The sequence below is a fragment of the Agelaius tricolor genome, unplaced genomic scaffold, assembly GCF_023055355.1.
Source record: "Agelaius tricolor isolate 1412-34295 unplaced genomic scaffold, bAgeTri1.0.p SCAF_10, whole genome shotgun sequence".
Taxonomy (NCBI): domain Eukaryota; kingdom Metazoa; phylum Chordata; class Aves; order Passeriformes; family Icteridae; genus Agelaius; species Agelaius tricolor.
In genome coordinates, this window is record NW_027269270.1 from 21,527,907 (window position 1) to 21,599,672 (window position 71,766).

A 71,766-nucleotide genomic window follows, 5' to 3' on the forward strand; every position below is an offset into this window, starting at 1 on the left:
GAAGTTGTGGATACCCCAGCTGTGGGAGTGTTCAAGGCCAGGTTGGCTGGGGCCTGGAGCGGCCTGGTCTAGTGAAAGGTGTCACACGCTGTCACACACAGCTCGTGTTTGTTCCCCTCCAGCCCCTGAACGGGAGGGTGGCCCCAGGCACTGCTAGGCTCTGGGCACCTTTGTCACCTCCAGCCCTCTTTGGGCAGCACCTGGCTTGGAGCACCCCTGTGTCCTACCCTGCTACTCAACATTCCCCCCATGGCATCACCTGAGCCACCTCCAGCTCACCCAAGAGGCACTGAACAGGACAGTAATTTTGATACTTTTCCCATGTTCTTCAGTCTACATCCCACCCCTCATCATGTCAGTCCTCTTTCCCTTCCCCTGCAGCCCCCTTCACTCACTGCCTCCTGCCCCCATTGAGTTTCCTGGTGCTCCTCAGCACTGGCAAGCCCCTCAGCATGTGTAAGTCTGAAACTCATGGCAGGGGGTAGAAGAAAACAGAAGGGGAAGAAGCCCAGTGGTGCTGCCTCCCTTTGGGGAGTCCAAAGGGAAAACAACAGTCAGCTGGATGCAGGATGTTAGAGCCAGCAAAGAGCCTCTCTCAATTTTAATTGAATGTAGTGTGGGGGATTTTTTAAATTTATTTTTTATTATTATTTGCCTCTCTGTGATGCCCAAACACCAAGCTCTGCTGTCACACTCCCTTTGGCATCACTTTTCACCTTGGGAGAAGGTGCAGGACCTCTCTCCACAGCTGCATGAGTGGAGGAGTTCTGGTAACACACAGAGCCTGTACCTCCCTGCACTTCCCAACAGATTCACAAGGAACCATGTGTATAGCAGGAATATAGCCAGGCAAAGGAGGAGTGACATCAGCTCCTCACTGCCCACATAACCAGGGCCAGTAACAATGAAAAGCTCAGCTCCTGTTACTGCCTGTTGGCCATGGCCAAAGGATGAACAGGGACAAATCTGCATGTGATGCATCAGGCAAAGAAAGGCCCTGTGAGCAGTGTGGAGGAGAAAGACAACAGTTTTCTGGTATTCTATTTAATTTATTTCAACTTTATGTAGCTTGGCTTTCTTAAAAGGGAAGAAGGCAAACAAATAAGAAAACTTCCCTATTCCTAAACAAAACAAAGTACAAACTGCAGATGAGAGCCAGCATGTGCAAGTTTTATATGAAAAAGCAGAACACCCTCAGATGTTAACAGAAAACAGCATCATTTTTACAGTCACTTGGTTTTGCACAGAGGTGTGTTTTCTTCTTTCATTTGCTCCCATTCATACATATCCACATATGCCCATCCCCAACTTTCCAAAGGGGGTTCTGCCCCAGTCTCCTCCACTGCCATGTCCAAACCCTTGCAAAGGCACAAGAGTCCTAATTTAACAAAGCCCACCTGTGCCCTTCACACTTTAGATCTGAAATGTGGGTCCAAGAAACAACAAACCATTTAAGAAAAGCCCAAGACATTTACTCCAGGGAGAGGGTTTTTGCGATTGCTCTATCAAGGACATCCATATTAAAAAAAAAAAAAAAGAAAAAAAAAAAGAAAAAAAGGAAGAAAATAATAAAAATCTCCTTGCTTAGGCAATAGGGAAGTTATTTATTCTCAGCATCAGTGTGTTCTGTACAGAAAGAAATCAACAGGTGAATTAACAGCAGAGACACATCTCTCCCCAGTATCCCCAGCATGTCCAGCACAAAACCTTTCAGAGCACCTGGAATCACTTTGATTTCATCTATACAAATGTGTGTGAGTGTGTGTGTGTCTGTGTGTGTTTGTATGTGTGTGTGTGTGAGTGAGGGTCTTTACAAAGCAAGATATATATTGTAATTTACTTACAAAAAGAAAAAGTTATGTGCTGAATAACAGATGCTCACTTCAGTCCCAAGCAAAACTGGAGGGAGAAGGGCAGCTGCTTGGGAACGCAGGTTTTAGATGTTTTGTTTTTTCCTATCTAGAAATAAAGAAAAAATGAATGACAGAAAGAGAGACATTCCCTGGCTTGTTATCCTAAATCTACAAACGCATCCTTCCACCCAGCCTCGGCAAGTTCATTTTAGCTCCCTCGGCATAAGCTGATCCTAAGAAATACTGTGCAAAAGCCCTTCAAATCCCTTGGAAAAACAAGCATTTAGCTTTGCTATCACCCAAAGGCCCCGTGCTCCCACACCAGTGGCTGAAGCTGGGCCCCTGTGGAGTTGTCTGTGCCCCAGCACAAGCAAAGGAAGCACCCAAGAGTGTTGTTAGGGGACAAGGTGGCACTTGTCTCATCTTTAGCCCTTTCCCTCACTGCTGCTTCCTTGGGTAACACATCCCAACTATGGTGATATGTTCAAGCTGGGAATCCAGGGTCTTTCTTCCTTTCCTCCCTCCCACACCACATCCCATGCCAGGACTGTTGGCTGGGCTGGGGCACAAGAGACTGACTGGCAGGACACAAGAGGCAGGTGACAGTATTTACAGTCTTTGGTCTTGGGGAAGAGAGAAAAAGAAGGGAAAAGGCTGGGCTCTTTCGTTTTTTTACCCTCTCCCACTCATAGCAAGGGGTTTTTTCCCCAGGGAGGGGTCAGGGAACACATGGCACTCTGTGCTGGAGGGTGCAGAAAGATGCCACAAAGCAGCAGGGAGGGCAGGGCTGCAGGGCGAGGAGCAAAAAAGACCAGTTCTCTGGTTTATGTTGGGTGAAAGACTAAGAAAGCAGTCCCTTCTTGCAAACCCCCCACCAACTTCCCCTCCCCTTATCCCTCCCCTCCCCAGGAACCAGGCAGCTGAGGAAGGAGGGCAGCACCCAGTCTCTTCCAGAGCCTAAAGAGACACGCTGAAACCCATTTAAAATCCAGCACTGGGGCCACAGTGAGCCACCTCCAGCCAGCAAGATCACATCTGTCTACTGGCTCCGCAGGGCGTGCGCTCCCCGGTCCTCCTGCTCATGGGCTGTGTAGAAGAGGTGGCACTCGGGGTCCCCGCGGATGGTGGGTGCACCCTGGATCACCTTCCCATGGATGGGGTCCACGCACCAGCACTCGCCACGCTGCCCATTCACCGACATCTTGCACTGCATGGAGAGGGACAGGACACGTGTCAGAGTCAAGAGAAGGACAGAACAAACCACTTCCCAGGTCACCAGTCCAAAGCTCTAGCACTGGCAGAGCTGGCGTTTCTCTGGTGATCTGGCACTAGTTTACATTCAGGCAAAATCCACGGGATGCTGTACTCAAACCCCCCAGGGCCTGTGCTGCACCAGCAGTGTTACTCCAGCAGTCCAGGGTGAGGGCTGAACCTCTTTCCCCAGGGGCTGTGCCAGGGACCTAGAAGCCAATTCTAATGAACCAGAAGGACAAGTGTTCCTGAAATGCATCACCCTTTGCCAACTGTGGATGAAAGCATCCAAAGAGACAAAGATACCTTGGGAAAGAGGGATGAGACAGACTGACAGAGGAGCTGTATAAGATTCTTCTCACCTGCAAGACTGTTTGTTTTGTTGTTTTTTTTTTTTAATTTAATTAAATTAAAATTCTGATGAAGGGGCAGAAGTAGCCCTGAGTAAAAGGCCTAGCCATGAAAACAGCATGGGTCCCCTCCAAAGGCTCAGCTATAAGGAATCCTCATATCCAGGTACTATTCATAGATAACTTCAGTCAACCATGCACCAGCTGTTGTTCCTGCTTGGTTTTCCCATCAGTTTTTTCCTGTTCCTCAGCCACTGACACCTGGTGGTTTTGCATGAATGAAACCAGAAAGTCAGAATTCAGACACACAAGCTTTCTCAGTTCTTGTGGGTCCCATAAATACCTTCAGAAGCATGCTGCACTCCAACCCTCACCCTGCCTGGAAGGAATCCCTCCTGGAGCTGAGGGACCAGCCTTGACTTGTGGAGGAAAACCAGTACACTAGAAACCCTCCTGACTCCCAGAAGTGCCTTCTGGTTTGTCTGCAAGACTGGTCAGTATTCAGTCCCTCTCTGCTTTTCTCCTGCAGCAAGGCCCAGACAGAACAAGATGTGGCTCAAAGTTCAAGAAAATAGACCTGGACAGATAAGCAGCTCTTGTGGGGAAAACTAAACTGATTCTCCATCTCTGGATTGCCCAGAGTCATGTGTGGATGTGGATTTCATCTCCACTTGCAAACTAGTGGCTGCAGATGTACAGGGGTGTAAGTAAACCTGTCCATGCCATGTGCAGCGTTTTCTATTTACCCCACACCTCATATCACGCACAGGGTATCAGCCCAGCCCTGAACTATGCACGTTCTGTGTCTGCACATGGTGGGGCAGACAGTGAGCCAAAGGCTGCTGCTGGAAGCACAGACAGCCCCAGAGCCCCCACTCTCCCCTCTTACCTGTTTGAGATTGTACAAGCCATGCTTGTCACAGTTGGGGATGTGAAGGGAGTAGAGGTGCTCCAGGGGCCCTCGCTCATCTGGCAGCCGCATGGTGGAGATGCGTTCCAGGACCTGATCCAGCTCCTGCTGACAAGGGGTCTGAAAACAGCCCAGAAAACAGAAAAAAAAATGTATTATCAGGACAATGGTACCATTCAGCATCAACACTGTGGACAATGGTAACACCAGTAGGGATGAACATATGTGCATCCCTAAATACACAGGTTTGCCCCTAGGTCCTGCTCCAGAGTTCACCTCCAGGCATCCAAAATCAGAGTTGTGCATAGACATGCAAGTCTCCCATGTACCTGACATGGCCAAGAGCCAACATAATACCAGGTCCCAAGTCGTGGATACAGAGGAGAAACCTCAGAGAGGCTACCATGGCTCCCACTGGTGGTGGCAAGTGACATGAAGCAGGGCTAGTCTGGACAGATCAGGAGGGTTTCCATAAGCATAGCCCAGAGCACACACCTGTGATGCAGTTTTGGCCCAGAAGTACAACTCAAAAGCATGTGAGACTCCATGAGAGTGGAGAGGAAGACCTGGGAATGGGAGTACCCCAAGCCAGCCTCTGGAGGCATCCTGCTTGCTCCACAGCTCCCAGACAGGGCTTCCACCCAAGGCAGTGTGGTTGAAATATTTCTGATGTGAGGCAAACTAAGTCCACACCTTTCTGCTTTTGCAGTGGGTGAGGGTTTTTTTTTGCAAAGAAGCAGCAGTAGTGTGTGAGCTTTCAAAGCTGATGGTGCCTGCTTTTTATTTTGAACTTCTGTTTTGCCAAGTCTTTGGAAGGCATGAGGACTCTTTTAAAGCTCCTTTCTGTCCCTGTGCTCCCCACATATTAATATTCTGTATGTTTACAGGGATGTATATCGTGGATCCTTTGGGGTGGGTTTCAATCTCCATCCCCATTCCCATCCCATCTAGTTGCCTTGATCAAGCTTCCCACTAGAGGGAAGCCACGGCCAAGAACTGGATAACAGACAGGGACAGGCAAGTAGACTGGGAGGTCTTAGAGCACCCTCCCTGCTACGGGACAGCCACACAGGTCATCCTCGGGGCTTGTGGCCTCCTTTAACCTGAACTGGGGCTGCCCTGCAGCAGGCAGATAGCCCTGCTTCTGGCCCCTCAACTCCCCTTTGGCCATGCCTGATTAGGAAAAAAAGGTGTGAGAAAGCCAGTCCATGGGCAAAAGGCATGCCTGTACTCCTGCAGAGGTGAGTGTTGAGCCAGCAGAAGCCCCCCTTCCAGAGGTGAACCTGCAATGAAAATAATGCCTCCTGACCAGCATATCGAAGTTCATCAGATGGTGTATTCAGCCCCAGCATCAGGCCAAAAATGTTTGCTTCTCCCCACTTTTTTCCTTCAATTAATTTTTTCTGTTTTTAAGACAGTTTATTGCAGATTTCACTTAGGATTTGCATTCAGCATTTCCCAGTGAGCCCACAGCCGCCCGCCTTAGCTCCCCACAGCCCTGCCCTCTCACCCTGCCCGTCGACAGCCGTGACTTTTTGGAGTCCTCGTGGTTGTGATGGGCCTTGCTGACTTTGCCCATCTGCCGCTGCTGCTCGTTCACCTTCTCCCTCATCACTGCCAGCTCCTTCATGCCCGTCTTCATGGGCTTCCTCCCTCCAGCTCCACTCAGGATCCCCATGGTGCCATCCACATGGTTCTCAGCGAGAATGCTCTCAGAGCGGTCATCACCATTATCTGCAGGAGACGGGGCAGACAAGGAAAGTGTCCAGCTCAGTCAGGCGCTGCCTCACATGTTCATCCTGCCCTGGATCATTTTCAGATGTGGCTGGTTACCAAGCCATAAAATCTTTGCATGCAAAAATTTTAAATTGCATTATCCCTTTCATCTGGAAGGTGAGAATAGATTCTTTCATTCTGGAGTTATTCCCACTCTAAAAGACAGTTTAGAGAGCAGGGGAAATCGCTGCTGGAGAAGTTCTTTCTGGCTTTTCTGTGACCTTCTAAATTACTTCCCAAGAATGCAATTTTCCCATCAGAAGTCCAGTTGGATTAGAGATGCCAAGTGTACTTCAGCTCCAACACTTAAAACCACAGTGATTAGTAACAATACCTTGAGTCCATCTGTCATCCCCCAGAGTATCTCCAGGAATACTTACTCAACATTCATGTGCTAAAATAAATTCTCAGCTCTGCTTTCAAAAATACCTCACCTCTGTACCGAGGCCATGTGGCCACCCTAACATCCTCTGGAGATCCTGCCATTTCAGAGATCAACATCCTTGCCATACCATCTTTCCCATTGTCTCTCATATACTGTGTTGCTCATTTAGCTTCTACCTATTACTGCATTTGCTGACAGTGGAACAGTCACAACTCTGCCACTGCTGAACACCACAAGATCCCAGCTAGTTCAGCATTTCAATCTGGGAAATGGGAAATCTGGGGATTTCTGGACTTTTTCCATCTCCTCTGCTCTGTGCTTTATGCATTTTCCCAATTCACCAGGAATTTGTGAGAGCAAACCTTGCCACATCAGGACATGATGGTCACAATACTGCAGCCACCAGTCTCTTTGGACTTTGCAGTGGCAATGAGGAGAGATCTCAATTCCTCCTGTTTGCTTCAAACACCTAGGAGGTGGCAGCTGATCACTCCTTTTTGCCTGCTCTGATCTGGCTGAGAAAGCACAATCTAACACTATAGTTAAATATAATACTGAAGCTGAGCCTGAATTAAGCTGGGACTTGAAGCAAGACCTCCAGAGGTCCCTTCCAGCCCAAATTAGGATTGAACCCACATATGCACATCACTTCCCAGTGCAATAACCCAGGCCAGGCTTTTTATGTCTCTGCATGCATCTCTGTACACAAAATCTCTCCAGCAGCTCCATAGGTACTATACCAGGGGACAGACCAGGCTGTTCTGGTGATGGTGACAAACAGGAAGTGTCTTTCAGTATTGCCAAGGAAGAACTGTAGCACCCAAATTCCCAGCATCAGAACTCTCTCTGGCCCTTCCAATTTCAGCTTTCCAGCATTATGGAACTCAGGCACTTATCTAGATGTAAAGAAATCATATCAAACTGTGCATGATGCAGGGCAAGCAATGCTTTAGCTCACATAACAGTGCTTAATTTATAGATCTCTCCTGCTTCTCAGAGGACCAAGCATACAGAGCATTTACAGATGTTAACAGTTCCTTTTTTCAGAATCTGCATGATGTTGTTTAGCCCTACTGTCATGACAGAGTGAAAAATTATAATAGAAAGCGTTTTATTTCTACCACAGCTTTCTAAGCTCTTTTCAGATATTACAACTCCAAGCTCACAAAGAAGAAACTGCAAGAAGAGTTTCATCTGAATTCACTCAGCAAACATGCAGCTGCCTGATGACAGGATGGCCCAGGTGGGCTGGATCAAGGAGCCATCCAGCCCAGCATGCCATTCATGAGAGACCATCAGCAGCTGCTTGGGAGCAGAAGGACCATTCCCAGTCTGTGCTGCAGACCAGCAGTAAGAGCACTTTTATGGCTGAAGACTGCATCTGATCCACAGGATTGAAAAGTCACCAAAAGACTCAGCCCTCAGTGGATTTGTCCAGTATCTTTTTGAACTTCTTCATGATTTCCAGAAATACTAAATGCATTTGGTCTGCAGGTTTCGAGCTGCTTAGGTAGCAACTGAAAAGCAATCATGGGGCAAAACCAATCTGGCAAAGCCCATTACTTTCCTCAGTTCTGGTTCCAGATGAGAATTGAGACCAGGTTTGATAGCCAGATGGGCAAGCTCAAAGTCTAGGCTGCTGTCTGGTGATTGCCATCTGGCCATCATCCTAGGAGTCAGACAAGCAGTATTTTGAGCAGGAATATTCTGTTTATACACCAGTCTCCCCATTAATTAGAAACACATAGTGAGAAGAGAGAAGGCCATGAGGCCGCCTTTAGAGAGAATCAACTAAAAAAGCACCATGAAGAGATGGGCAAGGTTGGAGAGGCAAGGCTGGCTTAGGAGAGTTTTAGCCTTTTGACCTCTTTTGTGCTCCTCTCCTTGGTGCCCCCCACGTTGTCAACAACAGCAGAACAAAGGCAGCAGCAGGGCAGATTCTCAGACACACTGCAGTCCTCTGCTTCATTCAGAAAAAGATGGTACAAACTAACAGAAAAGCAGCAAACTGGAAGTGATGTCTTCCCCCATCCATTCTCACTCCTTCTTGCCTCCAACTAAAATATATAGACATCTGCCCAAATAAGCACTGTGCTAGTAAATGCAGGCAAGCTGGTAAGCCTCTTGTCGGCTGATTCATTCACAAAACCTGCTTCTGATAATATTTTTGTTCATTTTTCTCACTTTCCAATGCTAACAAGTATCAGCCCAAAGAAAACCACTGATGGGAGTGGAGTGTGCAAGTCAATGTGCGTGAACACACCCAGGGACAGGAGAGATTGGTCTTGGCTCCCAAGACACCATCACAGGAGCAAGACTGGATCAGCAGCCAGGAAGGTCTAGCTGCTATTGACTGTAAGCTCTCCTCTCTAAGGCCAAGTCAGCTACGGTGAGCCATGCCTTTGACCCTGCTGCCAAGCTGGATTGGTCCACCTGGGGCTGATGGCAGAGCCCCATCGCAGCTTTTCCCTCTCCCAAAACTGTGCTGCTCTTAAGAGAAACTATCCTGACTTGGAGCTTCCAGAGGTGGCTTCATCACAGGAGAAGGGAGATGAGACAGAAGAGTTTGGCCCCATGTGCAGAGCACTAGCATTTCTTTCAGGACAAGCTGCATGCACAGGAGTGGGCTGAGCATCAGGTGTGATGGACCACATTTGAAAGAGCAAAAGGGCTGGGGAGCAACAAGAAGAGTGGAGATAAAGACTCGAGGTCAAGACAGCACAGAGCATGACACAAGCTAAATAACCTCTCTTACAACCAGATAAAGTTTTCTAATGTTACCCAAAAGCTGCAAGTCATGCTTGTTTATTACAATCCGTGAACTAATGAAGGCACCTACTGCCCCTACTAGCACGGGATGGGCAGGTATGTAATAGCCTCAAGACACAGAGCCCTAATCTGTCTGTCATCCTGACCAACGCCCTTTTGCTGACCAATTTCAATTAACACTAAATATATCTGTAAGGGAGTGGTGCCAAACTCCAAAACAATTGTTTTATAGTTCTTTCTTAGGGCATGTGGAAAACATCTCCTGTGTTATTTCAGATCAAAAGGTAGAGAGCTTTGTGCAGGGTGGGACAAATGTGGCAGGAATCTAAGCAGATAGCTGAAGTTCTCCTGAATGCTGATGCAGAGTCCATGAAACACCTCTTTACTTGCCAAGAAAACGATTTCTTTATGGCCTTTTTCAAGGAAAATTCCCATTTGCTTCAATGGGGCGAGGACTTGGCTGAGGAAAAAGCCTGTTCAAATGGCCATCAGTTGACGTCTGTAGAGAGCTGCACCGTCTCGCCAACATTCTCAAAAGCAACTACCAATTTCCAGTGCTAAAATTTTCGGGAATCTGGTTTGAGACCTCTAGGCACCTTTGCCGAGACAGCTGAGAAACAGAGGGGCTGAAAAACAACCTGTCACTTCCAGAGCTATGAGAAAAAAATATACCACACAAAAAAAGGCAGCTGCCTCAGGTTAAAAATATATTTTTATCCCTTTGAAGAGCCCTGAAGCGTATCTGGGCAGCAGAACAGGATGGAGCCAGTAGCACTCACTTAGCACAGGAGAGCCAGGCTCTATCACGGGGAGCACACACCATGCCAAGGACCGCAGCCGCCCTCGCCAGTGCCGCTCCTGCTCTCTCTGCACTTGCTTTCCTTCATCAACAGCTTGCCCAGCGGGTTTCACGTGCATTTGCTTATCTGCCCAGGGTGTTTGTACAGTGTTTAAATGCTGATTAAGGTCCCAGACCCACAGAAAGTTTCACCCAAGTAGCCTTCAACACCCTGCCTGAAACCCCACTATCTGGGGGTCCCAGCTGTGTCCTGGGCTGGACAGGGCTTACATCTCCCTCCCACAGCAATCACAGCCTCCATTGGCCAGCACTTTCCTTCTGGAGATCTCTAAGGGCTTTGCAGTTCATTAATTACCCTGAAGACAGAAAGGTGTTCATCCTGAATTGCACATGGGTTAAAGAAAAACAAAAGAAAAAGGCACAGAAATATTTGAAAGTGCTGCCCAAAGTCATGCATGGAATATATGGGCAAATCCAGAAGCTCAAGTCCTGGCCTGGCACTGCACCATGTACAAAAGTGAGCACACTTGGGGTTGCAGGAATGCAGCATCCATGAAGAGATTTTTCACCCTGAGCAAGTGTAATCTGTCTTATCTAGGTTTGGGAGGTTTTTGCATCTTTTAGCTTTTTGCGTCTGCAAGTTCTATCACTTCAACATAATTTAAATGCCTTATTGCTTCCACACTTTTTATTTTAAAGAGCAGAGCTGCCTGACCCAGGCTGCCAAGAAGCCAGTGCTTGTCCTGTGCAGCCTGAGAGCAGACAGAGCCTTTAAGCCTGACCTTTCATATGCACAACAGCCCCACTGGAAGAATTACTTGTAGGAAAGTAGGCAAGGAGCAGACAAACCCCAACCACAGCCCCAGTGACCTCTGCCTCATCAATCTGCAAAGTACTTCAAGAAGAGCCCTGGGCAAAGGTGCAACAGCTCTGGTGTGTGTGTTATGACTTGGAACTGAGAAACCTCAGAAAAACTTTGCCAACAAGGATTATACTGGCATTGCGATTTCCTCACAGCAGGAGCTGCCAAGAACAAAGCCCACACCTACGCCCAGGACCTCTGGCCCACACCCTACCCCCAAAAAGGACCCAGGGTTTGCTGATTAGCACTGCCAACCTGTAAAGCACTGAGCCGTGGCACAGCATCCATCCACACTCAGCTGGCAGCAGAGGGAAAATGTGGGAGCACCAGTTCATGGTCTGGCCCCATCATCATCACGTCAGTCTGGATGCAGCTGTCCAGAGGCAGATGAAACCAAAGCACCCACTCAAGTTTCACTCTTCACTTTGCACAAAAGTGCATCTGGAAATGCCACAGAGAGAGCATAAGCAATGGATTGTGTAGGAGAGGGAGAAATGGGAGGGCACACATCAGAGAAGCAGCATCACCTGCCCTGGAACAGCATCTCTCACAGAGGGCAACCATGGATGCTCAGGGGAGGGGCAGAAAAGACAATTACAGAGTAATTCTTGCTCTGCTCTCCTCCTGGCCATCAGCAGCTCAGAAACCAAAGCTATTTCATCTAGACTAGGTTTAACAGCCATTGACAGACCTAAGAGGGAAAAGCTGTGCATGACCCGTTCTGGATTCAAGTACAGGGACACCCCCATATTGCTTGCTGTCCCCTCTCCTCAGCCAGCAGCCTGTTCTGCTTAGCCTCATCCAGTTCTGCACAGGGAACATGTCATGTTTAAGCTGTTCATTTGGTTTCAAAGGACTTACAAGTCCAGAGGTGTCTGTGCCACCCAGCTTTGCAAGGACTGGCCTGAAGATCAGCATCCCAATCTCTCGGAAACACAGGCTACCATCATGGGACACGATCACTTCAGAGCATCTCTCCATCTGCTGAAGAGCTCCCCGGGACTCTCTGCCTGCCTGCACTCCCAGGGTTATTTCATCACACCAACTTGCTCAGTATCAGTGAGGAATTGCACACCACAGCCAGAAAATTCCCACATTAGTCTCCAAGAGCTTGCTTTACCTCTGTGATAAGCTGTCCACAAAGCACTCTCACATCTCCTGGGGCCAAAAGCCCTGAGGGCTCTGCAAACACCTTTTTTTTTTTTGCCATGAGATCTTTTCAGCCCATCTTTACTAGCAGGGAGGGCAGGACTGGGGAGGGAACAGGGAACGGCATGTTCTGGCCAGGGGTTGCTTAGCAAGCTCGTCTCCCTACCCTGAGCAGCTGGCACTGAGGGGTGATCCAAGGGGCACCCAGTGCTTTCCTTTGACTCTGGCATCCTACAGGAAATGCTTTATGCTCCTCCAAAGTGCCAGGGACACTGACTCCAGGCAGCACAGCTTTCAGCAGCTTGCTTTGCTCTCTTTTCTCTGCCTATTCCTGGTGGCTGGAGAGCTCAACTTTCCTTCTTCCATCCACCTAGGTCCAGAGCCAGAGGAAAACCTCTTACCACTGCACAGTGTCCCATAGCACACCTGTGCACGTCTGCACACAAAGCCCTCCAGGACCACGGAACAAGCAATGCTGACATGAAGCTGATGTCAGATGAGGATAGAAGAGGGACCAAGGTGTCCCTTCCCCCAGGCTTTATTTCAAACAGTCTTTTTTTTTTCTTTTTTTTTAACCATGTTTGTAGACTGGTTTCCCAAGGATACAGGACTTGTGCAATTACACAGCCTACCTCTGTGTTTCTGCATGTATGTTTGTATGACTGCCTGTCTCTCTATTAGTTCTCCTCCCCCTCCACCTCTCAATATATCTACAAACACGTCAGCAGATGCCAACTGCATCTCAAACAGGAACACAATTCACAAAAATAGTAAGTTTCCACCATTTCATGGAAATGTGCAACCAGGCTCAAGAGAGACAAAATAGGAGGGGTTTTTTTGTTAGTTTTCTTTGCAAATTATTTGACTGAAGGGCTGTGTGGACTGCATTATCAGTCCACTCTCTGCAGACCCAGCAAAGCACAAATCACCGCTGGGGAAGGTCTGCTCCAGCCCTCCTCCTGCCAGCAGTGAGCCTGCACATATTATTTGTAACATCCTGCTCTCTCCCGCACCAGCTGTTCACTGTGTGCCAAGAATGGTGAGAATCTTGTTCAGGACCCTCAAAAATGCAGGAGAATGCTTCAAGTCCCTTCATTTACCAAGCTTCCACTTACAGTCCTGCTTTTCTTTCACAGCTTCTCCCGAGAGTGGAGCTGCTGTGCATCCCAGTGCACACCTACAGCAGAGACACTGTGGACTTAGCCAAAAGCTGAGGCTGAGGAGCCAGAGGGTCTCATCTCATGGCTGATGACAGTGTTTTTGTGCAGGTACTTAACATGTGTGAAGGCAGCGTGCTCAGGGGAAAGACCTTTAACGCATTTGGAAGGTTTTGCTGAGTGAGGCTCTCCAAGCTCCCTGCCACCATAAAAGCATTCCCCCTTGTTAGTGAGCCGTATCTCAGCCTTTTCAACACAGTTCTACAATTAGCCCTCTGCAAAGCCCCAACCTTCCCAGCAGAACCAAATGAATTAACTTGAAAACACTTCCCAGCTTAAATTAATTGCACTGCAGCTTCCCAATTTGACATTGACCCTGTCTGTAAAAGCCCCAGAGTAGTTACTATTTAGTCATTAGGGGCTTCTGCCTGAATGAAAGAAGCCATTAATCCTACCAGACCAAGTCTCTGCTCTCCTTCCCTGCTGACTCACATGCATCTGTGTGGTCTTCAGGCACCCCAAAAAGCCTGAACCAATTTCTAGTATAAGATCAGCACCTAAATCCTTGGTTCCTATGAATTTCCAGATGAAAAGTGAATCACAAAACTACCTTATTAATTTCCTGTAGGTTTAACTGCTGTGTTTGAATTACCTGTATTTCCTCAATGGAAACATGGGCTCATCTCTAACCCCAAGTCCAAATCTGTCAGGGGTTTTGCAGACCACAGTCTGGAGTATGCAAGCACAGGAGAGTTTTCCTTACCACAGCCTCCATGAGTGTGCCTGCATGTTCATTACTATCTAGATGATGTCTGTTTGGCATTGGGCTGCTGCACCTCTCTTTCCTGCAGGAGAGCCAGATGCTGCCAGAATGACAGGAGCTGTGAATCTCAACAAGGCTGATTCCCAGGCATACGCTCTGCAGCCAGCCAGGAAGGACTGATGAAGGACTTATGATCTGATGGACACAATCACAAATAAGAAACTCTTCAAAATCACACTAAATGTTTCTGCTTCCATCACATATTTTGGGAAAAATTATAGTATATAGGACCTTTTCAGACTATTGTCCTACATTTAATTTGTTACCTTTATAGGTGCAGGCAGCAACAAGCAAACACCATGCTAGCAAGAGACAGACTGCCAAAGATCAGTTTGAACCTGCAGAAAGATGGACTACTAGAGGAAGTACTCACATCTGTCCATGTCTCTTGGATAGGGTGCTTTAGCCAAATATAAGACATCTTGCTTCAAGGAGAGGTGGCTGAAGGAAATTTTGTGGGTTCTTTCATATAAGAAGCTAAGGGAGATAGTCTCTGAAAATGCCCTCTGCCTGTTCTGGCTCCTCAAGGATAGACAAAAGCTCACCAAAAAGATGTCCTCTGGCTCTGGAAGCCCAACTGCAATTCACTGATTTGTGAGTAACCATTTTGTGCCTGTTCACAACCCCCATCAGGATCAGTGGCTGGTGGGGAAGTGGCTCTGGACACAGCATGAGCAGAGGAGCCTATGGCAGAGTACTGCACCATCTGGGAAGGCTGTGTGCAGCACAGCCAGAAGTCTGACCTTGGACCCTCAAGAAAGCTGGAAAATTCCTCAAAACTAGGAATAAAACCCCAATCAAACAAAAAACAACCCACAAATAAAGCAAGAAAACACTTAAAAAACAAAAAGGTACTTCATCCTGCCTGTGAGAGCCATCTCTCACCTATCTCTGGTATTCCTCTGCTCCCTTCTCAGCCACATTGGCTTCTCCAGTTATTATGCATACAAATGGAATGAACTTCAGTCATTTGTATTGCTAGTTTTTAAATAACATCTCACTTTCCAAAGTCAATTTTCCAGACAGCAGCTGAGGCTCCCCTCACCACCCACCCAAATCTGACTGCACATTTCCTAAAAGTCTGCCTTTTTCAAAACACACTATTATTACTGTATTTTCTCCCAAACTTCTCAGAAACTCTGCCAGAGCCCAACAGCCAATACCATCAGTGTCACCTTAAGGTCTGCTGGACTCACTGTCCCCATGCAGCCCCTGAGCCATGCACCAGCCCTTAAAGCCAACCCTGTTTGCTTTTTCCCCAGAAACCTGCCTGTTTCCCAGGCACAAAGCACAGGTGCCTCCAAGTAAAACCAGAGCACTGAACTGTAGGTAGAAGAGGGAGTATCTGCTGCAATTTAGTTGAGCCTTTTTTGCCCACAAGCATCTCCCAGCGGCCTCCAGCACTCACAGTCATTATCTTCCCTCCTCCTCATGAGGGCTATTACTTAGTTGCTATATCCCACATTTAAGCCACAAGTTGAGCTGTTCTCAGATTGTGTTTTTTTCTCATTTGACATCCAAGCTAAGCAACACCACAATTGTTTCAGGTTATGTCAAAACACTTTGGCCATCTGTTCTTGGGGCAGTATTTCACTCAGTTTTGCAGTCACTTTGCTCAATTTCTTTAACCCTTGTTTTACCCTTCTCCCAGCTGGAGGCAGAGCTGAATTTGAACCCTTGTGTTCAAGTACTCCATGAGAAAGGACTGAACCAGGTCTTGCATGTGTATTTGTTATGCACATTTACTATTTATCTTAGTATGTGCATTTACTGAAACAAGGCAACTGCTGCTCTCTAAGGATAAAGTCTTCACTGATACAGCTACTGAAATAACAATGAATGCACAGTCAAGTAATGCAAAGCACCTTTAGTCAAGTAATGGAAGTCACCTCAGTGACTTCCAATCTCCAGAGCCTACAGCTCAGGCCACTTGGCCTTCAGAAGGGGAAGATTCCTCCCCACAGGTGTGAGGGAAGCAGTGCCAGACAGCCTGCTCCTTCACTCTGATGATATTGCTTTAGTCTCTTGCCTTTTTTCTGTAAAGGGCTGGATCTCATTTTGTTTGAAAAAGACTCTCTATTTTGGGCCACCCATGAAGCTGCCCAAATTCAAACCTCGGGAGTTTGTAGACTCCTGCTGAGCAAAAGGCAGGAAGAGAGAGTCATAAAACTGTGGTAGAGGAAGGAAGAAAAGACAGGGGAACATCAGTAGCTGCATTCCCAAGGAGGATGGAGGCATTGCAAAGCTTAAGAAACAGACTACCACAGAACACTGTGACTGAGACAAACATGATAACCCAGCTGAACCACTGGAACAGAAGCTGGGATGCACATCAGTCAGCTTTCCATTTAAACAGCTCCAGAAAGCATTTTGTGTACAGCCTGCCAGCACACTCAGCACCAAGCACCCTGGTGTGTTCGCTTTACACCTGATCTGTACAGCACCCCTTTCTTGGCCAGACAATTTGGATACTACTTAAAGCCTTGGAAGAGATCCAGGCATGTGGCAAAGAGCACTTGAAAAGTGGGATCTGATGATGCACTGTGTGGGATGGCCCCCAAATTAGAGAAAACCACTCCTGCCTTTGTAAACAATCCAAACAGTGAAACACTGAGCTTCTGCAAGGAAGAGCAGGGAATCCCCCAGCTTCAAGAAGGACTGGTGTTCCCATGGAATTCACCCCAAAATGCCAAACACCATAAGCTGGCTTGTAGCATATGGATGTTTACATCCCAACTCCAAACCAGCCCTGAACATGATGCACACCTGACATGGGTCAGCCTCCCCAGCCACAGCCTAGACAGCTGCTCTGCAGCAACTACAGCTCACACTGCACTCTGCTCAGTTTGTACAGCATGCAACAGGTTTTACCTGGCCTTTATCTGTGGTATTTTGGAACCCCCAAATTTTCAAAGCAAAATGCAGCAGTCATTTAAGGGCATGTAAGTCCCCAAGCACAGGCTCTGGGGAAGGAGCTCACCAAGGGGGGCACTAAACCATCCCAGGAGCCCGAAGGTGGGAGGCTGCCAGTAGGAAGATTGCCCAGAGTGCTGTAACTTGCTCTGCTCTCAGACAGACCACCACAACTGGAAAGCACTGTAACCACAGCCAGCCCAGAGGAAAGGGGGCAGGAGCCAAGGGGACAGTGGGGAACAGCCCCCAGCAGATACATACCCCCTTTCACCAGTCCTTAGAACAAAAGCACTGCTCCATTATTCCCCATCAGGAAGCAACGGGCACCAACCTCCAGCACACTTGGTCCATAAAGCTCCACTTCATTGGAGCCACTGTTGCCACATCTGTTAGTGTTTTAAAGCACATACATCTGGCTTAATTGAGCACTTGACTTTATTGCTGCTTTATCTCCATTTTCTAAACAGGCCTTGGGGAGAGAGCTTTGTGTGGCTGAAGTTTGCTTCTTTCTTCATTCTTCCTTTTTAAATTTTTTTCCCACTGAATTCCCACCTGAAGCAGGAACAAAAGCTACTGTGACAGCTGCTCACATTCTCTGGGGCTGCTTTTAGGAAAGTCTCCTCTCTAGACAATAAACCCCATGCTAAATATTCTGGTTTATGTGCTTCAAAGCTGCAGACTTATACTTCACCAATCCTCCCTTCCCATTGTTTTCCCAGCAAAAAATCAGAATTAGTGGTAGAAGGTGGTGTAGTACATGTCAGGAAGAAAGAAAAAGGATCTTGCTGCCCCTGCTGTCTCTGAAACTTAGCCTCTGCCAAGTTACAACAAACAGGAAAAGCAGAATCAAAACACAGCCCCCATGTACCCCTCCAACCACCCAGTGCAGGCTGTGCTGGTGCCAGCTACCACTCACAAACAATCACACTGCGAGACTCCTCTGGCACATCCTTCCAGGTGGCCTGAACAACAGAAGAGCCCAGCTCAGGAAGCCTGCATTTGATGCATGCAGTGCTTGAATCCCTTCCAGAAAGTACAAGGGTTCTTCATGCCCCTAGACTGAGGTTACCTGAAATGCCCTTTGCCAGCTCCTATATGCCTGTTTCCCTGTGAAACCAGAAGCCAGGCACACAGTAGCTGGGAATACAGAGGAGGACTGGCTGTAAAGTTAGCTGTTTTCCCACTAAGCCACCCCAAGTGCTTTGCAGTCACTGGGAGAACAGTTTTGGTGCCTCTTGGGGCAAGGAGTCGGGGCACCTTCACTGGTCGGTGGCATCCTCACAAGGGCCCATGCCCAGCATCCTTCCACAGCTTTCAGGCCATGGTGTGGGATGGGCACCATCCCAGACAGTATTTCTATCCCTGCAGACAGAGCCTGAGACTGCTTAGCTGGCTGCCTGTCATGGGGCACCAAATGCACACAAATACATTATGCTGCTTATTACTAACACAGAATGCAACCCACAGAAACAGCCTAGGAGCTCTATACCTGCTGAAATCAGGACTATTGCAGCTTCAGGGTAAGTGGCTGAAGTGATGTTTCATCACACCACCACACATCATGGCTGTGATGCAGCAATCCCCACAATCTGTTTCAGGCACTCAGAAGGAAGCTCCTCAGTTACACCACCACTTGCTTTTTGTGCCCAGCAGACATGCTCCCCACCCCCACCAGCCATCTCCCAAGTGTCCTGCCCTGACCTCAGCTCCTTGTTCTCCTGCCTGCCACATACAAGAGAATCCTCTTCAGCCAGTGTCACACCTTGTGACCTCTGTGCCTTTCAACCTTTCCAATAGAAGCAGGCATCAATGTCCTGCCTGACCCCCTCCAATGAGAATAAGATATTCAAAGCACTGTCAGCTCTCCCAGTGCTGTGTTCCAGTTTGATTTCATGCTGCAGTGCTGAGTCCAGCCATCCTTTATCCCTGCTGCCTGGTATCTTTTCTCCAATGTCTAAACACAAAAGCCACCCTTGAAGCGAGCAAAAAGCAAGGCATACTAGCAGCAGCTGAATGAGCTCCCCTGCTCCTTCCTGTCCCAGTCCAACAAGACTTCAAACCCAGGAAAAGAAACATCTGAATAGTGAAGTGAAAGAGAGTCAAAATGTAATTAAACTCTCCACTTCCTATCCCAAACTGGCAATGGATGTTCCTGTGTGTTTGATGATTACTCAGGCACTCTTGTTTCACTAGAGAGGAAAACAGACCTGTCTTTAACAAAACAAACTTCTGGATTCCTTGGGAGGAAGGCAGTGAGCAAATTACAGTCTCCAAACCTCTCCCTGCCCTGCTCTCTTCTGCCAGCACAGCTCATAAGCACAAAGCAGAGACAACTTTCCTATGAAAAAATCCCTCTTTAGGCTTTACAGCTGAACCCAGCTGGACTCTACCTGTGGAAACACCAGTTCAAGTTATCCTCCAAAGGACACCCCATCTTCTATAGTTGGGCAAGGCAGAGAATTTAGGTACTGCTGTACAACCCACACTGACACCCCCTTCAACCACAACAGAGAGAGGACAGTGGAGCAGCAGATGGCTTCTGCAGCATTGCTTCCCAGGGAAACAGGGAGCAGTCAGGGAATGAGCTGCTCCTCTGTGACCAGCAGCTGACATCAGGAGGACTGTAATGACTGATCATCTCCTCTGCTTCTGGAAACCAGTGACACAGGGACTTTCCAAGCCAGAGGCTGCACATGGATCATCACATTTCTTAGCCAGCCAAACATCTATCAATTTCTGTACTTCTTTTTAGATGCCATTTATACATCAAGGCCATTTCCAACTTCTTACAGAAGCGACCTTCATAGTTCAGCTCTGTGCCCTGCTTGATCTTTTCATGGAATGCCAAATGAAACTGAAAAATAGTGATCTTCTTGTTCCTGCTTCATAGCTTTCCCTCAGCCCACAGGAACAAGTCAGCAGAAAGACCTAAACACCACAGTGCCAGCCTTTATACTCTGTTGAGACAGGCTTTGAAGACCCCTTAGCCAAGGGGTGACCTTCAGAATGCTAAGTGCACCTGCTGTGTGCCATGCGTGCCTCCAAAATCAACCACAGCCCTGGTGAGGGGCTGGGAGCCAGAACACCTCTTCTTTAAAAAAGAAAGAAAAATGCCCAGCCTTTTCACAACTACAGAAGGCCTTGGCATGAGCTAAGGGCACAGGAACAAAGCCAAAGCACATGGAAAACAGCAGCAGCAGTTCTTACTGCTGCCTAAGTGGAGAGCTGGGACACCACCCTAGAGCAAGGAACTCACTGCAAGCTCCTGAAGAGCTGCACAGAGTGCCCTGACACAGAGACCCCTCCAGTGCCACCCCCAGTGCTGCCCCAAGGGCTCCAGCCCATCTCCAGCCCATCAGCACTCGCTCCTGTCACACAGTGAAACATGTTGGCTGAGGACCAATGAAAGCACCTTCTAATGGGATTTTTCAGGTTTCAAGGATATCAGTGTCTGGCACAGGCTAAAGTAATTAAGACAACTTCCAAGAGACAATCTGGCATTGATTAACCAGCTATTTACCACTGAACATTACAAGTTCCCACTCAAACTCTGCACCAGAACACTTGCTATTTCCTAATTGTTTTCTCCCTTGCCCCATTCCAGTGTCTCACAAAGCCCAGCTGTGGCCTCTCACACCCCTCCCTCAGCCTCACCATGCTTTGCCTTGCTAAATAAACTATGACGGTGTCAGCCAGACTAAAGCTGAAAGGCTTCCTGAGGGTTAAAGGGAAAAGCAAGTTGCTCTTGGCAAACAGATAAATCCAGTTTTCACTGAACAGGTCTCAAGATGGACAGCCACAGCCACATGTGCTTGCAATCATCATATTTACATTTGAGTCTTCCTACTGAATACCAGTAGGAAGAATACCAGAGTAAGAAAAGCCTTGGGTTGATCTCATTTCTACCAGCTTCATTTGGCTGATCCCTACACAGCCAGAGATCTCTTCATCATCAAGTTCCTCCAGACCAAAGAGATCCCTAATGCCACAAGAGCTGAGTTAACACCTCATTTCACTACTCCCTCCTACATTGCGTAGAAAGCATGCCTGGAGGAGCCACAAACAGGTAATGCTGGAGGGAGGGGTTACTTGGTGGCATTTAACACCTCACAGGAGGGGTAATGCAAATTTTGCATTCAAAGACAGGATTTGTTACAGGACCAGAGAAGGTAGAATGGGCATGTCCAGTTTCAGGGCACTTTCACACTCTCTCCATGTGTAATACCACCAGCTGCTGTCATCCCTTCTTTAAAAGGGAATTAGGAAGGCCTTCCATTCCCATTGAGCTCCAGAGGAACAAAATACACCAAGCCTCTGCAGTATGTGAGTCCTTCCCTGCAAAGCTGTATCATCTCTGCTTCACAACCCTGCACAGCAGCATGGAAAGTGCATGGAAAGACAAAAAATCGGTGGGCAGGACTTTGCCTCTTTTGAGATCTGCAGAATACTTTGTAAACTGATGGGGCAACATAAATATTTATTATTAAGGAGGTGTAAGAGAAGAGGAGAACGGAAACTTATGAATAATGAAAAGCAAAAGTGAATAAAACCTGTGGAGATAATTCCACACAAGCATCTTTCTTGTACCTAAAATAGATAATGGAGCGCCACAGAAGAAAGTAGGGCAGATTAGTCAGATAAGATACTAGAAAGGAAGAGGGCAACCAGGGAAAATTTGACTACACCTATAGTTAAATCTAGGAAGACCAAAAGAACTCTTATAAATATGCAGCTTTTACTGAGATGAAAATTACTGGATTAGAGAAACATGGAAAATCCAAATAATTAGTCACTGGTATAGTTTACAAAAGGGTTGTGATAGTGTATCATGTTATGAGTGATTTTAAAGTCAAGACCAAATGTTTTTTGTAGTGTTCTAATCAAAACAGTGGTTCACATACCAAAAATCTGTGGTCTGAAACTGGACCAGGAAGCAGGCTTGAGAATGGGACAGCGTCCTTCTGGCTGTAGAGGTGTGAAAAATTAACCTGGGAGCATCAGAGATGGATGCCCTGAGAGACGACCTGTACTGTGTGGAATGATCCCTAAACCAAGAACCTTCCCCAAAGAAAAGGGCAGTGCTCAGATCACACCTACTGCAGTGGAGCTGGGATGGACGTCTCCAGATGATGATTCCTTATAAAAGTGGCTTCAATCAGTTGCCACCATTCACAAGATCAGCCTGAATCCTTAAATTGGACAGAAAATGGAGAAGCACCCATACAATGAAACAGCCCCAAAAAAAAAGACAAAGGAACAAACCCTTAATAGACCATCAGCTGGTGGAAAATGTGAGAAGTCATCAGAGAAGTCATCCAGACAAATTAACTTGGAAAATGGCAGAAGGCTGATGAATATTTTGTATCAAAACAGCCTTGAGCCTCCCCAGGATGTTCCCAGAATGAAACTGTACAATGAGCCATAAATAGTCTGGAGTGCATCTTGCTCCTTTGCCCCAAAGGCAGCATGGCCACGCTGGGGGGAGCTTGGAAGTGGAGAGAAGCAAATGCTTAAAATCTAACCCTCACTGAGTCACAGGAATAAATCAGTCTAGAAAGGCTCACTGTAGGCTGGGGAAGAGCCTTCTGGAGGCCTTAAAGGCATGTGACACTTCTCAGTTTCTCCCCTACCAGCTTTTGTTTCATTTGTAATTAAAGTATCAGAGCTGCCAGCTATCCTCTTCCCTGTTTCTGTCAGGGCTGTTGGCCTCAGACAACAACATACCTGATATCTCCTCTTGAGCAACCGACTCTCTATCTCTGTTCCCAACTTTACCACATTATCTGGTCATTGGCATTGAATAAAGGCTTTGTTTTAAAGCCTTCCCCCTGCTTGCCCGTTGCAAATACTCACTTTCTAATCACTTGCTCCATTTCCCAAATCCCCTTTCATTTAAAGTGTAAGGTCACAAAGTACAGATTTCCTCATTTCAGCTCCCCCCAAAGCTGGAGTAGTTTGGCTTGGCTGCAGAGGAAACTCTAGAGCCTAAAGAAAACAAACACATAGGACACTTCTGCTACTCTGAAATGCTGAGCAATAAAATCTCAGTAAATAAATAAATAGATGGAAACCCTCTTTAGCTCAGTGAATGTCATGCCACTTGCTTTGCCACAATGTAAAATAAAATCAATTTTTAAAACAGGCAGACCAGGGACCCTTGCCTAAAAAACAGTATTAAACAACAGCAAAACGATCTCTCCATTCCCTTTGAAAATTCAGTACAGTAAAACATTTTGTGAAACAGGAATACTTCAGCCTCAATCCAGCTGTACTGTGAATGAAACCCCAAACTCTTCTGAGCACAATTTTATTTTTAATTTGGTCTTGATCATCATTTGGTCACACTGATCTTTAACAATCACTCTCCCATGACAAAACCTGCCTTCAGCCAAGCTGAAGGAGCATTAGCATGGCAGGGTCAGCACTGTGTCCTGTGTATTGATAAAACCTGCTCGGCTCACGAAGAGAACTAAAACATTTTCAAAAATTCTTATTTTAAGGAAAAAAATCCTTCCTGAGATTAGTGCAAGGGCCTCCTGAACCACTGGACATGAGACTTGCCATGAGCCACATCACAGCAACCTCCTTGGGAGCAGAAAAGTATCTGCCCTGCCCTTGAGCTATCAGATGCCATTATTTTCTAGGCAGGATATTATTAGGGCTGAGTTATGGCATGACATCCTCATGCCAACACTATTTTCTTGCTCACAGTGCTTTTTCCCCTCCCTGTCTTTGTTTTCCTCCTGTAACTCGTCACAGCAGCCAAGTCCTCCCCATGGCACAAGCTCCCACTCCCCTGGAGCTCTTCCCTGCACCTGTGCCTGCCTACATCCATTTTTCAGGCTCATGACTGCTGCTGAGGACTGGCCAGCTGCTTTCCAGGGGGCTAAAGCTTCCCTCCCCGTGGGACACTTCTCTGCGGATCCAGGGTGAGTCTGGGTGGCTTCGTCAAAGCAGGATGGAAGTCCCCTTTCCCCCTGGAATCAATTAACACATGCAGGTTTTAGCTGTCCACTGGCAGGTTACACTAGAAGAAGTCCCATTCATCAAAGTCTTCAGTCTGGTCTTTCACTGCCCATCCCAGCACTCTGTTCTATTCAGTTCTATCTCACTCCTGACTCTCTCAACCATCCGCATCATTAATCCTAAAGAGTTTTTCTGGGCTTTCTCTCTTCATAGCAATGAGCCTAACAGTGCAACCACATGTATTCAACATCTTCACACCTACAGTTTCCACCAGGGGTGGTGCTCCTACCCTCTGACTAATTTCAATCAATTTGATTTTTTGACTTTCAGTTCTTACCCTCAGTTTCCAAGATTTCCATGTCCTCATCCCCTCCAAGTGTATTTAACAACAAAGCAAAATTTGGTTAATACTGGATCCATACCTACATCATCTGTGATCTTCCAGTTGGTCCTTGCTGCACAGCAGCTTCAAGTCTGATTTTATTTATGTAGCTGAGAAACCTGTTGCTATTTGCTTTAATTCCTTTTGCCAGACCTAACACAGCATGACTTCTGGCAATTCTCATTTTATCCCTACCCTTCCTGACCTCTAAGACATTGCTTTTTTGCCAATTAGTCTTTTTTTCCATTCCTTACAGACTCTGTTTAATCCCAGCTATCCTTTTTAAGGTGGCTATTCACCAGCTTTCAGCAAGGAGCCCTTTCCTGCCCTGTTTTCCTCCTCTGCCTAGGACCCCTGGTCCAGATAGTTTCTGCACCTCTGAATTAGAGGCTCTGTATCCTCTGCATTCTGCATTCACCATTCTCTGCCCAGATGACTTCACTCACTGGGTTTTTTCATTTTTCAAAGTTTGCCATTTCAAAGACAAGTATCCTAGTTCCAGATCTACTTTTGTTTAGGTTTCTATTTAATTTAAAAGGAATCCATTTTATGAGCACTAGGTCCGAGATTCCTCTGTACAATCAGGCTCTCTTAACATCAACACTAGTTACCAAAACAAAACCTAAAATAGCACCTCCATTTGCTGGTGCTCTATTTAATGAAAAAGTCTGGGCTACCACATCCAGGCATATCTATGTTTTACCTTATTAATAAAACATGTTTGTTAATGTGTATTCCTAGACATTAAGATACATTCCTAAGTTCCCACAGAAATATTATTTTGGAAACTTTTATCTTTCCAATAACATTACAGAGACATTTATCCACACAATCACTGCCACCCCATAGAATGCCCTTCATTTTCTTAATTTTCCTAATTTTCATTTTTAATTCCACCTTCCCCACAAAGGTTGCCTTTCTCATCTCTACACTGCTATAGCAAGGACAGCATCACTACCAGTCCAAATAGGCTACATGCCAGTGCTTCTGGTATCACCAATTCTGGGTCCTTGACTTCTGATCACAGCCACCCAGACCTTCCTCATTTCTGAGGATACTATAAAAGAAAACAAAACACACCATCACAGAAAAACACCACCACAAAACCCTGTCACTGCAGAACATTTAAGTCTGCTAATTGTGGCCTCATCTTTGGTCTGTTTGAGATGGGAGTCAGTAGTGTTGGCTCAACATGAGGGACTGTGAATGGACTTGTCATGGATGTCACAGGGCCTGGCACATTTCTTCATCAAAACCAATGTTAGCCAAAAAAAGGGGAAATGCAAATGAAAGAGGATGAATTAGACTAAAACAAAAATGGATTCTGGTAGACTAAGAAAGTTTCAGTGCCCATTCTGTTACTGACTGTGGGACCAAAGAGTTTTGTTTTCAGTACTTTCTTTGTTCCTGATCCCACTCCAATTTTTGTGTGCTCTGCTTCACAGTGAGGTCCTTGAAAGCAACTAATGTGGCCCTGGCCATAATCTGCTTAAGGTAATTTATGGTGGTACAATACAGCTGACTTCAGGGAAGTCAATCCTGACACCAGGAAGGTCCCATAAACAGTCTCAGAGCCAAGTTCGTGAACTACGATTCAAGAGAATTGGATTTGAGCCCTCCTACCCTGCTTCTTGATCCTTAAGAGACCTTGAGGAATTAATTGTATCACTCTATCCAGCAGTACACATCTATAAAAAAGGGACCATAAAAATCCCATCCTTGACAGAGTGACTGTTAGCATCAAGCTAGCAGATAGAAAAAATCCTTGTAACTATGGCAAGGACAGCCACATAGCTAAAATTAATAGATAATTTAGGTGCAAGTCCCTTACTCTGACACTGACTGTGCTTTTAGTGCCACATAAATAATTCCCCTTTATTTTGTCATGCTATTATCACTGAACACACAGGTTAAAGTAAAAAGGGGCAGGGGATTGGGGGAAACTTTGATTCCTTTCTCTCTTCAGCTCTGCAAAGGCTGGAGGCGTTCAGCAAAATCCAAAAAAAGGATTGTGGTAATTACCTCACCTGCCTTGCTCCAAAAATTGCCTCTTCACAAAAAACGTCATGCACTGCAGCTGCCCAAACTAAAACAAGCCCAGATAATAATCCTGAGCTGTGCATTTGACCTGTTTTTTTTTTCCTCACGCTATATAGATTAAGCAAAACTGACCCTATGCAGAAACCCAGGAGATACAGGCAACTGCCTCTGAATACTCACCCTAACATACCCCCACTCTGCACCACACAGCAGGGTGGGTGGGGGAAAGACAGATGCTCCCCCACAGCACCAAACACAACTGACCTCACTCTTACCTTCTTACCTGCTGAAAAATTCCTATTGTTGCTTACCAGGTGATTACCAAGCCTGGCAGAGGTTGGACACTCCTCAAACTTGGAAATTTCAGGAAAGATTTGGGTGCATCTTTTTTCCTTCCTCCCTCATATAACAAGAATCAGCAATTTTGCAGAAGTGATTTGCATTTTCTCAACCCAATCATTTTTCATATCAAAGAGGTGTACGTGCCAAAACACATGTGAGCCTAGGCATGTAAGAGGCAACAGCAGTCTGCAACTTGCCCTTGAAAAACATCAGGCAGTAATAAGCTATTCATTCAGAGTGCTGCTCCCAGGCAGTGAACAGCTTCAGAAGGGCTAAGATTTGGTCCTGAAGGAACTGGGACCCTGGGAGCAAAGGTCAGACTCCTAGAAGTGATAAATCTAGCTCTGCACCTGACCCACTTGATCAAATGCTATTGTTACAACTTAAAATCAGTGTGTTGACCCGAGGTCCCTCCAGGACAACAGAGTCCCAGTATACAATTTGCTCAACAGGCTAATTTAGAGATAATCTTGTCTCCTAAAGACTTTTTCATCAAAGAACAACACTCAGGCTCCAAGAGAAAGGATGAGCATCCCTAATCTCACTGCTTCATGACTGGATTAGGTAATATGGATCTTCAGGTCCAGAAGCTGAAGCTGAGCTCCCTCAAATCCACCTGCTCCTGCTGAACAGAACATCCTGAGGCCAGGCTGATTCAAAGACTGCAATAAGCAGCCACATGATGAAGTCCTCCAGCCCTGAGCCTTTGCTCTCCATAAATTCATCACAGTTTATAAATTCTCTGAAATCAACACTGCACCATCACAATGCTTAGCCCTTGTTTGCTCCACAGTGAATAACATAACTCCAGTGTTGGGCAACTTGACTTGCAAAAATCCAGACTGTCTGCTCCTCCCACCCTAAGGAATGCTCTTGCCTGCTCTCCATTGTATGGGCTGGATGGCCATGGGTTTGGAAGAAGGACAAAGCAAAACAAAGGGACAATACAGCAGTTTAAGACAGCAGCCTGGTCTCTCACATTGCCATGTCACCTCAGCTGGTTATAATCTCCTCCACAAAATGAAATAACAAGCAAATGACTAATGACTGGAAGATGAGTGTGCCTTGCTGAGGCAACACAGCAGGGCAAAGGACCCTTGCCAAGAGCAGTGAGAATCTTATTTCAGTGCTTCCATGAATACAGCTGCCATTTACCTATCTCCCCAGATCCCAGCATGCCTTCGGAACGCTACTGCAATGAAAAGGAAAAATCCTGTCCTCCTCTTCCATCAATTAATGCCCCCAGATCACCTCAGCTGCTCTGAACCCATTTTCCCTTAATGAGCTAGGCCAGCCTGATCCTCATCCCCCACAGCTGTTCACAAGCACCTATTCGAGATCTCTCAAGCACCCAGAGAAAGCAGCATGAACAGGATCAGCCAGGAAATCCCCAGATGGCCCAAGGGGAGGGAAAAAAGGCTGCATGATGCAACCCTGTACTGAAGTAAACCTGCTCTAACCAGTTCCCATGCAGAGTAGTTTCTTCCCAGGGCAAATGAATTTCTTCCCAAGACAGCTGTTTGTTCATGTGCAGATGTCCAGAGGCAGCTGCCTCCTTGCCTCGTCTCCACCACTTATGCCACATCATCACTTATATTTCACTCCTTGCTTTGAGCAACAGCAGCTCTTGTTGCAGGTAGGGACACACTTCCCCTTCTTTGTTTCCCCATCTCAGACCAAGCCTTCATTGTATCTTCTGAGAGCAGTATTAACTTCTGACAGACCCTGATCTTCCTTACACTCTGATGGAAAAAACGCAGTAGTTCAAACCCATTCCACCATCAAAATTCTCACATGGAACCTCTGGGGACTGCACTTTCTGTGGCAGCTTAATCTGAACTTGAGAGTTGTGTTGCGCTGCATTATCAAGAAACACTTGGAGGAAGGGAACTGTGCTCAGGGAGCTGGGGAAGGAATCAGGAAAGTCTGACAGACATCAACCTGCCATCAGCAAGAGTGTAAGCAACAGCTTTCAGGAGGTTGCAAACAATAGGAAAGGCTTGACAAGCCAGAAAGGAACAATTGCATTAAAATGTCGAGATTTTGACCAAAATACTCTGAACTGGGGGAGGATGAAGCCAGCTTTAACATCTCTTCTGCCCAAAATGACAATGGACTGGAGGATTCTCCAGGGAGCAGAACAAGGAGGTTGCCTGTTCAGGGGACTGGCATGGATGAATTCTTTCCATTTGGCTTTCCAACATCAAATTTGTAGTATTTTAAGTTCAAAAATTAAAAGCCTCTCTGCCAATTTTCATTAAATGAGTAACAAATAGTTTGAATGGCTCCAAAGATTATTATACCAGGCATGAGATGACTGAAACATGGGAAATGTCACCACTTATGTTTAAAAAAACACACTGAAAAAATCACCCATAGGACATGACTCCCACAGTCAGTCTAGAGAGACTGACAAGTGACTACACATTTGCTCACCACCAAATCTTGTCCAGCCTAGCATGGAAATACCCAGAGACACAGTTGGGCTGGAAAACCTACTGGTGCCACACAGCATCTGTGTGCCACTGCAGCTGGACAAGGCAGAGGAAGAAAAAGCACTTGGCACATCCTAATGATGGTGCAGGACTAGCCAATAAGTCTTCAGGGATTGCCTCTCTTCTAAGAGACCTAAAGCCCACAGGAAACATCAATCACAAGGTTCCCCTCCCAGTGTCCCCTGCTTTATCTCCTCACACTCACTGCAGAGTGTGTGACCTTCATGAGGGGAGCACAGACAATGCTCATCCCAGAATAAGATCCAGGGAGGGACAGAATACAGACATCTCTGCAAAGGAGCCTCAGCAACTCTCATCTCCCAGATCTTGAAACAGTGACTAATTAGAAACATCTTTAAATCCCCAGCTGGGGAGGTGACTGAAAAGAGACAAAACATAAGGATGATGATGATATGTGCAAGTGCTGTTACTTGTTATCGATTCAAAATGTTGACAGCATCTCTTAGCAAGCACGCACCAGTGAATAGCTTACATGCACTAATTCTCTCTTAAAAAGCATGTGTTTAACCCTCATCAGAGACAACACTTCTCCATTCCACATGAAACCTCAGATATTGCCAAAATGATTTAAAGCCCTAGCAAACAAGAGCTCTTGGAAGTGATAATCAACCCCCTCTTGCCCACACGTGACTCTCAAGGTCTGTTTCTCATGCTCTACAGTTTCCAGATGGGACCCATCAACAAGCTATCAATTGCCCCTTACATGCAGATGAACAGGTAATTAGTTAAATGACCTAATTAATATTAATACACTTGAGTGATCTAACTAACAAAGATTGATTTTTAAGGAGTTCTATGTACCTTTCCTGAGAGTGTGCTTCTGAGTACATTGCTGGTTCTCTGATGTCTAATACTGGCTGAGTTTCTGCTTCAACCCCTAAGGAGACATGAACAAGGTACAGTCCTACCACCCAGCAACTATTTCCATTAAAGCCATAGGAAACCAGTATCTTGGAGCTCAATCCCTCAACTGAATTTTCCGGTTCAAAAGTTTTCAGGGTAGCCATAGAGACAAAGATAATCCACACGTGCCCACACACAGGCTCGTTTGGAAGAAAGCCAGGCTCAAAATGGGACAGCCAGTGCACTGCTTTAAAGCAAGAAAGAGAAGTCTTTACTGAGTGCAAGAGCCAAACAAGGACCATGTTCGCACTTTATTGCCCAGATGCCCTCTCAACAGAGTTAATATGGCATGGCACGCTGTAGAGGCATTAAAGGGGAAAGACCTGAACTTTGACTCTACAGTGAGCACTTGAGATGCTCTGGAAGCATGAATATGCATTCATATGATGGGGATTAAAAAAAAGAAAAAAGGTAAGATTTGGAAGTTTTAAGGGGTAGGGGAGAGACAAAGAACGGGCACAGTGAACTCAGCCTCGTAAAACACATGCACGCACTCGCCTGCACCAAGCGGGGACGTGGAGCGCTGCGGTGCCAGGTCCTGGAGCAGCGCAGGGGATCCTGCCCGCCCCATCCCCGGGGCTCGGGCGGTGCCACAAACGAGCAGGGACAGACTCGTTCCGGAGCAGCCCGCAGGGAAGCACATAGCCAGTTGCTCACCTCTCAAAGCCTGCGGGCAAGGCTTGCTCAGCGCCTGCCCCCAGCTGCTGCACCAGGGGAGCCAGGGGATGCGGCCCCTGAGCGCTCAGTGCAGCATCCACAGCAGCCCCACACACAGGAATGGGGGGTTCTGCTCCAGACACCATCCAGGCCTGGAGCTGTTCCCCCATCTCCATGACTCCAGCACATCACACATGGAGGAAACCCAGGGAGAGGGCTGGATCAAGCAGGAGAAAAGAAGTTTGAATTCACTTTAAGTAATTTTAGGACCCATACAAAATACAGCAGGCCCAGGGGACCCTTCTGGCTGGCTGGACCAGCCTCACCACAAGCTGAGGAATTCAGAGGTACCTTCTGCAGCAAAGAACTCCTTCCAGCTCCAGGGTCTGCCAGTAGCAACATTTGCCCCTGTGCCCCATGACCCAGGAGACCATTGAACCAGTTAGTAATTCAAATATTCCACAAGTTTTCTGCTCTGTCCAGGTTGGGCCAGCTTTCAAGGAACACTGTCAAGGCAGATATATCCCCAAAACATTCCCACCACACATATCACACCCCCAACCTGAACCCTTCAAAATGTGAGAGAGGGAGAGGAAAAGAAAAAAGCTGTGTCAGGATGGAGGACACAGCATGAAGGGTGCAAGCACAGGCACATCAACAGCTCCTGGGAAAGAGGAGGGGGCTGAAACACAGCCCAGACCAGCTGCTAGCAGCTGGGATTTAACACTTGTTGCAGCAAGAGAAATTAGTAACAGAAATCAGACAGAGAAGGATGGGGGTGTCAGTTTCAACACAGGGCTGCACCAAGGGAGAGCAGCAAAAGTGGTCTTTAGGGAAGTGTTGGTTTGGTCTATTTTGTTTTATATTTTTTTGTGAATAGATCTTCATATTCCTGATCACAGACCCAGGAGTGTTTACCCTCCCTTAGATCTTCTTAATCCATCTTGGTGCATCTCCAAAGCATGAACACCCTGGAAACATGAACAACAAGTGAATTTTTATTATTTTCTCTGCTGGAGCTCTTAGGGATTTGAAAGAAAATGCCTTTGTTAATGGCAACAGCTAGCTTTATCAGCTGTAATTCCTATCGCTGATCCAAACAGAATATTATGAATGGGAGGAGTAAAATGAAAATCCACATCCCACAAACATTTGCCTCACTAAATGTGCTGGCACTGCTCAGGCATCTCCCACTGCTTGGCTCCTTCAGCAAAAGATCACCCCACTGACCCATTCTCCCCTGGGGAGAGGGGAACGTGTGACAGTGAATGTGAAACCTCAGGAGCCACACTCACCATTTTTGCAGGACAACCCCATCCCCATAGTCCTGTTGCAGATCCTCTGCAAACACCAGGCTCTGCAGGGAGAGTGAGTGGACAGGAGGAGCCTTCCCTGCCATCCCACCTGGGTGCACATGCATGAATTCCCTGACCTGAGAGCAGCAGTTGGTGCAAGATTGCTCCCTACTCTTATCTCAAACCACAAGCCTTTATTTCTATTTTCTCTCCCCTGTCCAGCTGAGGAGAGGAGCCATGGAGCACCTGGCATCCAGCCAGGACCAACCCACCACAGATGTGCAGCACACACAGGCTCCTCTTTAAAATTTAACTGGTGCCAGCAGCAGCTCATGTTCCTGTTGCAGGTGGCAGAGCTCCCTACATTCAGGATGAGCAGTCAACACCTCCATCCCACATCTGAAATTGTTTGAGAAAAATGAAACATTAGCTCAGCTACCACCCATCTGAGCAGATACTCAGGAAGTGAAGGCTCTGAGATTTTCCCCCATACCTGTGCACTTCAGTCACACTTCAGGTTGGGACTGCAGAGGATCACACAGTCCTCCGCTTCCAAGATTTCTTCCTGCAAGAATGTGAACCACTTGACTTTCCCACACAGATGAAGGGAGGAAAGCCAAGACACCAAGCAACCACAGGCTCTCAGAAAAGAATTCATGACGAAAAATGATGGCTTTTCCTCTCAGAAGGTGTGACCTTAAACTGGGAAGAATCTAGGACCTCACTGTGCACTGCAACCCCTCACTCCCTGGCAGGCTGCTGGATCAGGACTGCACCTACACATTAGAACTCTTGCTAAAGCACGTCAGTCAGTGAAGAGACTCAGCAGGAACCTAGTTAGGCTGGTGGACAAAAGGGAGGAGGCAGAGAAAAACTGTGACAAATTGAAAATTCATCGTGAATTGCATAACTGCATGAATAATTCCTTTCAAGCCAAAAGAGATTCCTGCAGAAGAGGTAGCTTGCTGCGGGTCCCTCAGCTCCATTTAATGAAAGCATTCCCAGACAGATGGGTGGTTTGGGTATTTGGTTTTTTTGGCGGGGTTTTTTGGTTTGTTTTAACAAAAATAAAACCACACCCAAAACCAAACTCAATTGCAAGATGCAGCTGATCTTCTATCAGCAGAGAAGAGCTGATGGAACCAACCAAACAGGTGACACTGATAGGTTTCCCCACCCCGGCAGGACAAGAATTTGCTCAAAATGGCAAAGATTCTCATTCTCTTTTGCTAGAGACAATTTTTCATTCATGAAAACAATAGAAGAGATGATTGTAGTGGGGGAGGAAGGAAGATATGAAAAACATTTTCTCTAAGCCACTGATGATGCCTCAGGTTTTAGCTTTTATGTTTTTCAGATTCTGTACTGCTTTAGTGTGTAGTTCTGAGCTTCATAATAGGGGATGGTAAGTTCTGGGGAGACAAAACAATTCCTTCTCTAGCTGAGGACCAAGGACAACTGATCCAAATCTGAGGCCAAAGAGCATAAACAACAGCAGAATGAAGTGAGAAAAACAAGAAAAATGGGACTTCATAACCTAAAGCTATAATTGGACCATTAACTGCAATATGCAAATGAACCAGAATTTACACAAGTGAGAGACACCATGACTGGTCGTCCATTTTGTGACCATTTTGGTTCATCTTGGGTGTAGCCCTGGCTGGGCTCTTGTACTGCCTAAGGTGTATCCATTGAGGCCTTCTAATAAATACCTACTTTATTCTATAACTCTATCTAGCGTCTGTTCTAGGTCAACTTTCACAAGGCATCACTGAGACTTATGAAAGCATCAGGAAAGAGGAATTGGTGAAAAAAAGAAAGGGATTGGAAAAAAAGTTCCAACAGTAAGATATACTTAAGTTACTGAGTTTCATTCCCAGAAGGAGGGAAACCCCACATCTAAAATTACAGGATTCAAATCTGGAACCACCCAGCTCAGGAAGGGTCCCATCCCCTGCCATCTCCCAACTGCTATGGAAGGGTTAGGCTTTTTCCATATGCCAAACAGAATTCTGCAATAATGTCTTCTGGCCCTTCTTGTAACAAGCAATAGGACAAGAGGAAATACCCTTAAGCTGTAGCAGGGGAGGTTTAGATTGGATATCAGGGAAAATTTCTTCATAGAAAGGGTTACCAAACATTAAAATAGACTGCCCAGGGAAGTGGCAGTGTCGCCACTGAAGGTATTTTAAAGATATGGAACTTAGGGACATGGTTCAGTGGAGAACTTGGCAGTTCTGGGTTTATAGTTGAACTCCATGGCCTTTTCCAACCTATATGATTCCATGATTCTGATGCATAAAGAGCACCATTTCCCAAAGACAGCCAGGCATCTCAGGAGCAGTACTGCCAAAGAGTGCATCTTTGCCCTTAAGCACCCACACAGATGTCCTGATGTCTAATATTCCAGTTGAACCCATCCTGCAGCCTTCCTCTCCAAGTGGACACTAAGAGGGCTTTTCCTCCTCTATCTGGTCATTTATTTTTACCAAACTTTGAAGATGAAAATCATTGGTCAGACCTCTGCACCACCCCGCCAGTAGGGAGTTGGTCAATGGATCCAAAAACTAGTGGGAAAGAGAAAACCTTTACAGAAAGCTGACTAAAATCCATTCGGTCCTGTGGGATCTTTAGGAGCCAAGCCCACTGGCTTTGGAGCTCCCTCCTTGAATTCCACACATTTTACACTATTTGCCTAAAACCAGATCCCCAACTCTCTGCCAAGCCCTTCTAATCCACCAGTTTTGAGGCCAGGACTGCAGCCCACTCCACAAGTTCCTCCTTTCTTCTGTGCAGCCCCAGCTTCTCCTCCTCTTCCCTGAACACCACTCCCACAACTGCTTATTACCCATTTTTCTCCTTCACCTCAGTTGCCCTCTTCCCTCTTCTTGATTCCCACATCATGAGCTCTAACTCCCTACCTAGCCAATCTCAGGTCCCATTTTTTTCAGGAGAGCCTATGTACCTACCCATGGGCTCCAGGACCAGCAGGAAGACCAGAGAAAATGACAGGGTGGCAGGTTAGTTTGTAGGCTGATGTTTGTTGGGAGAGTGGGAGAGCACTGATCCCCTGTTTGGGGATAGGGATGTGTGAAAGGGGTTCAGGATTACCTCCTTCTCCAGCCCCTCTATTGGCATAAGCACATTGGCAGCTCAGTGCTTCACACCCACATTCACACCCAGTGCTCTGAGCACCCACATTCCTACCAGGAGATGTTGCTCCACATGCCCTCACCCCAGCCCACTCCAGACAATGCTCACGTGGCAGAGCCAAGCCTCTGCATCCTCCTGTCCAGCTGGGCTGGGGTGTGAGCAGTGAATCCCACGGCTGGCCCCCAGCTGGGGAGCAGCTGTGCTGCACAAGTGCTGACTCAGGCGTGAGCAACACCAGCACAAGGGCATCGCCTGCCCTTGGCATCCAGGGCCAGACAGCCGGCAGCCTCAGCCCAGAACACGCTCTGCCCTGCTGAATCACACACCAACCCCGGCAAGTCCTTTCAAGACCCATCAGTCACCAGAGGGGAAAAAAAATTACATGCACACAAAGTAATTAGCGGTGTAACCCTCTCCCCTCCCTCTGTGCAGGCTTAATGCTTCCTTTGTCCAGGCATGTTTGCCTTGCTAAGTCATGCTTCAGGACAACTTTCTTGACAGAAAACAAAGGTTAATTAATATTAAAAAAAAAAAAAAAAAGAAACAAAAAACCACACAGAAGCCCCCTCATTAAAATGGCCACCCTCTCAGCACAGCTCTCTACTCACTCTGGTCCTTCTTGGAAACAGAGCACTGACCCATGGCAATGACCCCTGCAAAAAAAGCCAAACTGCATACAATCACCTCAGGGCTGTCTCCAGTGATGGAGGGGTGGGAAACCAGCCAGCAGAGCAGATCAGAGACACAGCAACGTTCAAACCTGACGGCTGTAATCCACCTCACTCACAGAAATCCCAGCCCCACTGACCATTTGCCTCCAGCTAATTCAAAACCTTCTCCTGGCAGCTCGGTGGCAACACATCCTGTGACCTGCTGTAGCACTGCTACCCCCTGCACCAGCAGCTCTGAGGAGTACATTACAGAGGAAGGGACACCAACTCCCCAGATACAGAGACAGATACTCTGCTCCCATCTCTCCTCACCTAAACAGCTGAAACCACAGTGAAGTCACTTCCAATTTACCACCCGCATTATCAAATGCTTCACCTCCATGGTGGAAGTCCCTCTTTACAGCACACACATTAGAAAAGCAGGTAGAAGTCTGCTTCAAACCTGCACTCTCCAAGTGTAAAAATATCTCTGCCACATACTCCTCCAGTTCACCTCGGACACACATAAGCACTTCTGATCCAGTTGGCTCAACAGAGGTGGTGAAAGCACACATGCACACGCATGCTCACCAGCCAGCTCATTAAATCTAATTAGACAGTCTTCCACAGGGAATTTTGAAATTCATATCCAGCAATTACTGTGTCCTGTTCTTTCCTCAACCCTCTGGATGAGTGAGCATGATTATTCACCACATGAAAAATAAAAATTAATATGAAACTTCAGAGAGTTGCCATATGTGCACATTATCAGAGGTGCACTGTAATTTAATCTGTGTTCCTGCTTAGAGACAAATATGGTGGCAGCAACACAACAAAAGAACACTCAAGCCTCAGCTTTGGATCCAAATGTCTCCAAGAAACTGACAATATGGAACCATAAGTTTTCCCCAGTAACTTCATAAAAAAATTGTCCTGCTGACATTCTGGTGTGTAACGTGTGAAGCCACAAATGCCCAAGACCACCAGCAATCATGCAGATAATGAAACCTAAGTGCAAAGGGACTGATCCTTGATGGAGTCAAGGAAAATTAAACAGTCACTTCCATGTATGTCCAGAAGAGAAAAACTGTAGTTTAGGAATAGGAAAATTTGTAGTCCTTCTCTCCAAAACCCTGCACAGGACCAACCTCACCAGCAGCAACAGTTGCATCCTGACCATGCTCAAGGAGCAGCTTTACTTGATGCCACAGAGCCATCAGCCTAGGGAGCCAGCACAGCCCTTCTGCCATGGTGCAATGGGATCATCCCATGCAGCCGCATCCATGCACACAGATATTTCAGTGCATACAGGGGGTACAAGTGGCTGTGTGTCTGTCTGGGCATGCAAACTGGTAATTTCATGTCAGCCACTAAAGATAGAACACAGATGTGACAGCACAAAAGCCACCAAAACTCTGTCCAACAAAGAAGCTGCCATAATCTTTCCCAGATATACTTTGGGTCAAATCCAGCTGCAGGCAAGGATTATGGAAAGGCTCCCACTGGCCTTCTGGGAGCTGCATAGGATCTTCATGTAGATGCACTTGCACAGGGCACAGCTAGTTCAGTGCATGGTTGGCACTGTTCAGTGAGTTTGCAAGCTCAGCTAGTGAAGCCAAAGGATTTGCAATTTCCATAAAGCAAGTTTTTTCACCCTTGCTCTTTCAGGTCTTAAAGACACACACAGAAAGGAAAAAAAAAAGCCAACAAACAAAAATCCAACCACAACACTAACGAAAAAAAAAATACACAATAAAACCCTCCTACCTTAAAGCAGAAAAAATTATGGAATACAGTATTATGGATACAACCATCATTTATATGGATGAACTATGAATATTCATAGCATTTGCCTTTCTTTTCCTTGCTGATTAAGTATCTAACTTAGATTCCTACTGTTGACAGAATTGCAAATCCTAAAACCTACAGGACTTCAAGTATCCACCTAAGGTTAGTGCACACAGCTACCCAGACCAAGCTGCTTCGATTTCATGATTATTCTAATAGCAGAATTTTGTCAAGAGAAACTACAGCTTCAATTTTAAAAAACATAAGAAATTAACTGTGAACTACAGTACAACGAGTTAGCAAATAGCTGTCAAAACAAGAAAAAAAATAAAAACCATCCAAAAAAACCACACCCAAAACATTTTCACCAGTAAGATCCTTCAGAAAATCAAGATTCCTGCAAATTCATACAGCCAATAAGTGACAGAAGGAAAACTGTACTAAAAAAAAATCCAAAAAACAAACAGTTTTCCAGAAGTTTGGTGACTTTACATTAGATGACTTTTTGTTGCTCACAATCAGAAACAACAGTGACATGCTTCCAACTTTTTTCCATTTTGGTCTGAAAATTGGGAATTAGAGTAAAGACTTTTATTAAAAGGAGAACCTCTAAAAATTGAGACACAATGCAACTAAATGCTTAGCTGTATTACAAAACTGGCTTTGCTCCATAAAAGTGTTGTTTCAGCAAGAAAAATAAAAGATAATAAGACATTTATTCTGGCTACTGAAAAATACAGATGTTAGTCCTAGATAATATCCTGTTACAAACAAAAGCTAAGGGAGGGGAAAAAACTTTTAAAAAGTATTGGAGTCACAACAGCTTTTTCACAGAGACAGAGAGAAGCAACTTGAATATAAATAAGTGTCCAAAATAGGTCAGCACTCTTTTCTTGGCCACTGAAGTCTGATACTTTTCACTTGAGGTTATCCTGGCCAGTGGTGGCACACACACTGCAGGGACAGAGGCTGAGGCCAGACACGGCCCCGCAGTGAGCGCTGCCCGAGCACTGCCAGGCACCACCAGTGCCCACACGCTCTGTGACAGTACCTGCATTCCTCCAAGTGGAGTTGTTTCCAACCTGCCCTCACTCCCCTCCAGGAGTGAGGAAATGCTCTGTCTGCACAGTTTTGATCCCATCAAGCAAGAGGTGTGATAAGAGACTGTGTTTTCCACGGCCCCTATGGAGACGCGCCAGCTCCATGCATTCAGCCCTGAGCATCCCAGGCACTGCCTGGCAGGAAGCTGCTCTCTGGGCCAGGAGAGGATTGGGCCCTGCACCACTCATCTGTGGTGTATGGGCAAAGCCACTGGCTTCCCACCAAAGGTTACAGTCCCTTAAGCCAATGCAGAAAGCAGTTTTAGACCCCAAAAATCACCCTATGAGGTGCAGAGCATGCACCTCAGCTGCTCTGCCACTGCTTCCATGGGGAAGCTGGTAGGAGCATCAGGCTGCAGAAGAGCCACAGGTTCTCCCTCCCTCTTTAAGGGAAAAAAAACGAACAAGTTATTTCTACAGCACTGAGAGGCAAGGCTGCCAGTCCAGCCTCGGCAGCATTCCTGTCTAGCTCGGCTTGTTTACCACCAATAAAAAGCCCATTAGTTGCACAATGCGCCTGTTTAAAATAACTCAAAAAAAAAAATCATCACTGGCAAATTAGTAAGACATTAGGACATGCAGACACCTCAGCATGCTGTTATGGAAACCACAGAGGAGTCAGACTTCCCTCAGGAGCTTTTCCCAAGGAAGACAATTCCTAAGATTTCTCTCCCTTTGAGTGGACCCATCTAACTCTGAAGGGCTCAGGACTAAAATGCAGCAGTCACCCAGTCAACTGACCCAGGGTTTCCAACCAAGTGACTTCCAGAGAAAGTAAATTTACCAGGCTCACATGCTGCTGGTTTGCACTAAGGAGAGCACAAGGTCCCCCCTCACACAGGGGCAGCCAGCAGAGAAGGCTGCAGTGGCCTGAGGCATCCCCATAACACCCCCCCCCCATCAGGGTCTGATGCAGCAGCAGCAACAGCTGCTGACTCAGCACACTCCCCTCCCCAGCCATCAAGAACCCTGATTCAAAAGCATTGCTCATGTAAAGGCAAAAGGAGGCATGGGGTGAATCACAGGCTGCCCTCCCCTTTAAGGACTGGTCACATAACTGCTAAATAAAAACTAACCAGCTCCCAGCCCAGTCCCTGACCATTCTGCAACACAAACACAAAATGTCACACACACCACTGCTCTCCAGCTAAGCCCACAGCAGCACAGCTCAGACCCTGCAGGCAGGGCTCTCAGTGCCTCTTCTCACCACTGCCTCCAAATTAGTGCAATTCAGGGGTCACTCCAAAGCTAACCCCAGGGCTCAGGCAGAGCAAAGAGTGGAGGCCTGCCTGGCTTCTCACATGCCTCCTCAAGCACCCAAAACCCAGGACACAAGGGTAGAGCAAGTTCAGGAAGGTAATGCCGTGTGGCGTTTTAGGCAGAAGAGCTGAGGAGTTTTACAGTACTGTCCCTCTCAGCAAACTCCTCTAGATGCTGAGCAACCCCAGGAAACTGCTTTAAACTCAAGAGTAATACTGCTTTTCCTCTAGAGTCCAGCCAATATACAAGGAGGCTGCCCCAGGGGAAATAGCCCAAATCCACAGCATCACCACCAAGCTCACCATTAACTGGCTAAGGAAAATCCGAAGACTCCACTTTGCAAGGATGCAACCTGATTTCCTGTCTCTCCACAAAACATTGGGGAGTCTGTAACTTCTCTGCAATTTCTGCCTTTCCTCCATGTCAGCACCTGTGTGAGCCCAATCATCCCTCTCCCCAGCCCCTCAAGAAGAAGCTCCTTTGGGAGCGTGCCAAGCAGAGTTATGTGTCAGGGACACTGCATTTGTGAAACAGGATAAGGATTCCCTTCTGCTCACAAGGGGATAAGAGGGGATTTCAAGAACAGCTGCAAATATCCAAAGTGGTGATTTAACTTTTCACAATAGAAAACTTTCTCTTCCCATGCCCACAAAAAGAGATAATGTATTCTTCAGATAATGCATTCAATCCTCCAGATTTGTATGAATGAAAATGGGGTCACACAAGCAGGTAAATAAGCACTGAGCTAAAGCCTAGGTGAAAGTATAATCTCTAGATCTAAGCGACAAAAACATCCATCACCACAGAGGTTCCCCACTATCTCCATTACCTGTGTGACAAACAATTCTGCTACAGAGCCCTGAACACCAAAAAGTCCCAGGGAAGACCCAAATGCCACATCAGAAACACACCCCATCTCCAGACTAGATAGAGGACAACAGCTCACTGACTTACATCCAGGAGAAGAGCTCCTCTCAGCTCAGGAAGGAGAAACTAACAACCAAATCCCCTCCCACCTGACATATAAATTCAATTAGGACTTGATGAACACAACAGAGGAGTAAGAGCTACAACTAAATTAGTACCCTGTGTTTTGGCTGGGATCATAAAGATGCTCAGTGATTAACTGTGATCACCTCCATCTGGAAATGGATGGGAACCACTCCCCTCTCAGGGTCTCTGTTTCTGAAACCTGCATTAAGATTTTAAAGCTGCCCTCAGGAACAGTTTTCCTACTGCCAACAAGCCCCTTCCACAATGGCTAAACCAGTAACACCAGCAAGGTTACAGTAAGAAAGAGCTTAACCTATTGAGGTTCCTACCTCATATGTTTTTTAACAAATAACAAAGAAGGGTGCTTAAAATCCAACACCACAATGGCCAGTGACCCAGTCTGCTCTTCCCAACTGCATCTAATGCATCCAGAACAGTTTTGGGGGAGAGAGCAGGAGAGGTGACTCCACTCCAGCAGATCTCACACCAGATAAGAGTACCACAATTGTCAGTGCCCTGGTGCTGCCAGGCAGCATGCCAGCACATACAGCATGCAGGTGCTCCAGCTGCTTCGACAGCATCACAACCACATCCTTGGGGTGGATCCATGCCCTGCCAGCCGAGGCACACTCGAGCATCTCTGGAGATCATGGCCATGGAAACTGAGCTTCAGTTCACCCTTGTTAGGCTGGTTTGGGGTGCAGGGCCAGCACAGGGGACGTGGGTGAGGGTGCAGTCCCCAAGAGTCTGCAATAAAGGAGATCTGTGTGGCTGTCGAGTGTGAGGTCTCCTGGGAACAGCCCTTTTACTGGGCTCCAGATGCTGTGGAGTGATTGCTTATATGAAGGCGGGGGAGGCCTCTTTACTGTTTCTCATTTCCTCTTTTTTTTGCTTCCCCCCCCCCATTTCCTGGTTTTGTTCAGAAGCACAAGAGAGTCATTCATCATTTTTCTTCCAGCACAAGGAGCGCTCTCACCTCCCCCTCACCCCTAAATCCCTCCCCACCAGGAAAGGGCACGCGTTCTCCAGCCAAAAAGGCTCGCAGCAGGGAAGGCAAAGCTCCCCAGCTCCTGCAAGCAGCTCCAGCACAAAGGCCCACATTCTCAGCTGGGTTTGGTGGGTGCCAGCCCCCAAAGGGGGAAGGCCAGAACTCAGCAGCAGCAGAAATGCTAAGTCAGAGAACGAATATCAGCGGAGGAGGAGAGCGATTTGCACCGGCTGGAATTATGATGCAAAGCAGGGAGGAATTACATGCTGAGATGACAGACAGCACCTCAGGTAATTGGAGAAAAAGAGCCAAGACATAAAGGTCCACATATGTCTCAGCCCACATGCCATAATGGTCACTAAATTCACTGAAACCTGGGAAAGCCTTCCTTGTGGACTTGGCTCCCCCACTCTCTGGAAAGTGGATGGGCATTGGTCCAAGTACAGTCCAGACACTGGATCGGCACCACCATTCAAGCCACCAGCCTCAGGTTTGGGATGGGCTTCCAGCAAAGCCCTGCTCAGTTTGCAGGAGGGGAGAAACGGGGTGGCTGTAGATGCAGACATTTAACCATCCAGAGAGTCGACACTACCCCCAGGAAAACTTCATTGGAGGGCTCTGCTCCTAAGTTCACTTTGGTTCTCAGTCACACTGCTCTTTCCACAGCTTCCTGATGGCTTCTCCTTGCCCTACCTTGGAGACAGTGCCAGGATAAAGACATCTCTGTACAGCTATAACTAAGAGGATGTCTCTTTGAATGCCCTTAAGAAAGAGAGCGAGTAGGAAAACCCCAAATTCTTGCACACATTTTTATAAAGGAACTGTGCATTTTCATGAAAAGCAGGACAGTGCAAACACCTGGGGTCTGTTTGGAGCTGTTTAGTTTGGCTGATGACCTGGAAAAAAAAAGGAACTAAAACTGGACATACAGAAGACATTCCAGGTTTTGGTTTTGTTTGGGTTTAATCACAGCGGTAACAGCAATCAAGTCAAAAAGGCTGGCTTATGGTCAAACCAAAGGCTTCTTTTTGGTCCTTTTAGAAGGAAAAGAAATAGAAGATTGTGGTCAGTTCTGAGGCCAGTTGGGTGGAGGGAGCCTGTGTGCCAGCAGCTCCACCAAGGAGGTATGTTTATGGCCCAATTTCAGCAAGAACTGGAGGAGCAATGACAACATAAGCCACCAAGAGTCTGGCCATTTGGGACCAAAGTTTTCCACACCCACTGAACCAGAGATCCTGCTGGCTCCTGCAGTTGCTGCTCAGGAGGTTCATCAGGCCCAGAGGGATCACTGTGCTCATACAGGCTCTCCCCTAAACACCACCAGCTGCTTTTGCCACCTGAAATGTCAGAGTGTTGCAAAAGCCATGTGTTACAGTGTGGGAGCCCAGACAACCTGGGTTCACCTCTCAGGCACAGGAAGAGTTTGGGATGACTTTTCACATCCTTGGGTCACTGGTGGCATGTTCTTTACCAGTGCTTTTGAGAGTGTGGATGTTCATTCCCTTTTCTTTCTTTAAAGATGCTCAAGTGGTGAACTTCTTTAGCTGCTGGTCTCCCTAAATATCTCTGCAAGCTTGTTTTGAAGTTCCTTTGTGCTCCCAAGGAGAAATGTCAATATTGCAAAGTTACCAGAATAAAACCTTAGTTTTACCTTTTGTTTTCTTTCAAATGGTTTGGCAGCCAGACCAAAAGGATCAGTCCCAAGCAGGAACCAACACGTGGCTTCCATCATACTCCAAACCCAGAGTGTCACCTGCACAGCTCCCAGACATGCTTGTGCAGAGCTCTGCCCGACCCTCCCAACCTGGCAGGAGTGCTCCTTCATGGCTCTTCTCGCTGGATCAATGAATGGCAGGTTTCAGCAGGTCTTCACTGAGCCAGACAGGTCACAATAATCCTGCTAGCACCCTGCTGAAAATATGTGAAGTAAATATGAGACCAAGCCTGGGGAGAGAAGATGAGGCTGGCAGAAACGCAGCAAGAACACAAGAGGAAGAAAGAAAGCACAGCACCTCAAAACAGGAAAATAATAAACTTGTTGACCAAAAAAAAATGCAATGGGAAAAAACTACAGGGCTCTAGAGAAAAAAAAAAGAAAAAGCAGCAAAGGAAAAAGGCATGAGAGACTGGGATGAGCATGCTGGCCTGAACGCACATGGTCAGCACGGGTGTAATGATGCATATTTTCTTCTTGGCACTAAGGGGATCCCAGAGGGCCCACAAAAGACTTTTGCAAGTCAAAGGACCAAGCTCTTGACTACTCCCAGGTGGAGCAGCTGCTGAGTCATTCCTTACCCATCAGGCTCTCATCCCACAAAAGTCCATACTTCTGCTATTGCAAAGAGTATTAAAAGAAATTTTTTAAAATCGCAGGGAATTTTGCACCGGAGCCTTTTCTGTGTTTTCCCCTCCCTAGCATTTTCAAACTGGGCAACACGTGGCACCATCATCATTTCTGTAGTGCTCATCACTGGAGCAACTAGCAAGCTGTTCAGTCTAAGGAACTTAGTCTCCTAAGGTGCATTACTGAATCTTCCAGGACCAAAGGATAAGCACGCCCAAGAACAACACACTCAGCTGTACCTGCCTCAGTTTCCTTGACTCCCAGGTGGAGCTCTTACTGTGCAGCAGAGGCTAAACAGCCAGTCTGTGCCTGGGGGCTGCAGAACCACAGTCGGGGAGGAATGAGATTAATTACATGAATAACAAAAAGCCGGATGCCAGCCACCAGCCCCCACCCCACACAGCTCAGCGGGATGCAGAAGGGAAGCAAGCAGCTCAAAACCCAGAAGAGCTCCCAAATGAGGCCAGTCTTATCCTATTCCAGCTACAGACATGCATCTTGGCCTTCACAAGGGCCAAGAAAAGCCCTGCACATTTTCTTTAGAAAGGAGCACAACAGTGAAAAGCCCCCAGTAGGAGAGTTTTCCTTTCAGTCTGACCTGGACCGTCCTGTGCATCCGCCACGAGGGCACAGCCACCGGGAGCCAGCTCGCCCGCTCGGAGAGGAGAAAAGGGAAGTTAATTTTTGCAGCCAAAAGAAAATAGGGAATTCTTTTCAGATGGCAGGAATATAACCGTGACATTTAGTCACTTGCTATTTCTGCTTCCCGGCTATGTCTCTCCGCAGGAAAGCCCCTGGACAGAAGCACCCTCCAGGCAGCACTGCAACATGTGTGTCCTCAAATTCTGGTGTCTAATCCCATTCCTGTGGCCCCCGCTTCGGGTCCTTGGGAAACAGGGGCAGTTTTGAGGAGATTCAGTCTCGCTCACCCTGTGCCTTGGCTGGCTTAAACAGATGCATGTGTTTGTGTGGGAAAAGGGCAAACCTGCAATTCTGGCCCAGGGTCTGACCCCAGCTGAGAACAGCATAGCTCCACTCTCTCCAGGACATGTCAGCCAAGACACGATGGCAGCACTGCCCTGCATCGGCCCCTGCACTGGGCTCAGATCACAGGGGAACCAACACCACCTCTCCAGCTCTGAAATGCAGCGTTAACTCTGTCATGATGGAGAAATCACATTTGCTCCGGGTTAAGCTGTGATTATGGGTGACCCTTTCCAAAGGCTTTGCAGCACGCCCAGCCTAACTCCACCACAGGAGCAGTCTGATCTGCACTGTCCTAGTCCCTGCCAGGCTCTGGCTACGTGTCCTTCAGGCATAGTGCATGCTTCCCCAGCTGGAGAAAGGAGAGCATCCCAGCTGGGGTGACTCCAGTACAGGGCAGGCTGCACACCTTGCACAAGGTACTGCTGTCAGGCAGTCAGCCCAGCTCAGGTCACGATTTCAGGGATTTCCAAAGCTCAGCCCAGTGTGCCGGCTGCTCACAGAGATACCTTTGTTACTGTCTGACTGCACTAATTCCAGCCTTGCATTGCAGGCTCCTTCTGCCTCACAACCTGAAGCCCAATCCATCCACAGCTATTTCTTGGGCAAAACTTTGGTAACTTCCCTCATCTGATGGGAGTCCACTGCTTCAGCAGCAGAGTTGCAAAATCTTAATGCAGGCTGCACACTGGTTGTCAGGATGTGGTTTGCATGGCAGTAGGCAGCCTGTAGGTGGGGTGTAAACATTCCCACAGGAGCATTCACACACTCAACACTGAACTTGATATCCATCTTAAACATGATGATGATGGAAGACAAGCAAGATGCATCACTTAACTGCCAAAAATTCCATTTAATCACAGGATGCCATGGAGGGAATGTGCATTCAGTTGACTATCCACACACAGGAGGGGAAAAGCAAAAGAGAAGAACTGGAAAAAAAATGCACATCAAAACACACACTCAGTTAAATATTTATGGGGGTCACTGCATTTCAATTACAAGCAGTTTTTTAGGTCAGCTGAGACATTTTAGTTCTGCTAGGGCAGATCAGCTCTAGGGGACAGGATACTGCTGACAGTGACAAGCCAGAGGCTCAACCCTCTTAGCACACCCCGTAGCTAAGGATAAAAACAGATTTGGGCAGGGCTGTTCTTCCACTGGGCACAGCCCAAGAGATGGGACCTCCCTTCTTGCCACAGCTGAAGCCTCAAGACACAGGACTGATGTACACAGACATCACTGTGGGTTTGTCTGCCCTGCTGGAAGTCAGGGCAGCTCACCAAATAATGAAGACACCTCTGTGAGCAGCCAGCAGACCAGGCTGTGCTTTGGAAATCCCTGAAATCGTGGGCTGAGCAGTATCAGCAGCATGATGGGTTTCCATAGCACTGTTCCCACCTCTCAAGGCTTACTCTAAACTCTTTTCATAAATCCCCAATTTGTGCATCGCGGGCTGTCACCCAAGGCCAGATTATGAATGTGACAGACATTTAGCCAGGTTTACCTACTGCCCTGTCAATCTGCACTGCCCAAGCACCTTCAGTGCAGTCTGAATTGACAAAGGTCAGTTTCAGCATGTGCAGGAGCAGCCTAATGGCCAGGAGTAAGGTAACAAATCCTTGAAACCAGTGTGATAAATAGCATAAGCAGAAAAATGAAGGAAAGCAGTGACTGAAAATTACAACAAACATTATTAGAACAACAGAAGCTTTCCACTCATCTGAGATTAGAAGAAATTATGTCTGCATTTGCATTTTTTACTCTTTGTACAGGGCACATTTTGTTAATGCTGGAAATTCTGTGTTTCAGTCCTTGTTAGCTCATTTGGCAATAGTCCAGGATAAGGGTCACAATTCTCAAGAGGGCTGATGAGAAACCATACCACTCTGTGCCATGGGACCTGCAGGAACTTTACCACCTCACTGGTCAGCCTCCTCATGTTGAACTCACTTCATCCAAAAAACACAAGTCAAGCCTGGGTCACAAAGGTGGGGCTGAGCAGAAAGGAGGGGTCAGCCTCAAAATGAGTCCGTCCAACCACAGTATCTGAAGCAATGCTCATAAAGCAAACACTGGAATGACCAGCAAGAGGTACACCTGCCCTTACCAGCAGGGCAAATCTCAAGACAACATCAGCACTTCTAAAAAGGGATTAAAATAAAAGCACACTGAGTCCACGCACAACATTTCTTTAAAAACCATGTGAGAGGTGGTAAATTTCTGCAGGCTGACCCACCACAAACGTAAGCAAGGGAAAATTATTGGCTCTGGGTTCCCAAAATATTTACTCAGTCTAACATTACTCTGATTACACTCAATCAAACATTTCCAAAGTCCCATGCCACCACAACTCAAGTGCAGAGCACCCTTTCACAAAGGTACTTCCAAGCACTTCACTGCCATAAAAGCCAACAGTGTCCTTGCAAGGTAGGAAACCCATTCTAATGGGGAGAGGAGGCTGAAGTGCACAGACTTCACTGTGTAACATACAAGGGTCAGATCTGAACACTGCATCAAACTGAAATTGTGTAAGTAATTACAAAGCCTAGATGAACAGCCTAAAGTGAGCAGGGAATAAGAGGATGAGAGAAGACTGAGTCGTGGAGCAGGCGGGGGTGTTTAAGTGGCTGCAATTGATCTAAAACTCGGGTTTAGATCTCATCTGGCCAAAAGCCACAGCTGGGGAAGCACATCTGGTGGGGGATGTCAGTATACTCTGTGTGTATCCTCACAAAGGCTTGGAATACCAGTTCTTATTTTTAGTACTATTTCCATTTCTTCATGTAATGAGTTCAGTGTTTCAGGCAGCCCTGGAGGAGCAGGAAGGACAAGTCCTGTAATAAAACTAATTAATTCGTGTGGAATTTCTAGCCACTATTGTGAAAGTGGACAAATTCCTCACTTCTGAAAAGCTGCCCAAGTGGCCATTAATCTGGCTGTGGTCACAAGCAGGATTCCTGTGGCCTCCTGCAACACCCAACCAGCCCCCGGGACAGAGCCTGCAGAAACCAAAGTGGATGTTGTGATTTCCTCACACCGACTCCCACAGCCCGAGTTTTACTAGACAAGACAGTTGCTTCAGAGGGCTTCATGCCAAATTCCTCCCCATGCCCACAGACCAACCATGCCTCAGTTATGCACAGAGAGATCTAGACCTTCCTAGACCTCTAAAGTCAGCCCAAAACAGGCATTTTGGCTTTATTCAAAGCTCAGTAGACCAGTTGCTTTCCACATGCCCAGTCTTGGCCATGCTCTCAGCAACAGGTGCTCTGAAAGGAACAGGGCACCAAGTTTGTCCTGAAGACATCTGAAGTTGTGTTCCCACCACCCAGCTGGGTGTGTGAAGGAAGCTGAGCTTTACAGGTCCCATCTGCAGGCAGTAGGAAGCTGGGCTCCTCTGCAGAGAAAGAATCTAATCAACCAAAATTTCTCAAAAATGCACAAGAATTAATGGAATCTGAAAGCTTGGAGTGACAGGGTGTGTGGGGTATGGCAAGGAAAAAAAGGAGAGAATACACTGATTTTAATAACTAAAATCAACAACAACAAAATGACTCAGAATTCCCACAGTGAGCTGGCCTGTAAGAAGGCAACATTTTGCTCTAGTCTCACTTTTCTCTCCCAGTCCCAGAGTGCTCTTTAAATTCAGTGATGTATTGGTGGGTTAGCCTCTAATTAGTACCTGTACTGCTGACCCAGCATCCTGTCCCAGGAATGGCAATATTCCCTAAACACCACTAGAAAACCAGATCTTCTGCTCCAAATGATCTCTGTAATAGTCTGTAAAAACCTGGATTTCTGCCTAAGCAAAACCCTACCCAAACCACCCCTGCAGAAGCCATAGAAGCTGTCCCCTATTCATTATGGCCAAAAGAAGAGGAACCCTACCAGTCAACAACTCACCAGTCACCTCAGACTGAGCAGCAAGCACTCTTGAAGAAACGGATGTCAGATGCTCACCCTTTTCTAGTTAGAAAACAGCAAGGAGAAAACAAGAAGGAAGGCTTCCATCTCCTCACCAAGCCAAGAGAAATTCATCAGCTTGGACTAAGCCTTCTACAACTAGCCAGGAGAGCTGAGACCAGACTTCTGGCTGAAGCCTGACCAGCAACATCATACCAGGAAATCTCACTGCAGTCTGGAGCAAAATTACTGGGCAAAGCTTTATGAATTTTCATTATATTACAGGACATGTAATCCCACACATGTTGTTATGCAAGTGAGTGCAGTGCACTGTGTGTCAATGTTGTAGACATCCTGCAGAAGGACAAGCTGCAAGGAGGCACAAAGACACCTCTCTAAAATTGCCTCAAGCCAGTAAGGTGTTGAAAATATTATAAATTTCAAGGGCAGAGCATTAGAAATACCCTCATCCCACCTGAGCTGATTTATCTGCAGAAAACAGAAAAAGCAGGGATTTCAACACAGTCCAATTCCCACCAGTGCTTTGTGTCACTCTCAATTACAGTCCAGAATGAAATACCAAGAAATCATTCCTTGCAGCCGGCAGAATTAATGGGATCTTTGACTACAGAGAGCACTGGGCAGTGAACTTGTTCCCCTCACCAGCCAAGAGGCACGGTGCAGCTTTCTTCAGAATAAAAGCTGCAATGTCAGAGGACAGTTCAAGGCTTATAAAAATGACCTGATGTCTCCCAGAATTTCAGTCCATAACAAAGGCATGTAATTCCTGATCCTTTGCTTTCTTAAACAATTTATTTCTACCATAAGCTGATGCAACAAGAGCCTTCATCTTTCTCACTAAATGACATGTCTGGCAAAGCACTGAGCAGAAATCAATCAATAATGTAATTACAAAGAGCAGTCAAATGCTGGGCTGCAGCGAAGCTCTGATAACTGTTCACTAACCCTTTTTTCCTCAGCCTTTACCTAGGACAGCCATCACATCACGTGTTCCTGTAATTAGGTGTCAACTCAACGTTTAATGAGGTTACGCTTGGCCAGTTTGTGAATGAGAAACACCTTCCAGCTTGCTGGCAGTGACTGCTGAAAGTAGGCAGAGATGTTTCAGTCAGACTTGATCTACTGAAGATAATTTATCTTTGTAGAAAGAATAATAAGACTAGATTTGAAATCTGATAAATTGGCAGAAAACTCATCCTTCCAGAAAAGTGAAGATTTGGTTGGGTAAATTTCTTATCATGGATCTGTGGGTCCAAACAAAAACCAAAACCTGCACGACAGAGCATGAGAAATGTGCATGGGGAATAAAATGGCACACGGCTGCCACGACATCAGCTCAGCAGAATGATCTGCACAATATGTTAGAACCACTAGCAAGGATTTTTCCTTCTCTCCCAAGTCCACAGCAGGGCCATGCAGCATGATCAGCCTCCCAGTCCCACAGCACACTCAGCACCCATGGGGCACCACATTGTTGCATGCATGTACTACAGCTCCCTCCCACGGGAAGACACTAATGCAGGCCTCAGGACTAACCTGCCCCTTCTGGCAGACACAAGCAGTCAGAGAGAACAAATTGGAAAGCACAATGTGTTCAGGATGTGCTGCTAAAGGACACCCTCATAGGGACACTGATTCTGGCAGCACCTCCCCAGGGGAGAGCCAGGATGAAGATGGGTGGAAGTTAAGAGTGGAAGTGCAAGCAATTGCAATGGATTTGCATCTCTCTAGTACAGAAAGGGTCTGCTAAGCAGATACTTAATCACAGTTACATATCTCACCCCAATTTAAGGAAAGAAAACAGGAATTCTCATCCCTGAAAACTCAATACACCACCAAGCTCAGCCTTCCTCCTGTAACAGAAATGCTTTATACAGCATCTTTACATTCTACCTTGGCCTTCCTCTTACTCTGACTGCTTAGAGCAAAAGATCCTCCCTGAAGGAGTCCCAGCAGGAAAGGCAGATGTCACCATGTTCAGAAAGCTTAGAATTGTCCAATCCAAATAGAAATTTTAAAAATCCACCAAGGAAACTACTGTTTCTCCTAGCTCCATAGCTCAGAACACATGACCAGGAAAAGCAGGTACAGGAATGCTGCTGGCTGCTGGGATGAAACCCTGCCTTCACAGATCCAGCTGAGTTTGTGGATAACAGCGACAGCTGCCCATCGGGCAGATAAATTAGACCCAGATGATACTGCAGCCAGGTCTAGTACAGAGCCATACACAAAGACACCTCTCACATTCCAGTTTTCACTGTTTTGCCTCCTGAATTGTTTATCTCAGCTCAATTCCTGGATGTGGATAAAACAAACGACATGGACTTTCTCACAGACGGGGCTTCTTGCTGTTCCCTTGACAAATACCATACTCAGTGAGTATAAGCCTGAAATCCAGAGGAAAGGAAACAACTGCAAAGGGCAAGAAGGAAACAGATCATTTGCCAAGGGACAGCAAGAAAACACATTTCTGCTTTGGGTCAGAGCCTTGAAATCTTCCCAGGCTTCCCTCTCCCTCCAAACCACCATTTTCACACCAGCAGCACTCTCACCACGGCAAACTCCAGTGGGACTGTGGAAGGGGGTAGCATTATTTTCAATAAGCTGCTTCACAAAGCTGTTATTTATTGTCTTAATACTTAAAAGATGACCAGGTTAGCTCTTGACCAGACACAGCTGCCACAGATGAACGTGAAGACGTCGTCCACCTACTGGCAAAGCCCCAGAGGCAACGAGGACAGATGAACTGTGTGGTTTTCTCATTCACCTATAATCCCTACAGCTGTTACTAATTGCATTTGACTTTTAATAATTTCTTCCAAGGCAAGGAGCTGTGCAGATGTTCAGCTTATCCTGGGCAGAGCTGCTGCAGTGACTATGGACATATTAACACACTCGTGTGGATCTGGGTCTGGTAGTCAGCTTCCCTGGTGTGTGGCACTGCCCAAGGTTGCAGAAGCCAGGCTGCAAGCCTGACTGCTGCACTCATAACTAACCTCCCTCTGGCTCATGTGCTTCCAGCACAGGATGAGGGGGACAATCACAGCCTGGCTCTCCTCTGCTCCTCACCCATGTTTTAGCAATGCAGTACTTTTAGGACATCCACTGCTGCACTGGACCCACCAACTTGACTGACAGGGTCAGAAGTTGTGGGGGCAGAAGGACAGATACACACATGCACATGCAGATCATGACGGATGCTTCATTTCCTTATAAAAGCAAGAGAAAAGCAGAAGTCTTCCTGGCAATTCAGTAGAAATGAAAAATGCATTCATAGCATTACTGGCATGGTTTTCAAGTTGCTGTTAAAATTCCAGTTACATTATGCTACCTCCAACCTCAGACTCTTCTGTGTTTTCAAGCAATACATTAAACTGTCTTTTAGCAGCTGCCTGCCAAGGGGAAATGAAGGTTTTGACATCTGACCTGTAAGGAAGGATGTGTGGCATTTGGAGCTACCCAAATAAGGATTTTAGTTGGACGCTAAAACAAGCTGTGTTTTTAACAGTTAACTATTTTGACACTGTTTTTGCGTCAGGGGAGTTCAAAGTGGAGACTCTAGTCAGGTGAGTGAGGCAACTCCAGACCTTTAAGTTCAAGTTTGCTTGCAGCCACATTCTTTTCACAGCTCTCTTTCCCTTTGGAAAGGTTACTTTGCACTGGCATGGACTGAAAAAACACATTAGTTTTAATAAGTAAGTGAGATTCCAAAGCAGGACTCATTAGCTAGGAGTGGGTTCTGAGACATACCCCACTAAATTAGTACAAGTATCCCAACAACAAAGTAATACTACAAACACAATTGAACTGAATTGGCAAAGGGAAAAAAAAAATTCTTTCAACTGGTCAGCTTTGAACAGTGGATCAAGAAACATTTTTTTCAGAGTAGAACAAGTTTTTTCCTAGGATCTTGTCTCCATTAGGAGAAAATATGTTCTTCAACTATTCTCATTGCTTGGGCAAGACAATCTAGGGCATTTGCTGACATCATTGAGATTTGCCCTGCTCCACCTCTTAGCATAAGTTCCCACCTGGAAACAGCACTTGGCATCCTGCTGGGCACCCTGCTGCACCTTGAGCCAGTTCAGGTCATTGACCTGACACTTGTTTTTTAGGGCTAGCTTGCAGCAGGACTATCTCCTGAACCAGCCTGCTCTGACATAAGGTGAGAGGTGAACCAGCAGAAGGAAGGGCAAAGGACATGGGAGCTGAGAGTTGGACAACACCACACAAGGCCCTGATTCCAGTTCATCATGGCTAAAACAGAAGGCAGGATCTCCACCCTCTGGCTGAGATTGGAGGGTTTGAAAGACCCCAGTGCTACCTAAAATGCCTCTCAAATCACACTGCGTCTACAAGACCCATATGGCCACCTTAGGCCTGTTCTGAATAGAAGGCGGCTGCAGGGACTAAGATATTTTCTGCCAGGACACAGAGTGACACAATGAAAAGACAGTCCTCACTCTGCTCCCTGTGTCCTGGAGGACCTTGGGAAATTCGTTTACTCCATCTGCAAAACACTGTGATAATCTTACTGAGGTGCTGAGAGAATAAATACAATCAAAACCAGCTCTGCACACACAGTAACAACTGTCCCCAGGTCAGGCGGTTCCAGTCAGAAGTACAGGAATTTGTTACCGTGACCTGAAACAAACTGCAATGGAACCAGGTCCAGAGGCACCAAAACTACCTAAAAGGCCCTGATCCCTGTAGATGCTGAGTCTCCACCTCACTCCCAGCACTGATGGGCATTGATGCACTCGCCTCCCTGGGGAGGGTAACAGTTCTCAGACTGATTTCCACAGACTGCTGCTCTTTTGTTCCAACATCTCCAAAATACCCAAAGCCTCTTGTGCAATGAACAACATCCCTTGCTCCTTAGCTACATGGTGGTTTATGTTACTTTCCGCCTACAACCATTTCAGGATTGGCTTTACAGACCTTAGTGGAAGACTAAACAATGCTGGAGCCATAGCAGGAGAATTTGCAGAGTTTTATTCCTTGTTTCATTTCAGCAATCCTTCTGCCTCTCATCAGGGACAAAAAAACTTGCCAAACTCTTAATTTAGGAATAGCACGAGCTCTGCATTCCAGTCCTGAACCAGCCAAAGGAGCCTTTTCAAGCTGGAAAGGGGGAAAAGAGTAAATACCTTTAAGTACATTTAAAAAGGAAAAAAAAAGGCACCACAAAACCAACCACACCAAAAAACCCTCAACACCTGCTTTTTGCAGGCAAAAACTTGCTCTTGGGGCACTCTTGAAACTGGCTTAACATCAGCATTTGAAAGCAAATTCCAGTCCCTGCTCTTTTGGGTGCCAGAGTGCTTTCCCTGTCACTGCTTAAAAGCAAACTCAGCTCCCTCATATATGTTTAGCAAGCAAGTGCAGATGGGATCAAAGATGACAGTCTAAAGGGAAGAGCATCAAGTGAAGCTGGCAGATTCGGATTTTGTTTTTGTTGTAGTTTTGGTCGGGATTTTTTTTCCCAATGGCTACAATAACCTGTTAAAAGTTTTGTAATCTGAAGAGCGCAAACCCTTTTCTGGATGTCCAAGCTCCTCTGCCAAGACATGCTCAACTGTGAATATTCCAGCTGCATGTTTCACATCATGCTGGCTAAGGATGTGCCAGTATTTTTATTATTCACCCCCTATGGATATTGCAGAGCACCACATACATTATAAGGTTCTTACAGTGTGCTATTTATGTGTGTGTGTATTATCCACAGAGATACAATCAAATAAATCACACCCATTGTAAAGGAATAAAGATATTCCAGTCAGGCAAAATGCTGACTGAAGTTAACATAATTCTGAATTAAAGTCTGTAAAAGAAAAAAAAGAAGCACTAACTCAGAAAATTACCTCTCAGCCCATCACTGCAATGCCCTCCACCCACCCCAGCTTTTTGTAAAAGCATAAGCCTGGAAGTCAGTGCCAAATTCCTTAAATCTAAATGCCCTTGCCTTCTTCTGGAGAGTCTAAAATTCATTCCCTTGACACTTATAATCTGTCAAGGAAGATTTTGCATTAACATTGTTCTCCAGAGTCCTGGCTCTCCACAGCTGGGCAAGGGAGCAAGGACAGGAGAGGGGACAGGAGTGGGGACAGCAGCCGTCACAGCCTGGCTGTGCAAAGCAGCAGCTTGAAACGTGCAAAGTTCTCCGTGCTGCTCTTTTTCCTTTACTCCGCTCTCTCCATCTCTCCTCCTGGAGCGGAGCAGCATGCACAGGTACCCTGAGGAGCATGCACAGGTACCTGGCTGCATTCCCATCCCCACAGAAGGGAAGCCAAGAGGTACAGCCCGGTCCAGAGCACTTTTAAATCAAGCCTCAAGAGGGAAGGGACGGAGTTCAAAGTCGTGCTGCTGAACTAGTTATGCAAACAGGGTCAAGAACCAAAGTTACAGCCAGGGGAGCAAAACCAGCAAGGAGGCAGAAGTCAAGGAGGGGTGATTACAAAGGAGAAAGTGCTAGTGTTAATTTCCAGAGCTGAATTGTCAATTCTCAACATCCCACGGAAAAGGAAAGAGCTTGCAGTCGATTGCACGGGAAAGGAGGCATTAATAAAACCCAGCGCTGCTGCACCGGCAACCCGAAGAGCGCTCCCTCCCACGGCAATCACAGCAACAGGTCAGGAGCCTGTTGGTGTCCCTGTCCCCGGGGCTGTGCCCCCGGGAGGCATTCCTCTTGTCCCTGCACCCAGGTCCCGGAGCAGCGGGGCCTGAGGGAGCAGGACCCCCACGGGAGCTGGCAGAGGTCACCTCATCTCCAAGGTGGACTCTGCTGGAAGGGTGGCCATAGGGAACAGGTTCCTCACATAGCAGGGCCCCCGCGGTCCCTCAGCTTCCCCCTTCCCACCAGGCAGCACATGGTCCTCCCACACCACCTCTCTCCTTATCTTTGGGGCATCCATCACCCTTCAGGGTGGTTTTACTCCTCCACCAAACACAAATCTGAACGTTCACTTCTCTCTGCTCCCCAAAGGACACCCCCCCCCTCCATCCCTCAGCTGCATCTCCCCAAAGTTCAGCCTTATATCTGCTCCCATGGGGGTTTTTTTCCCCTAAAAGACCCCAACCTCCAGCCTGCCCCCTGGAGCAGTCCCGGCATTCCCCCCCGCCCCCCACCTCGTTACATTCCACCCCTGGGGTTCTCGCCCCATACCAAGGAAATCTCTCTAACCCCCGAAGTAACTGCAACCCCAAACACCCCATTATGCCCCCCTCAGGGATGCTCTCATGCTTTGTCCCCCCTCCAACGCCCCTTTCATTCCCTCCTTCTTTGTGCTTCCCTGGACTTACTCTCGCTCCTCTCCCGCAGGGATCCCTCATGTCTGCCCTCCCGCGGGGTCGCTCTGCCCCGGGACGACCCCCCTGATTGCCCTTTAGGATTCCTTTGTCCCCTGGACGTTCCTCCACCCCCTGGACTCCTCCACCTGTGCTGCCCAGGCGCTGCCCCGGCACACGTTCCCGAGTGCGCGTTGTCCAGCGCCCACCTGTCCCCAGTTCCCGGTACCCGGTGAGCGATGCACGGTGCACTGTCCCCAGTGCCCGAAGCCCGGACGGCGGTGCCCAGTCCCAGGTCCCCGGGGCGCAGTGCCCGCTCCCTGGCGCGCCGCGCAGAGCGCTCGGTGCCCCGTCCCCGGTGCGCGGCTCTCGGCGCGCCGTGCCGGACCCGCGGAGGCCGGGGCCGGGCGCTGCTCACCTGCGGGGCGCTCGGCGCTGGCGCCGTACTCGGCCGTGTCGCGGCGGCGGGCGCAGGTGCCCTGTCCCTGCACCAGGGCTTGCAGGGGCAGCTCGGCGCCGGGGTCGGGGTAGCAGCGCAAGCCGGCGGCGCAGCGCGGCGTGTAGACACCGCACGCCTCGGCCTCCAGGCGGGCGCACACCGGGCAGCAGCCGCAACCCGGCTCCCGCACCAGCTCGGGGCAGGGCGGGCGGGCGGCCGGGGGGCAGGCGGCCAGGCGCTCCGCCGTGCAGGGCGGGCAGCGGAACAGCACCTCGGGCAGCGCCGGCCCCGCCAGCGCCAGCGCCGCCGCCGCCGCCGCCAGCAGCAGCCGCGGCCAGGCGGCCCGCGCCGCGCCGCGCCCGACCCCGCCGAGCGCCATGGCGGGACTGACGGGCGGCGGGGCCGGCAGGTGGACGCGCCGCTCGGCCCCCCGGCGGGGCGGCGCGGGGCGGAGAGGAGAGGAGAGGAGCGGAGCGGAACCAGGCGGCGTGGCACGGCCCGGCGGGGCACGGCACGGCCCGGCGAGGCACAGCACGGTACAGCACAGCACGATACGGCACAGCACGGCTCGGCTCGGCTCGGCGCGGTGTCGGGCTGAGAGGAGCTGAGCGGAGCTGAGCGGGGCCGGGCGCGCCGCGCCGCCGCTGGGTCCTAGAGCCGCCCCCGCGCCCGCCCCCGTTCCCCTGCGGGGGTCGGGGCTGTCCCTCCCGGTGGGGAGCGGCGATCAGACCCAGAGTGGGCTGGGGCCAGCCGCACACGGGATTGGGGATGACCCAGAGAGCAACTGGGGAGCCTGACCGACACGGGGCGAGGGCCTACTGTTGTGGGAGACACATCCCTCTGGGGATGGGGGTCTGCCCGCTGAATACGGCGGGGCTAAACACGAAGGGAACCAAGACCCGCCTCACAGAGACACCTGGAACAGGGAGGGATGGAGATCCCACCCCACCAGCGGGCTAGGGTCGTGCCTCACAGCAACACCCAGTGCTCGGAGAGGGGGAACTGGGTGATCTCCACACCCCCAAAAGCGAGGGGAGCTGGGGGGTTAAGCAAGGGCCCACTCTCACCCTGCTGCCACAGGAGTGCCAGGCCTGGCACAAGCAGCCTCATTTCAGTCCAGGTGCCACCGTGGGCATGGGGGCCAACACCTGGACTCAGGGACAGTCCCAACACACAGTTGCTCACCAAATGTTGGTCCAGGGAGCCACCATGCCTCCGTGGGAACAGGACCCTGCAGTTGGGAGAGACCTCTTGGAGACCCAGCGCTCCATGCCCATAGGGATGCCCCATGTCTTCAGCCTGGCTGCCCACAGGGTATTTTGCCTCCTGATCAAATTGCAGCTGACTCAGCACCTCCCATGTGGCACTGCCTCACGAGGGTAACCAAAAGTGGGATACAACCAGAGGCACAAAAACAGAGGTCTATGAGCTTTGAGGGTTTTGGCATGAAATGCCCATTTTAAACCCTATCACACTCCTTTTCCTGCTGCCCAGCTGCCACAGGCTACACAGAGGATTTTAACTACAAGGGGTATTACACAGAGGTGACATTTTTTTCTGTAATAAAAAAATAGTAGCAACAAAGTCAAGGGAATGCAACTGAGCTAATGAAGCTGGAAAACTCAGTTAATATCTTTGTGGGGTGTATGGTTAAAGTCAGGCACTGAGGCAGCCTGAGTTCCCTCAGCCACGGGAAAAATGACAGCTTTGGAGCATTTAAAATTTGCTGGTGTAATTTTTTGTTGTTCTGGTCTTATTTTTTTTCAAATTAAGAAAAAAGCAGAATGCTGCTGTTGACAACTCGCACAACACAACTTTTGGCACAGGATTACTCGCAGCTCTGGAGTTATACAACAACATGTTTGTTTGTGAGATTGATGACTGCAGGGTTGGTTGATGGACTGCAGCGTTCAGTGTGCTCTGTGAAATCTGTGATACATCCTGGAACTGAGTATGCAGTCCCGTCCCAGTCCCTGGGTCTTCCCAAACAATAACTCAGGTTTTACAAGAGTTTAATCAAGCATGGTCAATTTCTCTGTCTGCCCATCATGCTGCAGATACCTTGCCATAGAGGAGCTACCCACTTGCTTTAGTTTTTAAAGCACACCATTGCTTGTTTGCACCTTGCTTAAGCTGGGCACTGATGTTAACCAGCTCCATTTCCCTTTGGAAAGTATCCAGTTGGTTTTGGGGTCCCTGTGGCAGCAGCACTTACTGCTCTGAGTGCAGGGGACTCTGAAATTCCAAGCCAACCAACATGTTCCCCTGAAATTACAAGCAAATGATGGAGAGCTTTTCTATTCTACTTCAAGTTACAAAACATCTTTTTATATTACAGAACCCAAATTTTAGCCTGGGTGACTTGAGAAAGTCTCTTCCAGAAGACAAAAAGAAAAATAAATGCAGTGAAAAAGCCCAGCACAAGATTTGCAATTGTTACTCCCACAAATCTCAAAGTGGGAAAATGGGATGCACAGCCCTGCATACCAGCAGCCCTTCAAAAGCCTCCCTTTTAAACAGATTTCCCAGCAGATGTTCAATAGAAAATGGAGCAAATTATTTTCACTGCACACTTACAACTTCTTGGGGATAGCGGGAAGGAGGCTCTCGGTACCTTTTTTATGATCTGCTGTTGACTTCACTAATGACTCACATTTGGTTCCAATGAGATATTTTCATATGACTAATGAATCTATATTTGGAGGCGTAAGAGGGTTTGGCTAATTATCTGTTGCAGTCAGTTAAATATTCCAAGTATTCAAAGTAGGTTTTCTTCCAGTGGTAAATGTTATGCCCTCGCAGTCTGTCTTCTGGTGCTTTAAAAGAGCCCAGAACTTTGACTCGCACCAAGCTGACATCTGGGTTTCTGCATGTGTAAGCACAAGAGATGGCCTGAACTTAATTATACGGCAAACCAATCCTGTGTTTTTTAGGTGGCCAATAGGTCATTGCCCAAGGGACAATTTAAACCCGATTTTTCAACACGCACTTGATGCTTGCAGCGGCCCATTTTGCTGGGGGCATTTACTGGGGTGCCATTAATAACTCCTGGCAGGGGCAAATTCTTTCTAAGCGCCGTTGTGTAGGCTGCTTGTGCACAAATCATTTTTCCACAGGGAGGGCTCGAAATCTGATGAGAGAAGGGAAGGTGGAGAGGAGGGGGAGGGAAGGGGCTCGGCTGGCTCAGCTGCCTGAATTGCAGAAGGACATTAAACATAATGATCCTGTAGGGAAAGAAACCGTACTTAGCTCAGATGTGGGAACGAGCCAGGATTTCCTGTTCATATGCCTCTTTAGTAGGTGCTCGGGCTGTTCTCCTTTTATCACCGTCATTTTCTTTGTCTGCCACTAAAGCAATAACACCGGTGCAGATACAATGGATCAGATGTTCCCCCTGCCCCTGCTGCTGCAGCCCTGGGCTAGGAGACCTCTCTATGCTGCTCTCCAACTCCAGCAGAACAATAAAGAAGATTTTACAGCTGTTATGGGGATGGGGGAGGCGGGGAGGCAGAGGGAAACAGCTTGAGTGCCCGTGGCCAGCTATAATTTCTCCAGTGGGTCTTTGCTGACAGTTTTAGGATTAACAAGTGAGCTCTGTTCCCAAGCATTTACCCCTCTGGATAAGCTGGCCTGTTTGTTCTCAAGGGTTTATTTTACCCTACAAAATATGGCATTGCCGAACAGATGTAGGCTTGTTCCTAGAAAGGCAAGTTATAGCTGAAGCTGCATCTCACACAGGCTTTAGCCCTTGGAATTGTTTGGAAATGCTACAGTATTCCTCTGACCCTTTTCAGGGCAGTTTTTTCCCACAGACGTGCTGGTTGATTCTTTTATGGCTCTGTCCTTTGTCAGGGATGAATTAGGAAAAATAAACTCACAAACAAAAAGTGGAGGCCCAGCACGGAGATCCTCTTGCTACCAATGATTAAGAAGTATTTTACAGCTCTGAGTGCGTGGGGGGAGAAAACAAAGTGCCCTTCTGCCTTTTTCTTTCCCTCATTTTTTTCTTCATGGGTAATGGGGCATGGGGGAGGGGGGAAAGAAAAAAAAAAGTCAAGAAGATTAAAACAGTGTTTTAATTATTTTTAAAGTCCTCTATTTCAGTAGACTGACACAAAGTGCTTTATGGTAGGTGCTGGAGAAAGTCTCCTGAGTCCCAGAGCTGGCATGGTGAGAGGCAGGTGACGACAAAGGGGAGGCTGTGAGGAGAAAGGTTGGGATTGATGTATTTGCACCTCCACTTTCTGTTTGTGAGTTTATTTTTCCTAGTTCATCCTTGACAAAGGACAGAGCCATAAAAGAATGTTGTCTTCTCCCAGGAGATTCAGTGAAGCTCGTCCATGAGTAAAAAGGTACTGGGAGGTAGGAATTGCCTTTGTCTCACAGTGAACCACATCAGAGTGGAACAACATCCCCATTCCTTCATCCCCATTCCTCCCAGGGGGTGCCAGGGGAACATGACCAAGGCCTGAGTCGTAGCAGGGGCAGAAGGAGCTCTGCCCTGCCCTCTGCCCCTGCAGGGGGGACCTTTACTCCCCCTCAAAAGGAACACTAATCCAGGCTGCTGGATCCAGTCATGGAATTGGCTCTCTGTCCCTCTCTCCACACTCCCCAGGACTGTAGGTCCCAATGCTCCAGCCTCATGCTGCCTTGTTCTGCCCTCAGCCACCCCAGTTCAGTAGCTTTGCTCATTGAATTGGGGTGGTGCCAGTGAGCTCAGCAGGGCCCTGCAGGGAGGAGGGAGGCAGTGGCAAGACCCTCTTGTTCCATCCTGCCCACAGTTGCTGCCCAAGGCAATCACACAGTAAACAGCAAGCTTTCAAGGAAATAAAGGAATGACCCAGAAATGAGTTCCCAGCATCACATCTTCTCCCCCAAAACTCATCAGCATGTTTCACACTTCCATCAGCACTTGTTCTCTGGAGCCTGCTTGGCTCCTGTGCAAGGGTTTCAGGTGCCCCACAAGCTCCTGCAGCTCTGATGCACACCCATAGCTCTGCTGCTCCACAGGTCACACTCAGAGGTAGGTCTGGGCCTGCCTGATGCCCCAGGCACCCCTCTCCATCCTTATACTGTTTTCCCCAGGTGCATCAGCACAGCCAGGGTTCAGATGTCAGCAGAAGGGTCAATTATAGGCCACTTTATTTACATTCACCCTATCTGAAATGTTTTTAGAGCAGCCCTAAATGCATTATCTTTGAGCCTGATCCAGTAATTATGAATGCTTAGGAATGGTCCAGGCTAGTTTGTTTAGGTTTCTCCAGTGCTGATTAGAGATTAGCAGAGCTGAAACCACCCATTAGCTGGAAGGCATAAAGCAATGGTGATTCTCATGCTAAGGGGCCAGGTGCTCAGTACTTACCCATGTCCCAGGCACCACTGCTCTCCTGCAGGGGTGCAGGGCAGAGGGGCAGGGTGTCACAAGTTTGTCTGGTCTGCAGTTGCCACACAGAGCAGAGGCTTGTGCACTTGGACACCCCAGTAGTCACTCCTCACTCATCCCTAAGCTTCCCTCAAAGATGCCTTCATTAGTTGCTGGTGTTTAAAACACTTTGAAACCAAGCAGCTGACCAGGAGGAGGTAAGGAAAAAAGGTTCAATATTGACCAAGGCAGATCAGGCACAGTGGCTTGGCTTATAGGGATGATAAAACAAAAGCAGAGAGGATTTATGTGGAGACTGTCCTCGATTTCTGCAGGTACCAGGGCTAATTGCTCTTGGAAGAGGATGTGGCAAGGAGATGTAGCTGAGGGAGGGGAAGGAAGAGCCAAGGTGGCAGTGCATCTTTGCAGAGTATTCCTTCTTTAAACAAATCTGTTTGAAGTGGGCCTTGGGTGGCTAAAGGACCTAGTACTGTACACATCTTCTTTATTACAGTTTCCCAGTGGCACTTCTCAGGGTATCAGCAGAAAGTGACTTGTTTACAAAGATCTAGATTCTCAGTGGTATTACAGACATCACAAAATTTCAGCTGTAACTTAGAGGGAATGGGGACTAGTACTGTTCATATTTGGTGACTAACAGCCCTTACCTGAGGACCTGTTCTTTTGGCCTCAGAGACCTTCCCTCTCCAGACCACTCCACCATGATTTCCCTTCAGTAGTAGGAATACTCCCAAAGACTCACCTGCCTGGGTGTAAGAGCTGCCACAATCCATACACCTACCGAGTCTTCCAATGATCCATGGTTTCCATGGGGATTTAGGTCCCAAGATAAAAGTTAGATTAAAAATCCCTTTGTTTCAGTGAGTCCAGATGCTGAAGGGTCCAGCTTCTTGGAGAGGGCTGGGACAGCCTCCCAGCCCCTGGAATAGCAAATGGACAGTATCCCCCTGACAGATATAAGAACCCAAAGATCCTTTTGACATTTGCATTGACAGGCTTCCCATCAGTGCCTGGTACCCCTTGAGCAGGGCAGTGGGATGAAAGCATTTCAAAGCACACATAGATGCTTAAGAATTTTGTTGGCAGCATCAGCCAACATTTCCACTTGCTTTGTATTTGCTGTTGGAAAAGTAATAACAGCTTTGGATAACCTACTCAGGAGAGAAAACAGCTCTTTTCTAGGCACCATGCTGGGATACTGCTTTGAGTAACAACATTGCATGCAGGAATGGAGTGGAAAGGGGCTGCAGCCCCAGGGAGAGCAGGGATTGCTTACATGAGTCCACAGAAAGTGCTTGGATGGAACAGGATGAAGGAAAGGAAAGTGTAGTGTGACTACATATTAAGAAAGGACTCCAGCTGCTGGTCTCTAGCTGCCTATGTCAAAGCCTCCTTGGGGAAGTAACTTTATTCGTCTCATGGGACAAATAAAACAAGTACTGGAAGAAACACAGGGAACAGTCGTGTTTTGGCTGGGGCAAGACAGGCCATTCAGATCTTGACTCAGAGCACAGAGCTCTCCTAGGGCAAGAGAAGTGTTTGAAGGTATGCTGACATTTATGTCTAGCACAAAGGAAACCCCAGCACTAAAAGTCCCCTGGCTGTTGAAGAACAGGAGCTACTCCAGGACTAGGGAACACACAGGACTGCAGTGCCTTTAACCTCCTATCAACTTCTTAAACAAGAATTTCTCCAGTCCCATTTCCCTGGCCCTGGGCCTACACCTCTCCTGACTCATTTCTGGATATGTGGCCAAGGCAGAAGAAGATAGAGCCAAGAACAGCAGGGACAGAGCATCTTGCAGGAACAGGTCCTCATCCTACAGCTCTCCAGGACCTAGATAAACTCTATCCCACCTTTGACCCTGCTCAGTAGCAGAAACACTTGTAGAGGGCCTTGGGGCAACACCAACTCTGCCCTTCTGCGTCCAGACAGAACCCCTTGCCCTCTTCAGCAACAGCATAGGAGAAAGACTGAGGAACCAGCCCTGTAGAAAAGTGTCCAGGGGCCAGCAGAAAAGCACAGGGCCTCAACTCACAGTATTTAATCATGTGCTTTAAAGCACACTACCTGTCAAGACAGGTGTGGGAGGGGATGATCTGGGTGATCTCATCCCAGGGTAGCACAATGAGCCCTCCTGCACTGGTGCAGCCCTGCTGAGACAGCCAGGCAGCCTGAGACACTCGTACAGCAGTGAGTCTTTTCATTTCTTCAGTATGTTTACATGTACCAGCCTAAGAACACAAGCACTGACATGCAGCCCACAAGCAAGACCCCTTCTGCAACATTCTCTCCAAGCATCACTGCTGGTTTCTGGCTTGCTTCTCTGGACCCTCGCTGTGACAGAGGAGGAGCTGCACTAACAAACTCTTCACTTTCTTGCTGATGTGGACACCCTGCCAAAGAAAAGGCATGACTAAAGTAAGAAGGTTGGGCCACCACTGCCCAAGGCTGTATATTCCTTCCATCCCAAGAAAAAGTCCCCTAGTAACCTCACAAACCTATACCTCCAGGAATCCCCCACCTAAAGCAAACAGATGCTGTGCAGAGCACACTGTTCAGCTAGAGACATACAGAGTTTCCCTTCAGAGCTGCAAAAGGTTGCTCAGCATCTGTTCTGATCCAGTTTTGAGTAACTTCAGCCACTCTGGGTTAAACCACTCTCCTGAAATTATTCTGGGCTAAACCACTCTCCTGAAACTTCTCTCTCTGAAATTATTTTCTTTTTATTGAGACAGAACTTCCCTCACAGCAGCTTGTCCCTGTTGTTTCTTGTCCATTTGTGGTGCCTCTCTGAGGAAGAGACCTGCTCCATCCTCTCTGAACCCTCCCTCTGGAGTGTCAAATACAGCAATTGGCTCTTGCCCTCTCTTCTCCACATTGAACAAACACAGCCCACAGCCTCTCTTCATCACTTGCCATCACATGCTAGTAATTAACCAGACCTTTTATTAAAGATTCTTGTATCTCATTCAGCAGTAGAGCATGATTTTAGGTTTATAGCTCTGTGTCTAGTTCCAAGAATATTTTACTGGCCTGATGTACAAAGATGCTTAAGCCTTAAAATGAAATAATCTCTGCTGCAGAGCAAAGCTTGCTTATTAATCCTTCACACAAAATCATTACAGCTAAAATCTCAACACATGAGCACCAGTGTAGCTCAGTGGAAGGGCAAGGGGCTTTTAGGAAGATAGCAGGAGGGATCCAGATCACGGGTTTGCCTGGACATCCGAGCTGCATGAGCCAAGCTCTATCATGTTGCTTTGAAAGCAAGCAGACATTAAAGCTGAGGACGCTCCCACTCAAATAAACTAAATTTGGATTTTAAACACAGCCCCACTCCGCAAAGCAGCTCTATAAAAATGTCATTGTGGGACATCCTGTTTATTGTCTCTCACAGATTCCAGATGAAACCCACCCCACCAGAGAGAGCTGTTTTCTAATGAGCTTTCTGCAAGCACAGGTTCTCCTCCCTCACCCACAAGCTCTAAAACAGAGGGTCCAAATCTGCCTCCCCCCAAACCCTATGCAATACCCTGGCTTTTGGGATATCCACCCAGCCAGAGCCTGACCCATTTTCTGGATCCATGCTGTATCCATCCTTCTTCTGCATCCAGCTCTCCCTCCTGTCACTCTATCCCAGTGGGCACTGCTGGTGTGGCTGCAGGGAGGAACAGGGAGCAGTCAGGAGCAAGCACACCCTTGCCTAAGGCAATAAACCAGTTACTCACTCTTTTACCTACCAGAACAGCTGTGAGTGGAGTAAAGCATACTTAACTTTGTTACTGGGATTTTCCAGAAGAACCTAAGAGAACAAGGAGCCTGTGCACTACAAGCATTCAAGAGAAATGAGTATATGATTTCCTTCAGCATTTTTAACTCTCACAGCAAGTACAGCCCAGTGCTGACCTTTTACAGGAAGCAAATGCACAGCAACTGGTGTTGGTTTCCCGCAGTGCCTTTTGAGAGTTGAACCACATTTTAATTCCCTTTGATGATGCACACACACTGACTTGTGCTGAGAACAAAGAGAGAGCATCCCAAAATAAAGGACAGGAATATCTGCTTCTCTTCAAACTTGCTTTGTTTATTTTTTAATTTGCTGATTAAATCTTAAATCTTACCCTCAGCCAGGTGTAAGGGTGAACAGTGCACATTCCCAGAAAGGAGAGGACTTGATTAGAAAGATTCTGTCCTGCAGCACATGGGACTGTGAAGCTGCCAGCTGGAACAGTAACAGGTAACAATGTGAATGTCTGGATGTACTATAGCTGTAAAGGAGCAGCAGGAGCCATTTGAGTCATGTTTGTGCACACGTTGGACAGAACTGCTCCTTGCTTTTAGCAGGCTGGGGAAACAACAGCTTCTCTAGGGAATCAGCTTTCAAGACCCCAGGGCCTGTGATCCAAAATGGACCCAAAAAAGAGGAAGATGTCTTCCGAAACTGCAGGAAATAAACACAGGAAACAAAAAAAAGCATTAAAAAATACTTCCTGTATCCAGTCAGGCTGAAAAATAGCTAAAAGTTTTGAGTAGAACATCATGCCACTACTTATCAGGACACTAGTGTAGAAAGAAATAAAATATGGTGTTACTGGCCAGGAGAAATGGAAAGATGCAGGCAGGTGAAGAGGGCTGGATAATGTGATTTTGTCTGCTGAGAGCCCAGAACAATCCCAAGAGATTTTCCCTGAGCAGGGAGCATTGCAGGGGGGATTGCAGGGACGGGATTGCTGTCTTAGCTCGCTTGCCCTCTGCCGGATACCAGGAGCTCCTGGGTAGAGTCAGCTCTTTACAGTCCAGTGCTGCCTTTCTGCAGGGCTGCATGCACTGGGAATGCAATGGGACTGGGCAGGAAAAAGCTGAAGAGAGAGCTAGAAACTGCAGTGGATACAGAAATTAATGGAGGGCAAGCTAAAAAAAAATAAAAAATCACAGAAGGATAACTCTTGCCACTTGTGTTTCTTTTGAATTGCCCAATGTCTCAATGACACAAGATTTTTCTAGCTCAGGTTCTCAAGATTTGTGCAGCTGTCTCCCTGAAGGACATTACCACTGCTTTCTAGTGCTGCATCAATATTCCTAGAAGAGGTAGTCAGGAGGGTACTTCCATCCTTCTGTCCAAGCAGGACTACCCTGCCCCATGGAGAGAAGAAGGGGGCACATGGTGTTATAAAAAGATGTCAAGCTTTCAAACTCCTCCAGCCACTGAGCCAATACAGAAACAACCCCAGCCCAATGGCTTTTGTGGGCCAGCCTGACCCAGCAGAGCATAAACACAAAAGATCTCCTAGGAAATAGCTTTTGCATCTCTTGATTTCATGGAACAGGTCAGGGCAGGTAGCTGCATGGAAGCCAGCCAGGATTCCTGTATACCCACACCACCAGCAGCCTGCACATGAGCTCCCACAAGGTTTAAGTCATGGTCTGTGGGAAAATGTCAGCCTCTCTACACAAACTATTTATGTCCAAAAAATCAACGCCGGTGATAAGCACCTGGAGAGGTTTGAGAGCAAGCTCTCACTGAGATATTGCCTGCATCTTCCTGGTCAGGTGGAGTCTTTCTTAAGACACCTTGAAGATCCCCCACTGCTGAGAATTCACTGGAAAACCCACTCTGGTGTGGCAGAGACGGGACTTAACCATGTGGCTTCCTATACTCAACACTGCTGCTTGTAAAATTACCACATTGCCCTCTATACCCACTTTTCTCCCACAAAAGCAAGTAGATGCTTCCACTCCAGCATGACAGTAACCTCTCACATGAAGACAGGGGGTGTGACTTCATGAATGTTGACACTGTGCCAATAAACACAGTCATTACTCAAAGAAGGGCAGAAGCACAGTGAACAGTATGAAGTGTTTGGTAAACCAGTTCACCACATTGGTCTGAACTGGGAAGAACTGTGAGAGATCAGCCTGCCAAATCCTCTGCTGGAGTCCTTCCAAATTACCCGAGCCAGCCAGGAGAGCCCTGGCTGGGAAGCTGATGGGATGGGGTGTTTGCAGGCAGCTGGACTTCACTGTGTCTAGACTGACTTGGGGGTGGGGGGGTTGTGCTCTGTGACTCACACACACACCTGGCAGCATGGCAGTGGCCTCCACTCTGCCCAGCAGCTGGGCTGGAGGAAGTTGTGTGTGTGATCCCAAGGAGAACTACTCTAGAGCTGGGCCTGGGTGCTGCAGTGCTCTGGCTGGGCACCAGGCAGTCTGGCTGCAACTCCCTGGCTGGAGCACACAAACCTGTTCCATCACTGCTTCAGTCCATGTCCTGTTCTGTGCCTAACCCATGGGATCACAGGGGACATGACTCTTCTACCTGAGCTTGTCCCCAGAATGTGACTCTTCTGCCAGCCACATTATTCACACACCCACACATGTCCCACATAAGGTCTGGAGATCTGCAGCCAAGATCCAAGCTCACATGCTCTGGATCATCAGAGACACTGCTCCAGGACACCCAGAATCCTTTGGCAGGTCCCTTGAACATGAGGTCAGAGCTTTGGGTGTCTGCTTTCAAACTCACTCTGGAACTGGCAACATGAATGTCACAGTGAGCTTGTGGCTGCCACAGGCAAATGTGAGCCCAGGGAGACTCACAGAGCTTACATCTCACTGGGACAGTAAAGCCACCACCCCCTGGAATGACAGTGAACTGTCCCCAGAAGAGAACAGTTGTGCTGCTGTAACTGCACTGAGTACTCCAGTAAGCTTAGCTAAAGTCACTCACATGTCACATCACGTCCCACCCCTGACCCACATAGCTCTGTGGGTACGAGTCTGTACCAGTGCTCTGGCCAGAAAAATTAGACATAACAAATATATTTTTAAAAAAAGGGGGTGGAACATTTTTCAGGCCTAGGGGGTAGAGGGTATTGGCCTGAACTGCAGGAGAAAGTTCAAGGTCAAATCCTTCTGCATGCAAACCAGCTCCTCCAGAAATGCTTTGCAGCACTTCCAAGTATCAGCCCCTATTCTAACATCATCCATACAAGCACCTCTCTGCTTTAGGCACACTCTTATTTCTGAAAAATGTCAGGCTGTAAATCAGTTCTGCTCCTAGCTGGTAAAGTCCTCCAGGTAAGGGCAATGTCCAGATAATACATGAAAACCATGTGACAGAAAGCCAGGTGATGCTGCCAGGTGATGCAGATGCATCAGTTCATGCTTCTCATTCAGGAGCTAAATGGAAGGTTTGGCCCTCATAGTTCTTGTTCTCACCTCTCTTCCAACACTGGGACAGACAGGTGGACAAGCAACTCATAACTGAAAGACCCTGGACCACTCTCAAGGGACACCTGTCCAAAACCCCTTTCCCAACACAGATTGCCCAAAGCCTTAATATAAGTAGTAAATGTTCCAGCCAGCCAAAGGGCTACTTTGTGGATTGACCTTCACTTCAGTCACATGAGCTAAAACCAGACTGAAGTCCTGTCTTGGGCCTCACTGCCAACAGATGAACTTTTATGAGCTGGTTTTCTTGTTTTGTTTTGGGTTTTTTAAAGTATTTCACTCTTCTCATTGGAAGAGGCAAGTGGTTGACTGTAGGGAAGGAAGTGATGAAGGCCACCCCACTCACAACGTTTGTTGATCTCACTCATCTCTCCCAGCCTCCACCGCAGCAGAAACTGCACAGGTTAGATTTGCAAAACAAAATTATCTCTTCAAATATACTGACAACTCAGCAATTTGGTGAGCAGTATTTCCTGCAATTAAACCTCCTCTTGTAGGTATGATTCCTCCCCTGAAGATATGTCCTTGTGTACTGCAGATTAATCTCTGTCCCATGCACATGGTATTCCTTCATTTTTATTATAGCAAATTCTTTTTAGGAAAAATACTGTATAAGGAAATTAACTGTGCTACACATGCTAAAAAATGCATCTTGTATGGCTCAAAGCAATCAGCATGGTCACTTTTCTACTCTGCCCATTTTCAGTTCCTTGCCACCCTTGAAAATGATTGAAGTTGTATGATCGAGGTGCAGCAATTTTGCCTTGAGGTCTTTACCTCTTCTTTAATTCACTTAAATCCTCCACAGAACATTTTTCCAATACCCATGACTTCAAAGCACTCTTGTTAAGTGCATCCTTTATAGTGTTCCTCACCACACAGGTGTCCCATGGACTTCACAAGGATTTTGGGGAGCACTTGGCGGCACCTCTGCAGGGTTTAGCAGAGCCGCACAGCTGGAGGGGCAGCTCTGGCCATCTCACAGGAAAAAGCCATCAGCACAGCAGTGTGCCAAAAATTCATGCTTCAGTTCCAAGCAAGAAAATCCCATAACAGAAACAGTGCCATAAACATCTGTGCTCTTGCCTTGGACAGGTGAAATGGGCTTCTAATTGGCCTCTCCCTGAAAATGGTCCAGGGGCAGCAGTCCTGGGGATTGTGCAGTACAGATGGAGCAGTGGTTGTGTTCCTCAAAGTGCTCCCATCCAGGCAGTCCTGCTCCTATGTGCTCACCAGTTGAGCTTGCAATGAGCCACCTTCAGGCCTCCTAGATCAGCCAGGGTCACCCTATCTCCACTGAGGTCTGTCAGCCCAGGTCTCTCTTGGAGGAAATCTGATGGGCTGAGCCATTTGTCCTCCAGGCTGCCCACAGAGACTTACCTGGGGCTGTCTAGAGCACAGGGAACAGATCCTTCCCATGATGGCTCACCTTGTCCTGCAGACACAGATCTCCTTTTGCTGGGGCCTGGTGATTAGAGAACTGCTCCCAGTGCCAGCTTCTCCTTTGTTTCCTGGCTGTATGCTGGGACACGCTGGCTTCGTGTTCAGATTTTTCAAATATTTTGCATTGTGGTTTTCCATGCAGTGCTCAAGATATTTTGCAAAAGGCACCTTATAAATTGACTCAATAAATACACATAAAACACCATGTTTAATCCTTCCTTTCACATTCTTCTCTTCATTATTAAAATGTCCCAAACCTACCGACTCCTTCCCCACCCTGTGTTTAGGCCAGCCCAGTCCAACTTAAAATACTTTTGGCTTCCACAGGAAGACTGGAAAATTACTATTTTGTTTCAAGAAAGCTTGTTTTGGACTAAAATCAGACCTTGTTAATGGTCAAAGCAAAGAATGGCTGTACGGACTCTCACATCAGGTGCACAAAATAATCACAGCATTGGCGGTGTTTTCATGCCAAGGGACATGCCAGTGCCATACAGCAATGCCTCTTCCCAGCAACCCTTCCTCATTGAGGCACTCTGAATGGGAAACGATACATACAAAAGAAAAACTTCTGAAGGACGGAGAGGCTAAAGGACACACAGACACAGGGTGAGCAGTGTGGAGACCGCCTTGGGGACAGTCAGGGCCTGCCACACCTTTGGAAGCATCAAAAAGGTGCCTGACTGTAGTGCATGA

The 71,766-nt window shown here is 47.5% G+C and overlaps 1 protein-coding gene across 2 annotated transcripts; it reads right to left on the reverse strand.

The window, feature by feature from the left end:
• Positions 1-1,584: 1,584 nt before the first annotated feature.
• Positions 1,585-57,730, reverse strand: IGFBP2 (insulin like growth factor binding protein 2). Of its 2 annotated transcripts, none has more exons than XM_071435185.1 (4): positions 56,991-57,730; positions 5,875-6,098; positions 4,344-4,484; positions 1,585-3,060 (listed from the first exon to the last, which is right to left on the reverse strand). In XM_071435185.1, exons 1-4 carry the CDS (start codon positions 57,388-57,390, stop codon positions 2,893-2,895), a joined length of 933 nt encoding a protein of 310 aa, XP_071291286.1. In that variant the 5' UTR covers positions 57,391-57,730; the 3' UTR covers positions 1,585-2,892. The 2 variants fall into 2 exon arrangements, with proteins under 2 accessions (XP_071291286.1, XP_071291288.1); XM_071435187.1 differs by lacking the exon at positions 56,991-57,730 and adding an exon at positions 43,682-43,869.
• Between the last annotated feature and the right edge of the window lie 14,036 nt (positions 57,731-71,766).

Coding starts and splice junctions, on each gene's coding strand:
- IGFBP2 (XM_071435185.1), bottom strand. CDS start 57,390: ATGGCGCTCGGCGGGGTCGGGCGCGGCGCGGCGCGGGCCGCCTGGCCG. Junction 4,485..5,874: donor CACGGCTGTCGACGGGCAGG/GTGAGAGGGCAG, acceptor GGCTGTTTTCAG/ACCCCTTGTCAGCAGGAGCT. Junction 3,061..4,343: donor GCTTGTACAATCTCAAACAG/GTAAGAGGGGAG, acceptor CTCTCCATGCAG/TGCAAGATGTCGGTGAATGG.